This window comes from Gopherus evgoodei, chromosome 7 (assembly GCF_007399415.2).
Source record: "Gopherus evgoodei ecotype Sinaloan lineage chromosome 7, rGopEvg1_v1.p, whole genome shotgun sequence".
Lineage (NCBI taxonomy): Eukaryota > Metazoa > Chordata > Testudines > Testudinidae > Gopherus > Gopherus evgoodei.
In genome coordinates this window covers 3,301,589-3,373,677 of record NC_044328.1, presented here as the reverse complement: position 1 = coordinate 3,373,677, position 72,089 = coordinate 3,301,589, and positions in this window count along the sequence as shown.

Below are 72,089 nucleotides of genomic sequence, written 5' to 3'. Positions count from 1 at the left end.
CCCTCAGGGCTAAAGTTCCACCTGGCACTGCCTTCGGGAGCAACCTTCCATGTGATTTACGGGCAACAGTGAGATGGTGGAGAACTCTTGCTGGCTCCTGAGTGCGCATTGGATTAACCCCCAGTGCAGCATCCAGGTAGGGGGCTTCATATCCTCCCAGCGCAGAGAAGGGAGGTCAGACGGGCCCTGGGAGCTAGGAATGAAAGGCTGACATTCGGGAGCGGCCTGGGACTGAGAGGCCGGAGGACACTCCAGAAGCGGCCTGCAAGCAGGGGACAGCCAGGCAGCCAGTTACACTGTGATCACAGGGGAAACTGAGGCACAGAGTAAGTGAAATGACTTCTCCAGGTCCGAGAGCAAATCTATGTCAGAGCCAGGAAGAGAAGCCAGACCTGCTGCCACCTAGCTCTGAACCTTGTCCATTGACTTGCTGAGCAGTAACCATCCCCACCATGCTGCTAGTCAGGTGTAAAAACAAGAGAGGATTTTTCAGGAGCTGCCTCCACTTACCTAGCTCCAAAGTCCTGGTCAGCAGCATGCAGGGGATCTACCCAGGACATTTCAATAAGCAGCTAAATCAATAGCACCGTTGTCCATACCTAACTCTTCTTTTGCTGCAGCCCATCCACGACATCATCCTCTTTGTGCCTCTGTTCATGTATATCCCCCTCACTCAGTGATCCTCCCTGAAGCAGGGCTGACTTGGGGATTGACCAGTTTGCTTTCGTGAGTGTATCCCTTTCCACAGGCAGATGCTGCAAGCAAAATGTCACCACAGCCAAAACAAGTGCAGAGAAAATCCATATTGCTGCGCAGCTCTTTATCGCAAAGCTGTCTGGCTCCGTCTAGCCAGAGACGGGAGATTGCAAAGCACCGGGAAAGAGCTTTAAACCAGTCTTCCTTTGTGCAAAACCAGCTGACGCTTGCTTCAGTAGGGGACAGCCACAAAATGCCAGAGGAAAATCTTCCCTAAAGCGTAACCTAATCATTGATATTACTGATGGTTGTAGTATGGTAGTGGCTAGCAAAATCAGGCCCCCCACTGTGGAAGGAGCTGTACATACCAATAACAAGAGACCTTCCCTGCCCTGAAGAGATTACGTCTATCTAGACGAGACAGGCAAAGGGTGGGGGAAAAGAAGTATTATTATACCCATTTTACAGATAAGAAATTCCTGTAAGGAATCTTAATCTCTAATAAGTGTGCCTAAGGTCACCCAGGAAGTCAGTGACAGAAGTGAGAATTAAATCCAGATCTCCTGAGTCCCAGCCTTAAATAAAAGATCACCTTCATATATATATATATATATATACACACACACACACAGAGAGAGCGAGAGAGAGAGAGGTTCAGTATATAACTCCCCAGTCATCTGATTTTTTTCCCATTCTCATGCACCTTCACTCTTCTGGCTGGGCTGAGAAGCCAAAATGCCAATACTTGTAGATTTCCGATAGTAAATTTGTACCTCCACCTTCCTTCCTTTTTGTTCTGTAGCGTGTCAAGCATATTATATCAAAGAACCAGCAATAATAAAACTGAAGGCGAGCTGGTTCTCAGGAGGTCTCCACTCAGTACAACAGGCCTAGACAGGACAGAACCTTAAAATAAATTTCAGAAAAACATCCAACCTGGGGTTTCTCCAAGCCAGATGAAAACACGGAACTCCCACCATTATTGCTAACCATTACTGGCTGGCCCCCCCCAGTATCACATCTGCCAGGCCGGGCCATGCTGTGAGGAGCACTCTCCAGGAGGCATCCAGGTCTATGGTTGTGCATTTGGGCTGGGAGATGAAGAACCTTCTGCTCCAAAAGCTTTTTTTTGTGTTGGCTCTAGTGGTGAGAATCCTAAGAGACTCTGTGTGCAGGTGGCTTGGTTGATTCATCTGCACAGTTTCACAGAACGCTTCTCTAGCTGACAGTTGTTTGTGAGAAGATCTTTGCTTCCAACTCTACTGGTGGTCATCAGAGCCCTTCTAACTGACCTGTAGAATGAATATCTGGAGAACGAGGTGATGCGAGCAGGGGTCAGGAGCAGGACCGGCACTAGGGGTTTGAGTGCCCTAGGCGGACAGCAATTTCACCGCCCCGCGCGCTGGTCCCGCGGCACTGGTGGAGCTGCTGCAGTGGTGCCTGCGGAGGGTCCGGTGCTCCGCAGCTACGGTGGAGATGCCGCAGTGGTGTCTGTGGGAGGTCCACCGTACCGCCCGCAGGCACCACTGCGGCAGCTCCATGGGAGCTGCCTGCCACCCCCTCCGGTGGCGCCCTAACCCAGGGGATACCCTGGGCTGCCCGCTGCCGCGGCGGCACCCTGACCCAGGGTCAGTGCACCTCCGCAGCAGTCTGCAGCCCAGGGTTTCCCTGGGCCAGGGGACCCCCCTGGGCTGCCAGCTGCCGCGGCGGCGCCCTGACCCAGGGGGCCCCTGGGCTGCCGGCTGCCGCGGCGGCACCCTGACCCGGGGGGCCCCTGGGCTGCCGGACACCCTGGACTGCGGGCTGCCGCGGAGGCGCCCTGACCCAGGGGACACCCTGGGCTGCCGGCTGCCGCTGGCAGCTCAGACTCCCTCTCTGTCCCAGCAGCAGCAGCTGCTCAACCATTTAAAAAAAAAATTGGGGGATGCTTTTTGGCGCCCTCAAATCTCGGCGCCCTAGGCAACCGCCTAGTCCGCCTAAATGGTTGCACCGGCCCTGGTCAGGAGATGAAATAGTCTGTGATAAGAACATAAGAACAGCCAGAATGGGTCAGACCAAATGTCCATCTAGCCCAGTATCCTGTTTTCTGAAAGTTGCCAATGGCATGTGCCCTAGAGGGAATGAACAGAACAGGGAATCATCAAGAGATCCATCCCCTGTCACCCATTCCCAGCTTCTGGCAAACAGAGGCTAGGGACACCATCCCTACCCGTACTGGCTAATAGCCATTAATGGACCTGTCTTCCAGGAATTTATCTAGTTCTTTTTGGAACCCTGTTATAGTTTTGGCCTTTACAACATCCTCTGGCAAGGAGTTCCACAGGTTGACTGTGTGTTGTGTGAAAAAAATACTTCCTTTTCTTTGTTTTACACCTGCTGCCTATTAATTTCATTTGGTGAGCCTTAGTTTTTGTGTTATGAGAAGGAGTAAATAACCCTTCCTTATTTACTTTCTCCACTCCAGTCACGATTTTATAGACCTCTATCCTATTCCCCCTTAGGCCTGGTCTACACTGCAAGGGGGTTGATGTAAGATATGCAACTTCAGCTACGGGAATAGCGTATATGAAGTCAATGTATCATATTTTGACTAAGCTCCCGTTCTCACGGCGTGGGATCGACGGCCGCAGCTCCCCTGTCGACTCCACTTCCACCTCTCACCCTGGTGGAGTTCTGGAGTCGACAGGAGCGTGTTTGGGGATTGATTTATCGTGTCTAGACAAGATGCGATAAATCGATCCCTGATAAATTGATGGATAGATAGTGTGGATGTACCCTAAATCATCTCTTTTCCAAGCTGAAAAGTCCCAGGTCTTATTAATTGTTCCTCACACGGAAGCCATTCCATTCCCCTAATCATTTTTGTTGCCCTTTTCTGAACCTGTTCCAAGTCCAATCTCTTTTTTGAGATGGGGCCACCACATCTGCATGCAGTATTCAAGATGTGGGTGTACCATGGATTTATACAGAGGCAATATGATGTTTTCTGTCTTATTCTCTATCCCTTTCTTAATGATTCCCAACATTCTGTTCGCTTTTTTGACTGCGGCTGCACATTGAGTGGCAGAGAACTATCCACAATGCCTCTAAAATCTCTTTCTCGGGTGGTAACAGCTAATTTAGACCTCATCATTTTATATGTATGGTTGGGATTATGTTTTCCAATGTGCATCACTTTGCATTTATCAACATTGAATTTCATCTGCCATTTTGTTGCCCAGTCACCCAGTTCTGTGAGATTCTTTTGTAGCTCTTTGCAGTCTGCTTTGGACTTAACTATCTTGAGTAGTTTTGTAAAATCTGCAAATTTTGTCACCTCACTGTTTACCCCCTTTTCCAGATCATTTATGAATATGTTGACTAGGACTGGGCCCAGTACAGACCCCTGCGGGACACCTCTATTTACCTCTCTCCATGCTGAAAACTGATCATTTATTCCTACCCTTTGTTTCCTATCTTTTAACCCAGGGGTCGGCAACCTTTCAGAAGTGCTGCGCCCAGTCTTCATTTATTCAGTCTAATTTAAGGTTTCGCATGCCAGTAATACATTTTAAAGTTTTTAGAAGGTCTCTTTCAAAAGTCTATAATATATAACTAAACAATTGTTGTATGTAAAATAAATAAGATTTTAAAAATGTTTGAGAAGCTTTATTTGAAATTAAATTAAAATGCAGAGCCCCCCGGACTGGTGGCCAGGACCCGGGCAGTGTGAGTGCCACTGAAAATCAGCTTGCGTGCTGCCTTCGGCACATGTGCCATAGATTGCCTACCCCTGTTTTAGCCAGTTACCCATCCATGAGAGAACCTTCCCTCTTATTATATGACAGCTGACTTTGCTTAAGAGCCTTTGGTGAGGGACCTTGTCAAAGGTTTTCTGAAAATCTAAGTACACTGTATCCACTGAATCCCTCTTTTCCACATGTTTGTTGACCCCCTCAAAGAATTCTAGTAGATTGGTGAGGCATGATTTACAAAAAACATGTTGACTCTTCCCCAATAAATTACGTTCATCTCTGTGTCTGACAATTTTTCTCTTTAGTATAGTTTCAACCAGTTTGCCCAGTACTGAAGTCAGACTTACCAGCCTGTAATTATCAGGATCATCTCCAGATCCCTTTTTAAAAATTGGCTTCACATTAGCTATCCTCCAGTCATTTGGTACAGAAGCTGATTTAAATGATAGGTTACAAACGACAATTAGTAGTTCTGCAATTTCACATCTGAGTTCCTTCAAAATCTTGAGTGAATCCCATCTGGTCCTGGTGACTTATTGCTGTTTAGTTTAACAAGTTGTTCCAAAACCTCCTCTAATGATACCTCAATCTGTGACAGTTCTTCAGATTTGTCACCTAAAAAAATGGCACAGATTTGGGAATCTCTCTCACATCCTCAGCCATGAAGACTGATGCAAATAATTCATTTAGTTTCTCCACAATGGCCTTATTGTCCTTGACTGCTCCCTTAGCATCTCGATCATCCAGTGGCCCCACTGGTTGTTTAGCAGCCTTCCTGCTTCTGATATACTTAAAAAAAATTTTTCACACCTCCCATTAGGCAGCTGATGCTAAATACTGTGAGAGACAGGATATTGGGTAGGATTTGCTGAAAATCGGAATTTCTTTCCTCTGGGAAATTCCAATATTTTGATATTTGTTTTCATCCTGAATGGGTGATGAACAACAATCTCAATCCAGAATGGAACTCCTATATTTCTATATTCCATATAGACAGGAAAGGAGAATTTCAGACTAGGCTGACGTCTTTCCCAGCTGTGTAATGTTACCGGTCAGGGATGTTCCGCTGCTGAGCTGTACAATAAGACATCCCCACAGAAAAATGACAGGTCCATTTATTAGTGCAACCCCTGCTGTCTGGGCATTGCTACCATCCATTCCCAAGCTTCTGAGGCTGTCAGATCTTCCCCGGACTCGGACGGATTTTTTGAGATGTTAATTTTCCTGCAGGTGGCTTTAGCAGCGAGGCGGCGCTGAATTCACAGATTAACAGTAACTAATTGGATTAGCAGCTAATAATATAATTTACCTTTCTTAATGATGTGCCTGGCCTGTCTTTCTGCAAGGCTGAGGCTTAATTTTAGGCAAGTTTTTTTTCCACGAGCGAAGTGCGACACCTGTTAACCTCAGAATAAAACAGGCCACATTTCCTCCCCTGCAAAGAACATAAGACCAACCATACCGGGTCGGACCAATGGGCCATCATAAGAACAACCACTGTGGAGTTACTTTTTGCAGTCACACACCCCGATGCTTGAGATGAACACCAGCTGCAAACCTCAGATCTTGTGCCTTCTGGTATGGTTTGGGAGCCACTCCACAGAAGTCAGCATGGAACTGGTGTGAGGTCAGAATCAGACCCCCTGGGCATCAGAATCTCACCTAGTGGCATGGGAAGCAGGACACTTGGGTTCCATTTCCTGCCTACGTCAATGACCTTGGGCAAGTCATGCGTCACCACTCTATGCCTCAGTTTTCCTATCTGTAACATGGGGATAATTTTAATGGCCTATGTGACAAAGGAGAGTGGATGCTAAATTAATGAATATTTGTGAGACTCGATCCCACAGACAGTCACTCACTCATTCTTATGCGGTGTCGCTCATCATCACAAAGCCCCGCCCACCTGTGCAGTCACTCACACCTGCTTCCATAGACCCAAACAATCACACACACAGCCAAGCGATCCAACACACATGGGCACATTCCACTCCTCACCCCAGCTAACCAAAACCCAACGAGGCCCAAAGATGGAAAACGAGGGAGCCAAGGAGAATGCCAGCCAAGGACGCTTCATGTTGGCGTAGGGAAGAATATCCTGAGAGGTGGAGATTCCCTTTGGACAGAAAAGCATCTGAAAGTTTGGTTGCTCATCCAGACCTCGTAGGGATGCGAAGATGGCCTGGTGTTGCAGCCTTCGAGTAGTGGCTGGATCCTGGAGAACAAATGACATGTATAGGCCCGTCGGGCTAGAAATGAAACACATGTTAACACACACACCTTATCCCCTCAGGATCATGTACACAAGACACAACCAGATCTCACACACTAACGTTTATAGAACCATCAGGTTAGAAGGTGTGACGAACTGGGAATGTTCTTAATGTTTTCTCTGAATACTGTGTTGGTGCCTCAGTGTCCCCATGGCAGTTCTTAAGTATCTATCAGAGCAAAGGGCCAGTGCCCCTAAATGCCTGGCACTCTGTCTCCTAGCAACTGATGGCCTGGACCCCTCCCCTGCAAAGGTGCCAGCTGAAGGTGTTGGAGACAAAGGGATCAGGTGACCTCCTGGCCCGGGAAAAGAGCTGAGCAGAGAGGAGGGGCTGGGAGGGGTTGTTAGTCTGGAGCTGGCTGGGGTCAAGGGTGGAGGGCAGACCTGGGGGTCTGGCTCACTGCCCCCCAGAATGGACCCAGCCGAGGGGTCCGGTTTGCTGTATCTACAAGCTCTGTTTTAGACCCTGTTCCTGTCATCGAATAAACCTCTGTGTTACTGGCTGGCTGAGAGTCACGTCTGACTGCGAAGTGGGGGTGCAGAACCCGGTGGCTTCCCCAGGACCCCGCTGGGGCGGGCTCGCTGTGGGAAGTGCACAGAGGGGCACATGCTGAATGCTCCAAGGAGAGACCCAGGAGGTGAAGCTGTGTGAGCTTCTTGCCCTGAACAAGTCTGCTCCAAGGGAGAGGAGGCTCCCCAAAGTCCTGACTGGCTTGGTGGGGAGCAGTTCCAGAGCATCGCCCGGTGACTCCGTGACAGAAGGGATCACAGGGGTCACCTAGTCTAACTCTCTGCCGAGATGCAGGATTTGTTGTGGCTAAACCATCCATGACAGATGGCTCCAGCCTCCTTTTGAAATCTCCAATGAAGGAGCTTCCACACCCTCCTGAGGCAGCCTGTGCCATTGTCCTACTGTTCTTACAGTTGGGAAGTTTATCCTGAGATTTAATCTAAAGCTGCTCTGCTGTAGTTTGAACCCATTGCCTCTTGTCTTGCCCTCTGTGGCAACAGAAAACAACTTTTCTCCATCTTCTTTCTGGCAGCCTTTGAAGTATTTGAAGAAAGCTCTCATATCCCTCTTTAATCTCTTCTTTTCCAAACTTAAACATGCCTTCAGCCTTTGCTCACAGGGTTTGTGTTCCATCCCTCTGATCATCTTTGTCACTCACCTCTGGATCCTTTCCAGCTTCTCTACATTGGTGACCAAAACTGGACACAGTTCTCCAGCTGAGGCCTAACCAGCGCCGAGTAGAGCGGTATTATCACCTCCCGTGACTTGCAGGCTCTGCCTCTCTTAATGCAACCTAACATTGCATTTGCTTTTTTTGCAACAGTCTCACATTGCTGACTCATGTCGAGGTTGTGATCCACCACAACTCCCAGTTCGTTCTCAGCAGTGTTGCTGCCCAGCCAGTTAGCCCCCATTCTGCATTTGTGTGCACATTAACACATCTCCAGCTTTCCCTAGGTCATGAGCCAAACTGCATATGCAGACATGTACCCGTCGCACATCCTTTTCTCACACACACACACACACACACACGCACACGCACACGCACACGCACACGCACACACACGCGCGCGCGCGCGCTCCTTTCTGGCCCAGAAACATACCCACTCTCTGCCACATATACAGCCACCACAGACACAATCACCCACACTCACACTATGTTTTCTTTCTTTCTATCTATCTATCTAATCTCCTGGCCATTGGATGGTGCTCCAGACCATGTTTCTCAGCCCAGTCAGCTGGCACTCGGTGGACTGAATGTCGGGAACTGCAGGATTTAAGGAGCCGTGGGTGAGAGGGGGGAGAGAAGTCTGTCTGGCGAAGAGCAGATGTTGATGCTCATCGGATGGAGCTGTTAATTTAACTGGAGTTTATTGAATGGCAATTAGGTGGGGCCTCATTACCATAGTCAAGCGGCGCAAAGACACACTATAAAAACTCGGGGAAGGAAGACACACGCCATCAGAGTAATAGCGCTAAAGCACCATTTAGGATCTGGAGTGACAAATCCTAACACCCTCCAATAGGTTCTTCTCCCAAACACTCCCAGCTGGAGCTGGGCATCCGAGGCCGGCAGGCGCGTGGGTCTCAAGATGGGAGGCTGACGGGGGGCGCTCTCAGCAGAGGATAGGAACAGAAATGAGAGTCTGGATAATGGCTTCACTAAGCAGCTGTGGATGGCAGTTTGGGTGATGCAGGCAGCATGCTAGCTGAGCTGGGGAGAGGTGAAGGCGGCAGGGCGAGGTGAGGCAGGTTCAGAGCCCTGCGAAGGCTGCGGCAGGCTGTGGAGAGGAGACCTCGCCTTGCCACAGGCAGCCTAGGTGAGGCTGGCATGCAATGGCACAAGGCATGCAGCGCCCCATCTGCAGGGCACCAGCTTCCAGCTGGAGCCTGGTCCATTGACAAAGGGAGTGTGAATGGAGGGCCCATCCAGAGGCTGGAAGGGAAAGGGTTAATCCTACCTCTCTTGCTAGAGGAAGATTTGCAGGTTCTTGCCATGAGTGCAGCTATCTGGAGGGTAAAAAGCTGGGATAAATTAACTGATTAATTAACTCTCCACTCTGAACCCCACCCCCTCAATCCTTCCCCTATAAGAGGGATGTGCTGGGAGGAGAGAAACCTGGCAGTGACAGTTAGAATCCCTGGGCAGGGGAAGGGAACGGAGACCAGCTTACACAGGGATTCTTCTGTCTTCTTATTATCCTTGCTGCCTCTTCCCTCCTGGGCCTTGGCTGGAGCCAGCCTCATGCTGCAGACTTTGTGTAAGAGCAGCCCTGGCCTGGGCTTTGATTTTGGCTGAGGGGAGCTGCTCTGTGTTTAGTCCTTAAAAGGGAAAGGCATTCTTCCAACTGACGTCTCTGTTCCACAGTAAAACCACCGCAAAGGCGTTTCTAATCACCTTCATGAGGGCGGGCAGAGTCCTCTCTAACCCTGACCACCCTGCTACAGAGTGGGCGAGAGCAGCTGTCCTGGCTGCCAGGCCAGCACTCTGAAATCAGAACAGGAGGACAGTTCTGCCCATCCAGCAGTCTCTCGGTTCCAGGCGCTTCTGAGGTCAGGGCCTGCACTCTCATTGCTCTAGTTCTGTCTTCATGTCACCGAGCAAGGCCCTGAAAGGAAACTCGCCACAGCATGGGTTGGACAAAGCAGGAGCTGGCTTGAATCTTGGCCTTGCTCTCTGATCATACCTTGAAGTCCAGAGGTTCCAAAGTTCTGGTTTAGCCCGATATTTTAATTTTCGTGCACTTCCAGATTGCATCAGAGTTTGGGGTCAGTATAAGAGAAACTGCTTTCAGGCTTCTACTCTCAGTATTCAAAGTCACAAAGGAGGGGATTTCTCCCCATAGCATGAGACCAGCAGCTCCAGATTTTGCTTACCTGCAAACAGTACCTTTGGAGGTTATCCGCTTGCTATGTAGTAATAAAATCCTTAACCCTTAAAATAGTGACATTTCCTAGTCTGCCAGCCCCATAAAAGATTAGGACCACTACCTACCATGTGACGGTGTCCAGAGCCTCCTAGAGGTTTACTTTCTTGTGCTAGGGAAGAAGAACCACAAAGTGAAATTGACCTAAGGAAGAAATGTACCAAGCTTCAGGAAGTGAAATCCCCCAGCCCAGTTCTGCTGCCCAAACTGCAGAGACTGAGTAAACAAACGGCACCAGCAATGCAAAGCAAATCAACGTTTTCAAATTCCCCATATCTCTGTGAAACACGTGGCCCTGTAAATCTTCAAATGGTTAGGCAGACGTTAATGCTTAAATACTCACAGCACTCTCGGAAGCTATAGGTTCTCCCTCTCCCCCCGTTTGGTATTGTCATTGTGATTCTCAATGCAAAACCAAGCGAAAAGAAGTGGGGAAATATGAATTATTACAGTAGGGCACAGAATAAAACCAAATGGACTAGTTTATTCATGATGGTGTTCCTTTAAGTACTGTCGACATGGGTTTAGCCTGTATTACATACTTTGTGTTGTCTGTCACAAGGAGGGTAGCAATGTACATGTCAGACAGCAAAAGGCAACCACTAGGCCCTGTGTGATGATGAGCAGTAAAGTCTTTCTTAGCTGCCTGTCCATGCCTGGACTGTGTACAATGTTGTCAACTTTTGTGAGATTTGGTGTTTTCATTAGAGCCTTAGCTCGCAAGGTTATGTGATTATGCAAGACTCTCAGCTTTCATTTCAAAGGGAAAAGTAAATGTTTAGCCTTTCCGATTGGAGAGAAAGGCCTGAAAATAGTGCCAGAGTGCTCTCAATAGGCTCAAAAGCAGAGCTAGCTGAAACATTTTTGGTATAAAAAATGTTGCCATTGGAAAATGGGGTTTCATTAAAATTTTCCTCAGGAAAAAGGTCTGTTTCACTTCCATTTTCCCAATTGGGAGAATCAAAATGAAAAAATTATTTTCACATCACCCTTTTGAAACAAAAATGCTGTTTTTCATTTACAAACATTACTTCAGAGTAACAAATCTCGCATCATTTTGGGTTGATTAGAAATGTTGGAAACATTCGTTTCCCATTTCAAAACTTTTGGGAATGTTTGGGCCATTGGCCTGTGACATTTTTTGGTGTTTTGACTTTCCATTCCAATTTAGAATGGAACCTAATTTTTAAAGGTTGAAATTTCCCAGGGGATGAAAATTCTGTTGCCTAGTCAGCTAGATTGAAAAGCCAGAAAGCAAATAAAAAGACCCCACAATTCAAAACCATTCTTGTGATTTGGAGGCACTTGGGTTTGCAGGAACAGGTACCTCTCTTGTGTTTATTAGTGTTCTACCCTCAGTAGCTCTGAGGCAGCTCAGAGGCCTTAGAGGTACATCTGCTGCACTGCAAAGTAAAACCCACAGCACTGAAAGTCCGAGTCTAGGTCAGCTTACTCAGACTCGGGCTGCAAGGTTAAAAATAGCAGTGTAGATGTTCAAGCTGGAGCCTGGGCTCTGAAACCCAGTAAAGGGGTGATGATCTCAGAGCCCAGGCTCCAGCTAGAGCCCATACATTTACACTGCTATGTTTAGCCCCACATGCCAAACCCTGAAAGCCTGAGTCAATTGACCTGGGTCCTGAGACTCTGGGCTAAAGATATTTCTTTGCTGTATAGACGTACTCATAGCGTCCAGCCCTGCTTTTTGTATTACTCTCAAAATCCAAATGTGTCCGCATTGCATATTACAAAGTGTGACTGTTCTGGCTGAACGCACTGGAATGGTTAGTCACAGTGGTACTGACTGAACGCTATCCTGGAGAGGGAAACAATTCCACACCACAAACCGCCAACTGGACAAACTACAGTAAAGAACAGAATTATCACATGGATGAACATGATTTGTTGAGGAAGAGTCAACATGGTTTTTGTGAAGGGAAATCATGCCTCACCAATCTACTAGAATTCTTTGAGAGAGTTAACAAACAAGTGGACAAAGGGGATCCAGTGGATAGCCTTTGACAGGGTCCCTCACCAAAGGCTCTTAAGCAAAGTCAGCTATCATGGGATAAGAGGGAAGGTTCTCTCATGGATCAGTAACTGGTTAAAAGATAGGAAACAAAGGGTAGGAATAAATGGTCAGTTTTCAGAATGGAGAGAGGTAAATAGTGGTGTCCTCCAGGGGCCTGTAGTGGGACCAGTCCTGTTCAACATATTCATAAATGATCTGGAAAAAGGGGTAAACAGTGAGGTGGCAAAATTTGCAGATGATACAAAACGACTCAAAATAGTTACGTTTAAAGCAGACTGTGAGGAGTTACAACAGGATTTCACAAAGCTGGGTGATTGGGCAAAAAAACGGCAGATGAAATTCTCTGTTGATAAATGTAAAGTGATGCACATTGGAAAACATAATTCCAACTATACATCTGAAATGATGGAGTCTAAATTAGCTGTTACCACTCAAGAAAGATCTTGGAGCCATTGTGGAGAGTTGTCTGAAATCATCCACTCAAGGTGCAGCCGCAGTCAAAGAAGCGAACAGAATGTTGGGAATCATTAAGAAAGGGATAGATAATGAGACAGGAAATATCATATTGCCTCTATATAAATCCATAGTACACCCACACCTTGAATACAGATGTAGTCGCCCCATGTCAAAAAAGATATATTGGAATTGGAAAAGATACAGAAAAGGGCAACAAAAATTCTTTGGGGTATGGAACAGCTTCCGTATGAAAAGAGATTAATAAGACTGAGACTTTTCAGCTTGGAAAAGAAACCACTAAGGGGGGATATGATAGAGTCTATAAAATCATGACTGGTGTGGAGAAAGTAAATCAGGAAGTGTTATTTACTCCTTCTCATAACACAAGAACTAGGGGTCACCAAATGAAATTAATTGGCAGCAGGTTTAAAACAAACAAAAGGAAGTATTTCTTCACACAACCCGTAGTCAATCTGTGGAACTCCTTACCAGAGGATGTTGTGAAGTGCAAGACGCTAACAGGATTAAACTAGATGAATTCATGGAGGACAGGTCTATCAATGGCTATTAGCCAGGATGGGCAGGAATGGTGTCCTTCCCCTGCCACAGAGTCCCCGTGTGACCTTGAGCAAATCATTTTCTATGGCTGGATCGGAGATATGCCTGTACAGCCTTTTCTCCCCACAGACCAAGAAGACCCACCACCTCCTGTGTACTCCAGGCTGGAGTGTGTTTGGAGCGTGAAGCCACCATGATCAGCCGTGAAGGCGAGGTCTCCACGCTGATCAAACAGGAAATGGAAATTCAAAAGTTCCCAGTCCTTTAACAAGGGCAGGGCTGTTTTCTGTGTACCTGGCACCAGAGCAGTCACCACAGAGCATTGTGGGACACCTCCTGGAGGCCAGTTAGATTGACGTAAGCAACGCAGTATCTACACTGCCTCTATGTTGACCTAACAACATCCAATTCAAGGCTATGCCTCTCGCGGCGGTAATGTAATTACATCGACGTAATGGGTTGTTACGTTGGTGGAGGGGGCCTGGCAGTGTAGATACGTACATTATTAGGTTGATGAAAGGCAGCTTACATTGGCCTAACTGTGTAATGTAGACCAGACCTCATTCCCCATCTGATCAAGGGGGTGAATGCCTGTTCCTGCCCTCGCGAAGGTGTGGTGAGGCTGACCTGAGCAATGCTTGCCAGGGCTGTAGTGGGATGCGAAGGTGTAGAAATAGCCAGCCACAGAGTAAAGGCCTTGGGGACCCTTCAGCAGAAAGGAGGTTTCACCCAATCCGACCTGTTTTCCAATGGGATCACAAATCCCTTCTGGAAGGAGCAGGGCTGTGGGTGCAACACTCAATGTGTGTGGCTCTCCAGGGAGACCTGGGGTTGAGGCAGGGATCTGAGTTAGCTGGAGGCGGCCGGCAGGGCCCATGTGAGGAGGGCAGGCGGTGCTCTTGGAGCCAAGGAGGTAGCAGGCGGAGGGCTAATGGCGAAAGGAAGCTGCCAGCTCAGCCTCCCCGTGCAGAGTGCTGACATTTCTTTTTGTTCAGCAGACAGCAAGCACCTGGTGTGCCGGGCGCACAATATTGTTGCTGCAGCTTAGTCCCCCAGCCCCTCCTTCCCTTCAGCCTGTCCCCCCGACCCCCCTTCCCCTGCACACACACACACACACATCCCCGCAGGTTTAAATAAATGCAAACATATGCTGCCATTAATGGGAAAATCTCTTCTGCAAGCATGAGTCTCTCTTTATTCATGGCTTCCCCCTCGCTCCTCAGAGACAAGGAAGGTCAAGTGGGGACCATTACAGCCTGTTTATTTAAACCCCCTCCTCCTCAGATCTGGAAGGGGAGGGGGAATGAATTAGGCTGATCATCGATAGGTTGAAACGGGGCAACAGCCAGGACAGACCTTCTGGGAAATCTTCTCCTTGCAAGAGCTGCATTAAGCCAGCATCAAAGAGTATGAGGCACATTCATTCTCCTGGCCAACACTTCCATCAGCTTAGCAGATCTTTCATTATGCTCGTGCCCTGACAGACAAAGGCGGGAGGCGTGGTGCCCAGACCGTATGATAATGGGCACCCATCTAAGAACCTGGATGTAGACCCGGGCAGGAAACTTTTCAGATTTCCACATTTTTCCCATCCCAAAATTGGACAAAAAGTCAAAATCATTTCACAGGCTGAAAAATCTGGAGAGAAAAGAACCCGTTCAAGTCAGTTGAAATACTTTGTTTTGCTTGTTTCAAACTGTGTTTGGTTTTGACCATTACATTTTTTTTTAATATAAAAAGCTTAAATTTCAAAACAACAACCCGTCGGTCTGCGCTGGAAAACTGGAAATTTTCCTTTTGCAAAGGTCAAAGTGAAACTTTTTGACAATTTTGAAACTTGAAGAAAAAAATTGAATTGAAAAATTCATCTAAGCCAGCGATACCCAGACTGAGGGTCAGGAGCCACAAGTGACTGTTTAATGCCTCTCCTGCTGCTCTTTGCAGCATATATGAAAACACTGGGTGATTTAATTATTAACCAATCAGGATGTTTTTACTATGTTATTAAGCAACTGTAGCTGATAAAATAATAATATTTGGTCAATCATTTTACTGTGAGTATAATATACTAAATATTTCCCCTGTTCTACTGTTTAAATATGAATCTATTGTACTGTAGTAAATGAAACAATGAATTCACACGACGGTGGCTCTTTTGGGTAATGTTGCTCACTAATTTGCCTCCTGAAACACTGAGGTCTGAGTATCACTGATCTAAGCCCAGCCTTTGCCTTGCAAAGTGTCGGTTTTGATGAATCCGCATTTTCTAACCAAAAAAAGAGTATAGTCAAAAAATCCCTGAGCAGCTCTGCCTGTCAGGCTCTGTGTTCTAGGCAGTCAGGCCTGGTGGTTGGAGCCATGGTCATGAACAGGTGCCAAGGGTTGCAGCTGGTCATGGAGTTGGGACTTGGCTGAGGGCAGCGCTGAAACCAGGGTCTGGGGACAGGCAGTGGGTCAGAACCAAAGTCAGAGTCCATGGACGAGCCAAATCAGGATAGGAGTGGGAGTCTGGAGGCAGGCTGAAAGCCGAAGCCGGGTGGGAGTCAGTTCAAGGGTCGGGAGGTGGATGCACAGCTGCAGCGGTTCCATAACAGGGCTCGAGCAAGGTTGGGGCATGGCACGGACCAGGCGGAAGCAGGAACAAGGCAGGGACAGGAACTACACAAGCACAGGGTGGAAGCCGAGGGAGCCTGTAATGCCGCGAGGCAGCAGGAGGCTTCCTGGCCAGGTAGTGCAGTTGCAGAGACTAACTTGCAGCTCTGACGAGGTCAGCGAAATACTTGTGCCTGGGGGTCATCTGCCCCAGGCCCTGCCCATGGACAGGCTCCTGCAGCAGCCTGAGGGCTGAGTCACTGCAGGCTCTGCCAGAGGGGAGAGTCAGGGCAGCTGAATGAGCAGCCCTGGTCTGGCTGGGGGGTTGCCTCAGGTTACCTGGATGCATATATAGCAATGAATTCCATGTGGGTAAAGAATTCTTCTCTGCCATTAAAAAAGCACACGGGGCCAGATGTTCGTCAAGCCATTTAACGTGCTGCTGGAAGCAGATCAGATACCGTGGTGATGGGTGTGGTACCGGAACAAACTCTCTGTCCAAACACATTTTGTTTGTGTGGCATTGACTGTAGAAGGGCTGGATCATTAGAGGTCAATGGATGTTGGTCCAACCCAGCAGCATTAAGCATCTCCGGGCCCTGCCCACGATATAATAGTAACGTTTTGCTCTTGTACCGCTAAGGTCTGTTTATGTGAGTGGCCACGAGTGGCAGAGGACTGAGAGCATCACAAACGCGAGCTTGCTTTGAATCAGCACCGCACCGTTTGACTACACTACAGGGTTGACATAGAGCCGTCTACCTGAGGATCTCAATGAGCTTTACATTAATTAATTATCAAAGGGGTAGCTATGTTAGTCTGGATCTGTAAAAGCAGCAAAGAATCCTGTGGCACCTTATAGACTAACAGACGTTTTGGAGCATGAGTTTTCGTGGGTGAATACCCACTTCCTCAGATGCATGTAGTGGAAATTTCCAGGGGCAGGTATATATATGCAAGCAAGCTAGAGATAATGAGGTTAGTTCAATCAGGGAGGATGAGGCCCTGTTCTAGCAGTTGAGGTGTGAAAACCAAGGGAGGAGAAACTGGTTTTGTAGTTGGCAAGCCATTCACAGTCTTTGTTTAATCCTGAGCTGATGTTGTCAAATTTGCAGATGAACTGAAGCTCAGCAGTTTCTCTTTGAAGTCTGGTCCTGAAGTTTTTTTGCTGCAGGATGGCCACCTTAAGGTCTGCTATAGTGTGGCCAGGGAGGTTGAAGTGTTCTCCTACAGGTTTTTGTATATTGCCATTCCTAATATCTGATTTGTGTCCATTTATCCTTTTCTGTAGAGACTGTCCAGTTTGGCCGATGTATATAGCAGAGGGGCATTGCTGGCATATGATGGCATACATTACATTGGTGGACGTGCAGGTGAATGAACCTGTGATGGTATGGTTGATCTGGTTAGGTCTTGTGATGGTGTCGCTGGTGTAGATATGTGGGCAGAGTTGGCATAGAGGTTTGTTGCATGGATTGGTTCCTGAGCTAGAGTTCCTATGATGCAGTGTGCAGTTACTGGTAAGAATATGTTTCAGGTTGGCAGGTTGTCTGTGGGCTAGGACTTAATTAATGACTCTTGGGAGTCACTCACCCTGGGCCATTTTGGATATGTTCAAGGGTCAGGGGTTATGGTCATACCCCTGCACTGCTGATGGTTCCTGGTCACCTTCAGAAGGTTAAGGGATGTGGAGATATATCATACCAGCCGTTCCATTGAGGGACCCCAATGGACTTAGTTACTACCATTTCCTGGGCATCTGACGGCTCTTGACCTGAGAACCTTGGAGTTAAACGCTGGCAACACACTAACCAAAGAACCTTCAAGATCACCTAAAATATTTACTGCAAAGAGTAAAAGCCTGAGTCTCGCAGATCCTCAGTTGGCCTCAGTCAGCTTAGCTCTGTTGGTTTGACTAGAGCTACCCTGATTCTCAGGCTCTGGTCCAGGGTTTGCAATGTCAGTGCAGGAAATGCTGCCTTTATAATAGTCATAAATAAGGCTAAGCTTTAGTCATGGGTATTTTTAGTAAAAGTCATGGACAGGTCATGGGCAATAACAAAAATTCATGGCCCTGTGACCTGTCCATATAGGCCTGACTATATACTATATACCTGTGACTAAATCTTGGGTGCTCTGAGGGACCCTGCGGGCACAGCTGCTGCTCTGGTGGGGTGCTCTGGGATGCCCATGGGTGCTGGGGGGTGCCCTCCTGGGTGCTCACTGGTGCTTGGAGTGGGAGGGTGGCCCAGGACCTCTGATGACTGCTGCTGGCGGGGGGCGGCCCAGGACCTCTGCCGCCACTGCTTGGTGGGTTGTGGCTGGACACTGCCGCTACTGCTGGGGGAGAGTGGTCCAGCTGGCCCTGGGGCTGCCCGAGCTGCTCAAGCAGCCCTGGGGTCATTCGCATCTGCCAGCTGCAGAAGTCCCAGAAAGTCCCAGAATCCATGACTTCCATGACCTCCATGACCGACTCGCAGCCTTAGTCATAAGAACAGAGTGAACAGAACAGTGCAATTTATCCAGTAAGCCAACCAGTGATGTCATCCCATCCCAGCTTCTGGCAGTCAGAGGCTTAGGGACACCCGAGCACAGGGTTGTGCCCCTGACTATCTTGGCTAAGAGCCACTGATGGCCCTATCCTCCATGAACTTACCTAATCGTTTTTTGAACCCACTTGTACTTTTGGCCTTCACAACATCCTCTTCCACAGGCTGACTGGGCGCTGTGTGAAGAAATACTGTCTTGTGTTTGTTTGAAACCTGCTGCCTAGTACTGTCATTGGGTGACCCCTGGTTCTTGTGTTACATGAAGGGGTAAATAACACTTCCCTGTTTACTTTCTCCCCACCAGTCATGATTTTACAGACCGCTACCATATTCCCCGTTAGTCATCTCTTTTCCAAGCAGAAAAGTCCCAGTCTTTTTAATCTCTCTTCCTATGGAAGCTACTCCATCCCCCTGATCATTTTCGTTGCCCTTCTCTGTACCTTTTCCAATTCTAATATATCTTTTTTGAGATGGGGCCACCAGAACTGCAGGCAGTGTTCACGGTGTGGGCGTACCAGAGATTTCTATAGGAGCATTATGACTCTCACTGCCTTACAATCTAGTCCTTTCCTAATGGTTCCTAACATGCTGTGAAGCTGTTTTAGTCACTAGTTTGTAACCAGTGCTATGCATAGCACAGGAGGAAAATGATACCCAGAATACGTGTGAAAACTAGGAGGCAAAGAGGAAATGGTTTGTTGTGGTTTGACTGTGTTTTATACTATTCTGTTCTGTGTAGGTATTTACACTGCACCCATCACCAGATTATCTGAGTGCCCTCCAACAGTGCACTAAGCAACATGACTACACATCTGCTGCACGTGGTTTGTTCTCTCTTCCTCTCCCCAGGAGGAGAAGCGTGTGGTTTGGTAGGTGTTTGGGGGCAGGCTGTATTAAATAAATGTACCTGTGGCTCTGTGTTTATATTTGAGAAGGCACATCAAAGAAATGCACCTGCATATGCAGCAGAAAGTGGTGTAGTTTGTGAATTAGTTCCAGGGACAGATCTCTCCCCATTCTCAGACCAGCCCCCGCTCAAAGGGAATCACAGATTATGAAATCTATAAATGGCGAAAGGGGCGCTGGTGCATACATAAACCACCCGCATGGCTCATCAGCAACGTTCAAACCCCAGGACTGGCACTGCTGCAACTCAGATCTCTGGCACTTGAGCTAAAGGAGTAACTCCATTAGCAGGTAGCAGCAGTAGGCTGCTATCTTCTAATGGGACAGCCACTAGGGGGAGACATGACACCCATGTTGCCAGTGTGTTACATGCCCACTTCCCAACTTGCACAGAGAGTCAGGTTCCCACTAGTAGTACACGGCCCTTAGTAAACGTCAAAGAGACTGATGAACTAGATAAGGAAAGGATGATGTCATCACTGGAAGTGACATCACTGGTTATGATGTCACAAGAAATGATGATGTACTAAAAATGAGGACATCTTGGAAATGTTTTTATGACCTAAACCCTTATCCTTCTAGGGCCTGGCCCCTAACTCCTGTGACCCCTAACTCACAACCAGAAGGCCCACCGTATTTGAGGAGGGAAACCAACAGAGTCAGAGATTTCAAGGCCGGAAGGGACCACTCATCTCATCTGATCTCCTGGATATCACAAGTCCCCAACCCCACCCCGCACCCTAAGCCCAACTACAGAGTATCACAGTATTACAGTCCCTAGGAGACTGGACTATGATGTGCCACAGGCAGAGAAAAAAAGGGACCGAGGTGCACCAGTGCCCCGGCACCCACAGTGCAGGGAAGCGGTGAAGTGAGATACTCTTGATACCCCTGACAAGTGATCTGCATCCAGTGCTGCAGAGGAAGGTGAAAAAAAAACAAGGTCACTTAGAATCCGGATAGGGGGCAAATTCCTTCATGACCCCACATATGGTGATCAGTCAGACCCTGAGCATGTGAGCAAGAACCAGCCAGCCAAGCACCTGAGACAGAGAATGCTCAGCACCACCTCAGAGCCCTGGCCCACCCCACCCAGTGTCCCAATCCTGGCCATCCCCGATGCTTTAGAGGAAGGAGATTAAAAAAAAATCCCAGACTACGTTGAGGGGGAAATCCCTTCCTGACCCCTGCTGATGGGCAGCTGAAACCCTGAAGCATGAGCTTTAGGAACCTATAAGACATAGACTGGAAGAAAGCCCCAGGGCTGCTGAGTCCTGCCCCACAGCAGCACAATCAGGCCCGTCAGACAATCGCACTCACACATTCATCCAGCTTTCTCTCAAAACATATTTAGCTGTTTTCCCCCAACACCTCTTCCAGAACCTTCCCCGCTCTGCTGGTGAGAAACCTTCTAGTTTCCAGCCTGAATTTGTTCCTGACCAGTTTATTCCCATTTGTTCTTGTGCCACCATTGTCCTGTAGCTTAAATCCTCCTCCCTGCTATTTACCCCCCAATGTATTTATAGAGTGCAATCAGATCTCTTCTCAGCTTTCTTTTTGCTAAGCTAAACAAGCCATCTCCTCTCATAAGACAGGCCCCCTGTTCCCCTGATCATCCTATTAACTCCTCTGCACCTCTTTTGCTTTGAATAATCTTTCTTGAATGCGGGTCACCTGAACTGGACCCAGTATTCCCCATGAGGCCTTACCAGTGCCTAGTACAATGACATTAATATGTCTCTCTCCACTGGAAAGATCTCACCTAATACATCCTAGGGTTGCATTTGCCTTTTTCCTGGCCCCATCCCATTGGTAGCTCATAGTCAACCTGCGATCGACCCACACACCCAGGTCTCTCACATCCTCTGTCACTTCCAGCTGATGCACCCCAACTTGTAATGAAATGGAATGTCTGGCCCAGACCCCCTAGCGCGGGGGCTGATAAGTCGAGTTGCCCCTAGAAATGATAAAGAAACAGCTAAATGTTGGGGGAAAAGTTAAAATGTGAAACCAGAGTGAGGTGTTTAACAATATGGGTAAAGAGACCTGCAGAGGGAAACCCAGATGTTTGCATAACTCTAAATGGAGACTGAAATGCCTCATCGTGTAAATGCAAAGGAGATCCCGACCCAAACCCCTATCACTTCACCCAGGCCCTCTTCACGTAAGGAGGGAAACCAACCGGATTTAGCATCTGGTTCAGAACTGCTGATCCAGTGCTGGAAAGCCCCAGTTACCTGCAAGTGCAGATGCTTGGGGGATCCAGCATGCCATAAGTGCAGATGCTTCAGGGGGAAAACAACCACAGTGCACCTGTCCAGTGGGACAATGCTGCATTCAGGGCAAAATCATGTCCTTCCTGACGTCTGCAGAGAGCAGCTTATGGACTGAAGCATGGGGATTGACCGACCTTACCTCAGCCTGCAGAAATAAATGGGTTAAAAAATTATTCAGCCCTTTGAAACAAAAACCAAAAAGCCAATAAGCCAGAAACAGTATTTAACTCTGCAACCATCTATGCCAGTAAAACACACCTCTTGCTCTGAGCCAGCAGCTGGGGGCATGCAAGTACCAGCAACGTGTATCTTCCATGAAGAGTTCACTTCATGGCCTCAGGGACTGGCTGGCTAGGGAGTGATGAAGAGAACCAGCTCATCAGCAACCGTTTCAGGGGGCCGCGTTATCTCGAGGGCACCGAAAACACTGAAACAAATCCATGGCAACCTATGGGGTCATTGCGCTGCACAGCACAGCTGCTTGGCCCCTCCTGGCAACCACAGGGATGGAATTCTGATGCTCCTGCTCCCAAAACATAGGTCCCCTAGCACTATAGTTAAAGGAGAATCTCCATTAGCAGTATAGGGTCTCTGGCACACACTGTTTCAGTCCAGTAGAGGGATCCACTTGCTAGTACATTGCAGCACACAGTAATAACTAGAGACATGCCTGAATCCAAAACCTGAGTCCAGACATCTCCAGAGCTTGAATTTGGTCCCTGTGAAATCTCTGCCAATCTGGCAGGTCTGTTCTTTTGTCACCTCTGATGAGCTACGGGCGTTCTCTGTGCTGGCCCTACCATCTAGCTCATTCTCTATGTAAACCTAAGAAAACTGTTGACAATCTTGTGATTAAGGCACTGGACAAGAACCCAGGAGCTCTGGGTTCAATCCTTGTCTCTGGAACAGACTCCTTGGGTCACCTTGGGCAAGTCACTTGATCTCTCCCTTCCTCAGTTTCCCACATGTAAAATGGAGACAATAATCTCTCCTTTCTCCACAACGTCTCTGTTCCATATGGTTAGATCACAAGCTCTCCAAGACAGGCACTATCTCTGCCCGTGCATCTGTTAGCATGGGAAGGCTCCAGTCATGATTGTGCTTTCTTGTTGCTGCTCCACCACATGCTATTATTATAGATCATTTTAGTGCACGGAAAATGTCTTTCCTTCCTTTCACCATGTCACTCTTCTCACTGCATTGTTCTTGTTTAGTGCCACAGTGGGTGAAATTTTGTTGGCTTAACTCGGCAATCTTCTTCTGCTCAGCTAAAATGCACGAGTACTTGTACTTTTCTCTTCTTTCTTTTTTTGTTTGTTTGTTTTTTTTTGCAATGTTCCAGAACAAACACAAAGTCAGCTTTCCCCAGCATCTGGGCATCCCTAACATTTATCTGTGGAAACTGAACGCAGCTCTGATTTGTGAAATCAATCACACTTAACTGAAGGGTGATTGTTTTTACATGTGACTTGGCCACATTCCTTTCATCTTTATCACATTCCCTTTTTCTCTGGGTTTTGCATGTCAAGATACAGCAGAGCGAGGGGGGAAAGGGCATTGACTTTTGACCTGGGTATAATTGGAAAACAGAAGGTCAATGTCTCCTTTCTTTTCTTGGTTAGATCAGTTTGCATGTCATGCAGCTATCGATCTGGGCGTATACACAGTCCACGCGCACACCCTTCCCCCCGTACATACGACACATACACACATAGCCACGTAATCCATTCACCCACACGCAAACCCACAGCCATGCTGCCATACGCTAGGTTTGGTTACTTTATTCCAGCTGTTTGGAAACACAGCCCTTCATGCCTGTGTCCCACAGTCCATGGTCGCTCTAGGGTCCAGATCCCACCCGCCTCCTTTTGTGCGGAGTTAGGCGTGCTCAGAGCATGCGTACCAGATCAAGCACGGGAACACCTATCTTCGCCTGGTGTGAGGATCACACAGGAGTTTAGGCCTGAGATAGGGTCCCAGCACCTGCCTGAGGCAGAAACGTAGGTAACTAGGGGAAATTTAGGAGCTGCATAAATGTAGGTGCTTGAAGGTTTACGTGGCAATGGAGCGGGGGTTTGTGGATCACAGTAAAGCTCAATCTGGACTTTGGTGCCTATTCTGGGGTCTTGGCTCCAGATCTTCTTGTGGATCCAAGACTAGGTGCTTCAGATATGAGCCAAAGGCTCGTCTGCCACCTGCATTGGAAAGAATAAGAGCCAACAGGGACGGGGTGCCAGGACACATGCTCTGTTATCTCCACAGGGCAAGCGACCCACCAGGGTCGTGCACTGTTGATGCTATTTGCGACTGAGGTCTAAGGCTTTCTGGGTGAGGCAGCGTGATCTAGGAAATGGGCCACTGGACTGGGAGTCAGGGGACCTAGGCTCTTCTGTATGACCTTGCACAAGTCCTTTCCCACCATGTGCCTCTGTTTCTGCTCCCACCCGGTGTCTGCCTCTCTATTCAGACTGTGGGCTGTTCAGGGCAGGGACTGTCTCCCACTGGGTCTACGGGGCACTGGATACAATGGGGCCCAGATCTCCTGTGAGGGCGTCTCAGCCCTGACACAAGGTAGATCATATTTTAGAATCCTCACTTCCTATGGGTTATTCGAGAAAGGAAGGTCTCAAGAGCTTTGCCTGGAGAGCCAGGAGGGTCTCTGCTCCCCCTAGGAATCCGCCCAGGGATCCAGGAGGATCTTGGCTCCCCCTGGGATCCTGCCTGGGGATCCAGCAGGATCTCAGCTCCCACTAGGATCTGGCCTGGAGCACCGTGAGGTTGTCCACTCCTCCTGGGATCTGGCCCATGGAGCTGGGAGGATCTCTGCTCCCATTCGGCCCATGAACTGGAAGGATCCTCTGGTTCCTAGTGAGAATACAGATTTCGTTTCGTCACTTCCCATGCAGCTCATCCTGTCCCCCTGCGAGATCTTCAGTTGCACCATGCCCATTAGATGCCAGCATTTCCTCTTCTGCTCCTTTTCCATTTGCTTTTCCCTGTGTGTCTGGGGAACATGCTGGTGAGATTAGGCTGAGCCACTCACCCCTTACGGGCAGAATATTGCTCGGCCATACGCTGAGGAGCCCTAGACCAGCCCTGTGTCCAGAGTCGTGTTTGTACATTTGAAAAAATGAAGCAACATTAACAGACAAGCCACTAAAATGTGGCTGCCCTGAAGACACCACCAGGGCGCAGCTGGGAGGCTGGTCAGCTGCCCCTCCCCAGGGCACCAGGGCGTCGAGATCAAACCCTTTTGATGGTGTTGGTGGTCCCCCCTCCTGCACATATACACTACCTCCCTCTCGCCAGTGTTTTGGCAGAGCTGCCCTTGTCATATAAATCCAAACATAATTCTCTCTTTCCTGTTAAGCTCGAGAATATAAACGTGTACGGCTGTTACTGGAAGCCAAGCTGTGGGACTGCTCTAAATTCTCTTCTTATTGAGTCTGGGCTGAAAATCATTCAATTCTGCTGAGGACACACATCTCCGCTTGCGCACCCAGGGAGGGAGAGAGGACGCGGTGTGTATAAATATCTCCAGCTCTCCAGATATTCGGCAGATTTATTCCGCTGCCAAGCCTGCAGAAAATTGACTTGTTTCATGGAGGCAGGCTATTGACACATTACCGCAAGGAGGGTTAGGAGAGAAAGCCGTGCAACTGGCGCCCCTCTATTATACGATAATGTAATCAGCAGTGTGGGAAATGACTGTGGGTAAAATGGCACCACTGACATTTATATTAGAGGATATTGATGGCAGGAGCTGTGACCGCATCTATCCTACCTCCCGTTTGCCAGGATTGACACAGAAGGCTCTTGTTGGCTGGCTTGCCGCTCTCTCTCCCCTTCTTCTTAGCTCGGTCGCTTGCTGCTGTCACAGCAGATAGATAATTGAAAAATGGATCTCACCTTCCCAGCAAACAGGAGTGGTTCAGACAATTACTGCAGAGGTTATCTACTCAATCTCAGGGCCTCGTCTCTGAGAGAGATTCAGAGGAAATTGGATTTTACATGGATGTTTTATTCTGGAAGGGTTTCAGTATAAATACAGGCAAAGAGACGCAGACTAGGTGCTAGGAGGCTGTCACACACACACACACACACACACACACACACACACGGGTAGAGCTAGGCAGTCTGTATGTGACACACACACACACACGGAGTAGAGCTAGGCAGTCTGTATGTAACACACACACACACACAGGGTAGAGCTAGCAGTCTGCATGTAACACACACACTCACGGTAGAGCTAGGCAGTCTGTATGTAATACACATACACACACACACACATGGTAGAGCTAGCAGTCTGTATGGAACACACACACACAGTACAGCTAGGCAGTCTGTATGTAATACACACACACAGACACGGTAGAGCTAGCAGTCTGTTTGTAACACACACATACACATGGAGTAGAGTTAGCAGTCTGTATGTAACACACACACACACAGTAGAGCTAGGCAGTCTATATGTAATACACATACACACACACACACGGGCTAGAGCTAGCAGTCTGCATGTAACACACACACTCACGGTAGAGCTAGGCAGTCTGTAGGTAATACACATACACACACACACACACACAGTAGAGCTAGCAGTCTGTATGGAACACACACACAGAGTACAGCTAGGCAGTCTGTATGTAATACACACACACACACACACACGGTAGAGCTAGCAGTCTGTAACACACACACACATACACATGGAGTAGAGCTAGCAGTCTGTATGTAACACACACACACACACACAGTAGAGCTAGGCAGTCTGTATGTGACACACACACAGGGAGTAGAGCTAGCAGTCTATGGAACACACACAGTAGGGCTAGCAGTCTGTATGTAACACACACACACACACACGCAGTAGAGCTAGGCAGTCTATATGTAATACACATACACACACACAAACAGGGTAGAGCTAGCAGTTTGTATGGAACACACACACACACACACACACACACACACACAGTAGAGCTAGCAGTCTATGGAACACACACACGGTAGAGCTAGCAGTCTGTATGTAACACACACACACACACACACACACACATGGTACAGCTAGGCAGTCTGTATGTAATACACATACACACACACACACGGTAGAGCTACCAGTCTGTATGGAACACACACACGGTAGAGCTAGGCAGTCTGTTTGTAATACACATACACACACACGGCAGAGCTAGCAGTCTGTATGGAACACACACACACACACACACGGTAGAGCTAGCTGTCTGTATGGAACACACACACGGTAGAGCTAGGCAGTCTGTTTGTAATACACATACACACACACATGGCAGAGCTAGCAGTCTGTATGGAACACACACACACGGTAGAGCTAGCAGTCTGTATGGAACACACACGCACACGGGATAGAATTAGGCAGTCTGTATGTAACACACACACACGGTAGAGCTAGCAGTCTGTATGGAACACACACACACGGTAGAGCTAGCAGTCTGTATGGAACACACACACACACACACGGTAGAGCTAGCAGTCTGTATGTAATACACATACACACACACACACGGCAGAGCTAGCAGTCTGTATGGAACACATACACACACACACGGTAGAGCTAGCAGTCTGTATGGAACACACACACACACACACACACACACACGGTAGAGCTAGCAGTCTGTATGGAACACACACACATACACACACACACGGTAGAGCTAGCAGTCTGTATGGAACACACACATACACACACACACACGGTAGAGCTAGCAGTCTGTATGGAACACATACACACACACACGGTAGAGCTAGCAGTCTGTATGGAACACACACACACACACACACACACACGGTAGAGCTAGCAGTCTGTATGTAATACACATACACACACGCACACGGCAGAGCTAGCAGTCTGTATGGAACACACACACACGGTAGAGCTAGCAGTCTGTATGGAACACACACACACACACACACGGTAGAGCTAGCAGTCTGTATGGAACACACACACACACACAATAGAGCTAGCAGTCTGTATGTAATACCATTCTGCAGTCCTCCGGGGGTTTTCTGGTCAGGTTTTTTTTTAATTAGGGGCTAAAAGAAGTTAACCTGCTCCGAGCCGCACAACTCAATCATGCCCCCGGAAACTGAACAGAAAAGGAACCATTCCAGGAGGAAATCAAAGCAAGTGGATGGTAAAAAGCTCTGAAGATGACTGAGATGCTGGCTGAGAAAGGGAAGTAGCATAGGCAGAGCGTCATGGGGCCTGCCACCTAGGGTGACCAGAGGCCCCGATATTATTGGGACTGTCCCGATATTAGGGGCTTTATCTTAAAATGCAACAAGGCCCCACCCACCAAAAAAAGTGTCCTGATTTTTCACACTTGCTATCTGGTCACCCTATTGCCAGCTGTCTGCTAAGGGTGAAGTGGAACCTCTGTGCAAAGTTCTGTGCATATTCCATGCATCACTTATGTTTTCACAAGACCTGTTCACCCTTTCACAAGAGCGGAGGGCTGAAGCAGGATTTAAAGGGGGAACAGACCCTCGGGCTGCTCTCTGCCTGGGGTGTGCGAATTATACTCAAGATCCTTTAGGAGCTGCTATAATGCCAAGGGTCTAGGGAGGCTGGAAGGGATTGGATTTGCAGTGTTTGTAGCAGATGGGGGAAGCACAGCCTCCTGGCATTTTAACTGACTCCTGCCCTGGTATCTTCGCTGCAAAATTGCTTTGACGCTAGGTCAGGCAAGGGTGGGGTGGGGGAATCAGTTTGTAGGCATCTGTTTGATGACCCTGCATGCAATGAGCTGGCAGTTCTCAGCTCGATTCCTAGTGAGTGTTTCAAACACACACACGAACTCACAACTGGCTCCTTCTTGGGAGTGTCAAGACAGAGCACAATTATTCAGTGAGCTGTGGCACGTTGGTTCTATGGACTCCCTACTGCAATTAGTTGTAGTAGACGCAGTGGTAGCTATTTGTACTGTGATAGCCACAGTCTCGGATTCAGGACCTCGTTGTGCCAGGTGCAGTACACACACAGAGCAAAAAGACAGTTTGTGTAATAGCGCGAATATACCCAGATCAGGGCTCCATTGTGCTTGGAGCTGTACGTAATCCTTGCGAGAGAAAATCCTCAAGAGCTTACAATTGGAATAGACAAGATGGGACAAAGGAATAATTATTTACCCCAATTCACAGAAGGGAAACTGAGGCATAGAGCTGTTAAGTGGCTTGTTCAAGGTCACCCAGGGAGTCTGTCGCAGAGCTGGGGCTTCCTAAGGGCTAATCTAGCACCTTAGCCTCCAGCCCATCCTTCCTCCAGGTGTGCATGAAGAATATGGCATTACGGTGGGGACCGTGTGCGTGTGTGTGTGTGCGTGGAGGGGAGGTAACTTGCTTTTCCTGCTGCCTATGCTGTCTCTGCTCTGCAGATAAATAAAAGCCATCACTCTCCAGCGCTGTCAATCTGGCCCCTTTTGCCAGCACTAAATCCACTTTTAAAAGACATTTTTAAGAGAAAAGGTTGAAAAGGGATCAGTCTGTTGGCTTGGCAGCCTGGCTGGCTGGAAGACAGGCTTGTCTGGAAGGTGTCTGAGGTTAAGCAGCCCGTGGTGGCACGTGTATCCTGGACACAGACTCAAGCAGCAAAGACTCCCTTGGCTTTTGTTTTTGGTCCTTTAATGGCAGCTTAAGGAGGGCACAGTGGGCACACAAAGTCAGGGACCGAGTTCGGACGTTATTTCAAAGATGCACCTCCTCCCTGGAGCCTTCTCTGGAGCAGGGTGTGAGTCAGAAAGGAGTAAGGACCTCAAAAGTAGATGTAGATGACCTTATTTTAAAATACAGAGATGAAACACCCTGCTGTGGTTTCTCTGGGGTGCAGCTCAGACAGGGATGGGCTTGGTGTTCCAGGCTTCAGCGGACTGATCATCCAATCTCACTCCAGATGAAGAGGGGACAACCTCCTCAGTGCAGGAAGAGGTGGGGCAGTGTCAAATGTTTAATACCACAAACCACCTCTTCATAGATGGATGAGACAATGGACATATTGGCTGTCACCCAGCCCCGCCTCTTCTCCTGGTACCCACCACCAACCCCTCCCATTGGCTGTCACCCAGCCCCACCTCTCCTCCTGGTACCCTCCGCCAACCCCACCTCCCCTCCCACTGGCTGTCACCCAGCCCCGCCTCTCCTCCTGGTGCCCACCGCCAACCCCACCTCCCCTCCCACTGGCTGTTACCCAGCCCCACCCCTCCTCCTGGTACCCACCACCAACCCCACCCATTGGCTGTCACCCAGCCCCGCCTCTTCTCCTGGTACCCTCCGCCAACCCCACCTCCTCTCCCATTGGCGATCCCCTAGCCCCACCCCTCCTCCTGGTACCCACCACCAACCCCTCCCATTGGCTGTCACCCAGCTCCACCTCTCCTCCTGGTACCCACCGCCAACCCCACCTCCCCTCCCACTGGCTGTTACCCAGCCCCACCCCTCCTCCTGGTACCCTCCGCCAACCCCACCTCCTCTCCCATTGGTGATCCCCTAGCCCCACCCCTCCTCCTGGTACCCACCACCAACCCCACCCATTGGCTGTCACCCAGCCCCACCTTTCCTCTTGGTACCCACCACCAACCCCACCTCCTCTCCCATTGGCGATCCCCTAGCCCCACTCCTCCTCCTGGTACCCACCACCAACTCCACCTCCCCTCCCATTAGCTGTTCCCCAGCCTTGCCTCCCCTCTATTGCCTGGCCCCTAAATCCTCCCCCATTTGCTGTCACCCTTCTATTCTCCATTGAACAATATCCTGGCAGTAGCGCATTGTTACCAGAGTTTCCCATTACTTTGGGGTATGGTCATTTATTCGGGTTACTCTTCTGGGGGGTGGGAGGTCCTGTAAGTCTGTCAATGTACTGCTTGTGTCACATGGGTTTTCATATGGAGCTCTACTTCCCCCTTCTGCAAGTCCTCTCCCAATGGAGCTCCCCTGAGTAGACCAGTTTAAGCAACACTCAAGCTGACCCCTTATACGTCCCTGTACCCAGTGGACTGGGTCAAGCAGGATTTCCAAGCTGCCACGCTTATATGCCACAGGTACCACACTGGAATAAAGGAAGCCTGAGCAGGCTGGGTTGAGCAGCACTTCCGAGCTGCCACCCTCGTATGTCATAGCTTCAGCATGTCCCTATCTGCACTTTCACCTTACAATGGTGCCGGTTGTAACCCACTTGATGAGCAAACCCCACAGTATGTTTGGGTGCTGCAGGGATCTTTAGCTTAGGCAAGAGGAGCGCTGCTGCAGAGTAAATGGGGAAGCTAAAAACAGAAAAGAATAAAGTTCAGAAAGAGAAACAACCAGCTTAACCATAAACGTTATTTATTGACTAATAGTGATAACCACACAAGGAGAGCCTAAACCAGTGATCCCCAACCTTTTTGTGGCCAGTAGCACATTCATGTTTTCAGAAGAGTGTGGCGGGCGCCAACAATTTTTCAAGGCTTATTTTGTATTTGTACGTTAAATACAAAAAACATTTAATATGACATAATATGAATCCAGAGAGAAGCTGCAAGGACGGAGAACACCAGCATCTGCAGACCTGAAGTTCTCTGTCGCCAGCAGGCACGGGACGGCAGCTTCTCTCCGGCTTAAGCCGCGGCCCTGCGCCTGCCAGGAACCAAGAACACCAGCGCCTGCAGCCCCGGAGTTCTCGGCCCCGTCAGGCACGAGGTCGCGGCTTGTCTCCCCTGCTGGGCACTAGGTAGGCCCCGCGCCTGCTGGGAACAGAGAACACTGTGCTCACAGCCTGAATTCTCTGTCCCTGTCAGGGTGGGTCCACGGCTTCTCTCCCCTGCTGGGCACTAGGCAGGCACACTAAATGCCCCGGCAGGCACCATGGCCTAAACCAATATAACAGTTACATTATTAAAAGGTTACAAAAAGTCAGATATAGAAAACAACACCTGATCAAACAAGTCAGGTTAAAAAGTTATAGGAGAGAGATTGCTCAGTAATTTGAGCATTGGCCTGCTAAACCCAGGGTTGCGAGTTCAATCCTTGAGGGGGCCTGTAGACCCCAGCTGACTCACCCCTGTGGCACCTCCTGCTGGTGTATTCTGGGAATTAGCTCATTTCAGCTCCAGAGCGCCCTCCGCAGACCCGTGATCTGCCTGTCCTCTGGCCCTCCCTGGACCTGGTGCCCTTTTACCCGGGGTGCTGCCCCTTGGCAGTAATCCCTCAGTCTTAGGATCTCCTCTCCCTGGGGAACCCCACCCACTATTCCCACCTCACCTCCATATCAGGCTACTGCCAGTCATCGTCTAGCCCCCGTGCCCTGGGGCAGACTGCAGTGTCAGCCACTCATCATTGGCAAGGAGAGTCTGGACCTGCTGCCTTGGCCTACCCCTGGGCTACCCTCTGCAACCCCCAGTACCCCTTGGCCTTCTGCTAGACCACAGCCTGGGGCTTTCCAGGCTGGAGCTCCTCTGCCTTTCCCCAGCCCTGCTTCACTCAGTTACTCTGTGTCTAGCTTCCTAAACCAGGCCCATCTCCCTCTACAGGCAGAGGAAGACTGCTTGCTCCTGGCTTCTGTAGCCTTTTTAGACAGGCCAGCTGTGGCCTGATTAGGGTGTGGCCCAGCTGCAGCCACTTCCCCAATCAGTCCAACTTTTAGAGCTGCAGCTTTCAAGCCCTTCTAGGCTGCTTTTTAAACCCCTCAGGGCCGGAATGGGTAACCACCCCATTACAAGGCCATTTAGCCTGGAAACCCAATAGGTACAGGGCCATTTAGGGATCTGGGGCAAAAGCCTGTCAGGGATGGTACTTGGTCCTGCTGTGAAGGCAGGGGACTGGACTCCATGACCTCTCAAGGTCCCATCCAGCTCTGTGAGATAGGTATTTCTCCGTAAAAGAGCTGGGGTCTCACCACTCCATGAGGCTTGTACTGGTCTGGGTTCCCAAGTGATGGTGGTAGCTCAGGGTCCTGAGTGCTGGAGACAGGCAGAGCCCCCAGCACGATCAGCCAGGAGAAGATGAAATCCCAGTGGAACTGATGCCAAGTTTGGATCGGGCATCAGAGCACTGACTTGAACATAGGTAGGGGTTTTTGTAGGGAAAACAACCATGGTTCAAGGGAGAACACTAGATTTGTTTATGGGTAAACTGGTGACTCAAGGGTTTTGTTCAAGCTAGACAATGAGAGCTGATCATTCCTAGCTATGGATGGTGGTCCTTCAAAGGAGCTCACAATGCAATTAGGCAGCTTCAGTATTTTGGATACCAATCAAGGATTCATTACTAGAATTGGTCTGATAACTGCTGAGCTGGATATATGCAGGCATGGGCTCATTAGCATCTGGAGCAGAGATCCCCCATGATGCAGTGCTTCCCTGCTTTTCTGGTCTCAGAGTTCAGTGTGGTTCTCTGTTCTCCATTCTGTATACTTGTCGGGAGGGGTTTAGGTGTGTCTCCTACAACCTTTTCATTGCTTTTTGTAAGTCTTTTCTCTGATCGGCTTTGGTTCTAGCAGAGGCTGGGGGTGCGGGGGAGTGTCCTCCATGAGTCAGACAGGCTGGATACTGCGCCCTGGTTCCCCAAGAACACGAGCTGACTGGTATCAGCATGTGCGAAAGGATCCTCAGTAGAGTAATTAATGGGGTTTGATGAGTATTGTGTCCTCTCAGGAAGAGGCGAATGCTGCTCTTGCCTTTGTTCCCCATCTCATTACCTCCACTGATCTGTGATGGCCTGTGAACTGGCTTCCTTCTCTTCAGTAACCCTGGAGGTGCCGCCCAGCCACTGGGTTCTCTCCTCCCCTTTCTCCCTGGGTCATACTGACCAGCTGGCCCCTGCCCTTCTCCGTGCTTCTGTGGACATGCCTCTCCCATAGTGAGCAGCTCCAACCTCACAGGTGACTCTTGGGTAGTCCCTGAGGACAGCTCCTGTTTCCTCTCTGCCTTCACTTATGTAGCTATGACCTCTGCTAGAAGCACTAGGAAAGCTCATCTTACAAGCCAAATAGACTTGGCCCGGCTTAGAATGTGGATGGGGAACGGTCAAGGAAACCCAGCATCTTGCAGGTGATTCACCAGGGGCATTCTTCCCCCGCTGTAGTGGGCACCGGGCCTGGTGCCAGGTGGAGCTGTGCTGTGGGGCTGTAAAGACCCAACTCTGCAGGAATTGAAGACACATATCACAGCAGCAGGGAGATGGGCCCCAGATTCCTGGCTGAGAGGGGTGACGGCAGTTTGTTTGTCCCACCCATGTGCTTTCACTTGTATTTCCACGGAACCCTAGAAAGAGAAGCTTTTCATGTCAGGTTGCGAGAAATTTCCCATTTTTCCACCTGGAACATTGAGCTTCACACACGAAGGAAAAATACTGCCTTTTAAACTGGAAAACATCAGGATTCCCATTTATCACCCTGCCCCCGCCCCAACTCACATAATCTCAGCTGTATTTTTTGCATGGGATTGGACCATTTTCATGAAAGCAAAGCCAAATGAACCAACTTCACTGTGTTCTAGGGTGCTGTCCATGCGGACCGTGAGGTGCCTTCTGCCCTAGAGAGCTGATGCTGGAAAGAGACAGAGAGAGGAAGGAAATCCCCCAAGGAATAAAACCTAGGGCTGCTCTTAGCTCAGTGTCTTATCCTCTAGACGACACTGTGTGTGTGTGTGTGTGTGACAGAGACAGAGAATTACTACCGAGACCTGGAATCCATCTGATTGGTTTTACCTTCAACAAGCGCAGAAAACGAGACACGTATCTATCTCTCGCTCACCCTCATCCCAGATGGGAAGCTACATTCTGTCCTTGCTGTCGCTTCTGGGTCAATTACAAGGCAAGTCCTGTTCGGAGCCTTTTACAATCGTCTCAGCGGGGAGTTGAAGGGGCTGTGATCTGAAGCCAAACCTCTGAGCTTTTGGCTGCTTCCCCTTTGCTGGCTCCCAGCTCCCTGCCAGGTGCTGAGGTTTCACTGTCCCTCATTAGCTTTTTCGCACTCTCCTCTACCTGTCCCCTAATGTCAGCGCTGGAGGCTCTCGGATCTCTCTCGCTGATCAAATCATCCCTGACATGCACAGCAGCAGCCTCTTCCTCGCTGAGAAACTGGCTCAGGGCCTGAGCTGCGCTTCATTCTTCTTCTCCATGCAGGGTGTGTGTGACTGGGCTGCAGAAACGAGGACGGGCCGCCCCTAACCCTAGGCTGTCCCCTCCTTTCACTGCGGCTAACGTCCCCTGGAGCCCACAGTACACCAAAGGCCCTTTGCATGCCGTACTGCTTATGCCTGCAAGCAAACATGTAATGATGCTCAGCTTGAGCCTGGCTCATCTACCCCCTTGCTAAGGTCTGCAGTTCTGGGCTTGGACGGTTTAAGGGGCTTGTAATGAGATTCATAGATTCTAAGGCCAGACGGGACCATTGTGATGCTCTAGTCTGACTTCCTGTCTAGCCCAGGCCAGAGACCTGCCCCCAAATCATTCCTAGAGCAGAGCTTTTAAAAACACATCCCATCCTGAGTTCAAAATTGTCAGTAATGGAGAATCCACCACAACCCTGCGCAAATTGTTCCAGTGGTTAGTTAATCTCACTGTTAAAAATTTACCTCTTATTTCCAGTCTGAATTTGTCTAGCTTCAACTTCCAGGCATTGGATCGTGTTAGACTTTCCTCTGCTGGACTGAAGAGCCCGTTATGAAATATCTGTTTCCCAGGCAAGTAACTTACAGACAGGGATCAAGTCACCCCTTCACCTTGTCTTTGTTAAGCTGAATAGATCGAGCTCCTTGAGTCTGGCGCTATCAGGCAGGTTTTCCAAACCTTTCGTCATTCCCGTGGCTCTTCTCTGACCCCTCCAATTTATCAACATCCTCCTTGAATTGGGGGCACCAGAACTGGACACAGGATCCCAGCAGCGGTTGCGCCAGGGCCAAACACAGAGATAAAATAACCTCTCTGCTCCTGCGCGAGATTCCCCTGTTTATGCATCCCAGGATCCCATTAGCCCTTTTGGCGACAGCACCACACTGGAAGCTCATGTTCAGCTGATTCTCCACCATGACCCCCGAATCCTTGTGAGTCACCACTTCTCAGGATACCATCCCCCCCCCCCCAAGTTAGGCTGACATTCTTTGTTCCCAGACGGACACATTTACATGTAGCTGTATTAAAACACATTGTTTGCTTGCCCCCAGTTTACCCAGCGATCCATGTCGCTCTGAATCAGCAACCTGTCCTTTTCACATTTACCACTCCCCCGATTTTCGTTGCATTACAGACTTTATCAGTGAAGATTGTATGTTTGCTCCCAGGTCACTGATAAAGATGTTAACCCCCGTAAGGCCAAGAACCGATCCCTCCAGGCCCCCACTAGAAACCGACCCACTTGATGATGATTCCCCATTTGCAGTTACATTTTGAGATCTTTCAGTTAGCCAGTTTTTAATCCATGTAATGCAGGCTGTGGTAATTATCTATCTTTCTTGGGTTTTAATCAAAATGTCAATACAGAGCCTTTCACTTGTGACTCAGCAGTAGTGAGGAAAACCCACACCCTCTGCTGGCTGTTTGGTGGACCATTTGGCTTGAATTAGTCTGAGTCCAGGTTAAACAAGTGTCCATTCTACAAAAGCTGTCACTCCCAGGACACAGGTTGGTAGACCCAGCTACTGATTGGACCATGGGCCATAACTGAGAGGAGACAAAGAGAGCATGGTCCCTCCAGATTAGAAATGAGACAGGTGAGTGGCACAGCTGCCCAGCATACATAATACTGCGTGCTAGATTTTGCATGCTCCCACGGGAGTTTGCTGCATGGTGGAAGCTTCAGATGAGATCCCAAGCAATTTTTTTAAGCTGCCTACATATTGAATCATACTGGAGGTAATGTCTTTTTTCTTCTGGAAGAAGGGGATCTTCTAGGAACATGTCATATTTCCTTTCTCTTCTCTCTCTCTACATTATCTTCAGCCAGTCCTTCCAGCATGGTAACCTCTGGATCCCATTTATAATATCCCTTAGTCAGCCAGAAGGGGTCACTCAAGCAACATGAGATGCTCTTTCTTTCTTGCCATAACCACCAAACCCGACCTGCCATCAGAGCTGGCACTTCCTTTAGGCGACCCTAGGAGATCACCTAGGGTGCCAGGATTCGGGGGGCGGCATTTTGTGCGCTCCTCACGAGGCGCGCGGGAGCTTCTGGTTCCATTCCCGTCGCACCGCCGAAGAAGGACCTTCTGCTGACGTGCCGCGGAAAGCAGCGGCAGGCAATTGAGCAGCTCAATGACTGCCGCTGTCGCCTGCAGCACTTCGGCGGAAGGTCTTTCTTTGGCGGTGCGATGGGAGCGGAACTGGACGCTCCTGCGTGCTCAGTGTGGAGCACACAAAATGCTGCCCCCTGAATTCTGCGTAGGGCGCCAGAAACCCTGGCACCGCTCCTGCCTGCCATGGGGCCTGGATCGCTCATAGAATTGGTAAAGGGCAACAGAAGTGTTTCCCAATCTGTGGGAGATGGGGAGGGGCTCAGACAGGCCCTTCATAATTATTCTCCAGGTACTCAGCTTTCATTTGAAATAGTAAGTCTCTAGCTGTTTAAGAAGAAAATCTTGGAAATGTGCCCTGAGTGCAACCAATGCAGCAGCGTCTGCCTGAGTTTGCGGAGAGGCTGAAAGAATAGGTCTGAAGTGTGAACTGCTCAGTTCATTTCCATGCTAACCCAAATGCCAGTGATGTTATTTTTAATGTCAGCTGGAGCTGGCTGAAAAATGGGTGAAAAAATTGTGAACAATTTTGAAGTTGTTTCCTTTTTGCAGGGTTTGAAGTGGGACAATTTAAAAAAATAATTAATATGGTATTTGCTTTCATTTCCTGGCCTAGATAGTGATAATACCATTGCATACTATTAAACAGCTGCCATGTTCCACTTCAGAGGTGGCTGCATTCCGAGGGTGGAGGGCAATGTGCTTAAATTCTCTTTACTGAATTGCTATGGGTGCTGTGAGATTTAATGAGTATTTCTGTAATGCTTTGAGGTCCTTGGATGGAAGAACAAAGTTGGATTATTATCATTGATTATTATCATGGCTGACCCAAGTTGGTAGGGATGAAAAGTCTTTATCTGGGGGTTGAGAAGCGGTTTAGCTGAAGTGAGTTGTGGCGTCTCCACTCGTTTCCTGGTGGACAGGTAGCCACCACCCATCCCTACGATCAGTGCTCATGGGCTGTGTTGGTGGTAGACTCAGCCCAGGTGCACTAGATCAAATGGGCCCTGGAGGCTGCCAGGCTGGGTCAGAAGCACATTGGTGGGGCCAGCGTGTGAGGAGATGCTTGCTATGCTATTGGTAGGGTCGTAGAGAAATTTGGGACGTGAGGTGTATATATACGTAGTCCTGCCTCAGCACAAAGGGCTGGAATAGATGACTTGTAGAAGTGCCCTCCAGTTCTACATTCTGTGATTTCTCCAACGGCGAGTTTCACCAGCACTGATCTCGCTGAACAAAAAGTGGCAATTCCCACCTGGCCTAGGTCCTTAGAGGGACAAGAATCTGGACAGATCTTACAGTTCAACAAGGTGACTTGGGACGTCCTTAGAATAAGTGACCCAGTAGAAAACCCCATTCCACTCTCCCCTAGTTTTAGACACATATTTAATTAGTCACCACTTGACCCACATCCACCTGCAGGCCTTATTTTAAGACATTTAAAATATGGCGTGCACTGGTCCGTGTATTTTTAACCTTCTTCCACCCCCACTCACTATGTGTCCTCCACACTTCCCTTCCTGCTGGTCTCCATTTCATCTGACACAGGAGAGGGAAAGAGGGGAAAGAGATGGATGGCAAGCTACCGCCAAGCACTGGCATTGATCAATGACCCCACATAGGAACCTGACCTGCCAAACTTTACTACCGTAACCCGATCCCCACTTGAGCGATGCTACCACAACCCTGCTCAGCAGTGGGGCTGAAGGGGTTGGCGGAAGAACAAATACCTCGCTAACAGGCATGACTTTGTCCCTCACATACCTCCTCTCCCCAGATGACTTCTTTGACAGAGGGACACCTCCCAACACCCAAAGATTTACGCCACAAACATTTCCTGAAATCGTCACCCCACTTATCTGGCAGCCCAGGAGGCGGATGTGTATATCCAGTTAAAAGGAAAGAGCAGCAAAAATGGAGCGTGAGCATCCAGATCCGGTATGAGAGGTGGGGCTAGGGAATGAACCCCAGTCGAGAAATATATCTGATCAATCCGGCTGGGCTTTTTACTACCTACGATGGAAAATTAGTGCCAGCTGTAAATCAGGGATTTCAACAGCCTCTCTGAAGGAATGTAAAGCATTTTATGGCTGGAAATACATTCAGGGTTTATTATGGGCTGTCCATTGATCTTTTTGTGTGTTTGCACTGGCAGCGGCTAATCCTACCCGGCTCTAGGATGGGGGTGGGGTGGGGGTGTCACAAAAATTGATCGGTTTTCCTCCTGCCCTGCAATGCAGATGAGATTCATTCACTGCATCTCCACTTTCTCTTTCCTGAACAAGGGATTCATCTCCCACATCCGTAGGGCTGAGGAGGGCCAGAGACTGATTCAGAGAGATACAGACCCAGTGGCTCTGGGCTAATTTTGAACTTGGGGAACAAAGCTCAAGATCGTCTGCTCCAGCCGGCCTCTAGAAGCAGGTCTGATGGCCATCGTCTTGGCCAACACACGAGTGACCTCCAGAACAAGGAGCATGAGTTTCTACAGCTGGAACTAAAGAGTTGTGGTCTCCAGTCGGGGGCTGCAACTGATTCACCTCCTCTGTGGATTGGGCATGTGGGGTGGGGCCCTATAACACACCCTGAGCAGTGGGCGAAGAAGGCTTGCAGACACCGCAGGACTGGCAAACTCTGGAAGGATGAGGCCCCTCCAGAAGATGCGTCCCTGACACTGTTGAGGGTGTATATGTTACCAGTGCCGCCTTCTGGAGGGGCCTGGCCTATCGTCAAGTGTTTGCAGCTGTATTGATTTGAACCTGACACCTAGAGATGATATGGAGATAGCGCCCGATAGAATAAAAGATGGCAGGGGGCTTGGAAGTCTTGCCCATCCACTATCACAACCCTTGTAACCTTGCCATGGTTCTCACCCGTGCGTATTCTACCTTGCAGCAGAGGATTAAAGACCTTTTCATGTGCTCACTGGCTCTTTCCTGGATGTCTCTGCTTGGCGCTTCCACAAGGGCGCTGTGCGTGCAGGGATCAGAGCTAAATCAGCTGCAATCACATGCCACTGGAGCTAAGATGGTTTATGATCGTAGCGTGGTCGGGCTCCTATAGGGTATATCTACAATGCAGCTCAGATCATGGTCAACAGACACAGTAGTTTTTGGCTTCAGCAAGTGCACTAAAAATAGCAGTGTGGCCATTGCAGTACAGGCAGCACCTCTGACTAGCCACCCACGGACAGACTGGTCCAGTGGGCTTGCACTTGCTGGCTAGCCCAAGCCGCCAGCCAGGCTACGACATCCACACTGCTATTTGCAGTGCGCTAGCTCGAGCAGTGCTACTGCATGGCTTTCTCCCCAGGCAGGGACGGCTTTAGGAAGTGCGGGGTCCAATTCAAACGGTTTTGAGGGGGCCTTGGCAGGGATGACTATTGAAAAAAAAAATGTAAAAAACCACATGGGGCTTGTGCTCACCGGGCGGTGCTCTGAGTCTTCGGCAGCACTTCAGCGGCGAGTTCTTCCCTCACTCCAGGTGTGTTTGGTGGCACTGAAGGACCTGCTGCTGAAGACCCAGAGCAAGCAAAGGATCCACCGCCAAAGTGCCGCCAAAGACCCAGAGCGCCGCCAGGTGAGTAAAAATTAAAAAGGTGCCTCTAGCCAGGGAAGAGATTCTCACTGGGTGCGGGGCCCTCTTAGGCGCGAGGCCCAGTTTGGGGGAATTGGTGGAATTGGCCTAAAGCCGGCCCTGTCCCCGGGCTGGGAGGCATGTGTCCAGCTGCGGTGGAGACATCCCAGGGTGGTTTTGCAGCCCAAGGCTGGCGAAGTTTCAAGACAGCAGATGCAGACATTAAGCTGTAAGATCAGGTAGGAGATGCGCAGTATTGCCTGCCTCAAGCCTGCAAAAATCATACGTCAGGCCCCAAAACTCATGAGATTTGTAAAGCTTGTTTGAGAGCCCTGAGGCTACACTCGCTTCACACTTGTAAGATTTTCTCTGTGCAATGAGGAGGGCTGAAAGCTGACTTGGAAAAAAACGAAAGCTGAGATTTTCAGGCACTCTCCTGATTCCAGGAAGTGGAGCTTCAAGAGAGGCTTTAAAAATGGTGAGAGCTGGCAAAACTGAGGATGTAGAGAGAGAGAGATGGGTTGTGTGTCCCTACCAGACACCTCTGCCACCAGTGATGATGGTGCCGTGACATAATCAACAGGTAAATCTGGAGTACTACCTAACTTAAACACCGACAGGAAGAGAGGCAGCTCCCTTTGAAAGTAGGGAGGGGGAGACCCAGCCTTCTGAACAGAGGAAAGGGCCACGGAGCCCAGCAAATGACACTCTGTTATCCAAAAATGGACCAAAGGCGGGAACACCAAGCCGGGGGGGGGGGGGGACCCACTGCTCTGACAAGGAGTCTGAGGAGGAACCCCAGACACAGACATGGGACTAGTGTGGAGCTAAAGAGGCCTCTACAGTCACAGAGCACCACCCCATTGCGTTTCTGGCTCCTGGCTTGATGGACGTCCACTTTGGCCAGCCCTGGAGGTGGTGGATGAGGAGGTCCCATGACCCTATGGGGCTATGGGCGGAGAGTGCATAAAGGATGAGATGAGGGGAAAAGTGCAGCCAGAACCGCAGCAGGAGGATCTGGGAGAGGGGCTGAAAGCTAGGGTGACCCGATGTCCTGATTTTATAGTGAGAGTTCTGATATCTGGGGCTTTGTCCTACATAGGTGCAGGGCCAGCTCCAGGGTTTTTGCGGCCCCAAGCAGCCAAAAAAAAAAAAGCCACAATTGTGATCTGCAGCTCTACCGCTGCCACTTCAGTCTTCGGTGGCAATTCAGCGGCTGGTCCTTCACTCCGAGAGGAACTGAGGGACCCGCCGCCGAAGACCTGGGTGTGCCGCCCCTTCCCCTTGGCCGCCCCAACCACCTGCTTGCTAGGCTGGTGTCTGGAGCCGGCCCTGCGTAGATGCCTCTTCTCCCCGGCATCCCCTACTCCAATTTTTCACACTTGCTATCTGACCACCCTAGCTGCAACCTGGTGCACTGGAGTCAGGTGTGCTAAAGAGTCTCCCTCTCGCCGCAGAAGGGTGACAGCCCTGGAGACAGTATTTCTGCATTGAACAGATATGGCGTGGGCAGCTGCAGGACAAGTGGTCACGCTTGTCATCTGGTCCAACACACTAGGAGCTGAAACAGGGATCTCCAGGACTCAAATCGTCAAGTGTTAGAGCTAAAAAGACAAGCCTCTCTGGCGGTGGGAGGGATTGGGGGGGCTGTAACAGACATATCCTCTGCGGATCAGGCACAGAGGGGGATCGGTAACCACACTGATCAGCGGGTTACACAAGCCAAACACACCACTCTCCCTCACTGCACCTCAATCCCAGCCTGGTGGGATCACCACTGCGTAGTAACAAATTCCTGTCACAGCTGGATTTCCCCAAATTTTGTCTCACGGGCTTATTATTCACCTCTCCAGTAGGTGGCAGTGCAACAATGCAGCTGTCATGCCCTGGGTCACAATGGGAATGTGTTGCCAGGCCTTTGTGTATCGCTGCCGCTCTCTGCTGGAAGGAATCACACCTGCTCAAACAGTCTCGTGCAGGCACTGACACTCCCAACAAAACTTAGGTGGGACCCCGAATAAAAACCCTAATTAAAACCTGTCACCTAGACTTCAAAACAGCATCTACTGTGGTAAACATTCTGCAGTCATTAGCAATAGTTGGGCATTGTCCCATTCTTATGTCGGGACCCCACTTCAATTATTGTGCAAAATTCTGGTTTAGAAACTAGGATTCCTGAGTTCTCGCCCCAGTTCGGGGAGCTGAGTGTGGCCGAAGAGCCAGGATTCCTGGATCCTTTCCTCAGCTTTGCTGCTATCTTACTTCGTGTCATTGGACAAGTCACTGAACTTCTCTGTGTAGGCCTGGCTTGACATGAGTGATTGGACATGAGGAGGTCTCATTTCTTGGCAGACAGGATTAGGGAGGTAAATAGATCAGCGGGCTGGAAAGCGAATGTCTGAACTAGCTAAGACAAAGGGGAACACCTTAGGAACCATTTACAAGGGACAAAATAACAAGGGACAAGATAAGAGTAAACTGTGTTTTGGACAAAGCGTGGGCAGATCATGCTGTACGGGGGTCGGGTCCTACAATGTAACCAAGCCAGTCTAGGGTTATCACCTTTCTAATTGCTGGTAACCGGACCCCCGAGGCTCTGTCCCCTGTCCTATCTCGTCCCCCCAAGAACCCGCCCAGACATAACCCAGGGGACAATAAGCCTGGGGAATCCAATGCAGAAAGATGGGCCATTTTTCTGCCATGGATCAGGTGAAAGGAGAAAGAGAAGTTAGAGCACAAGACATGAACATAGTTCCTTCTGTCTTGGGTCAGTTGCCTGCATAAATGATTCTTGAGGGGAATCCAGTCATGGCAGACACTGATGTCGGCTGTCAGCTTGGAGCTGAGCCACGTGTGGTCTCTGAATCAGGGTCCTAGAATCAGAATTACCCTTCTTGGTTTAACACAGCTGCCTTAGTCTGCGACAGGTCAGGAGAGCAATGCAAGTGTAAGTTTAGTTTAGTACCAAGGTGCCAATTACCAGTGCGAAGTGCACACAACTGGTTGTCCATAGACCAACTACTTGTTCTGCCATGATGATGGTGGGGCTGGAAGAAAGATGGACCCATGCATTGGCGAAAATAAAATTATTACTGTCTGGTGAAACTTTAGGGTGAGATATGGGGTTATAGGAGAAATTACACGGCTCTTTGAGTGCCTGGCACTGATGGTTACAGCACCTAGAAAAATTCGATGCATTTGCACTGGTGTTGACTTCAGACAGCAAAACAAAGCAATTCCTGGCCAGGTGTCCCCAAAACTGGCCAGGAAACAACGTATTCTCCATGATAGGCCTTGTCACAGCAACACTCAACCCCAGTCATTTCCCATCACTTCTACTGGTGCTTCAGTTCCATCAATGGGAGTGTGGCATAATCAGCTTTTTTACCTCTGTGTCACCTAGTTCTGTTCTGAGTAAGGTTAGACAACATGGTGGATAAAACACCAGAAGATTTTGGAATCCTGTCTACATGAGAGCACCCATCATTGCTACCACCAGCGAAGCTGAACTGGTGGTAGCAACAATAGGAAATTTTGGGCGGGGGGAGGTGAAATGTACATGCAGCCCCAGGTGGTTTGTGACAAATTCTTCTACACCCCGGCAGCTGCTATGGTGCCCTGTTCCCCTACCTCTCTCTGGTTCATCTGTTTGTCTTGCCTAGCTGTTACCTCTTGTCTTTCAGATTGTAAGTTCATTGGGGCAGAGACAGACACAGATCAGGGGTAGGCAACCTATGGCACCTGTGCCGAAGGCGGCACGCGAGCTGATTTTCAGCGGCACTCACGCTGCCCGGGTCCTGGCCACCGGTCCAGGGGCCTCTGCATTTTAATTTAATTTTAAATGAAGCTTCTTAAACATTTTAAAAACCTTATTTACTTTACATACAACAATAGTTTAGTTATATATTATAGACATAAAAAGAGACCTTCTAAAAATGTTAAAATGTATCACTGGCACGCAAAACCTTAAATTAGAATGAATAAATGAAGACTCATCACACCACTTCTGAAAGGTTGCCGACCCCTGACATAGATTATATGTCTAGCACCTACCATAATGGTTCCCACCTGGGTATGGCCTTTAGGGGCTATCACAAAATACATGTTATCACTAAAGCCGATTGGAGAAACTTTGGCTGAGCCATATTCTGTCAGAGGTTCAAAAAAAGAACTAGATAAGTTTCCGGAGGACAGGTCCATCAATGTCAAGTATCAGGGGGTACCTGTGTTAGTCTGTATCCACAAAAACAACAAGGAGTCCGGTGGCCCCAAAAGCTAACAGATGTATATGGGCATAAGCTTTCGTGGATTTATATGGGCATAAGCTTTCGTAGATAAAAACCCACTTCTTCAGATGCATCTGAAGAAGTGTTTTTTACCCATGAAATCTTATGCTCAAATAAATCTGTTAGTCTTCAAGGTGCCACCAGGTTCATCAATGGCTATTAGTCAGGATAGGCAGGGATGGTGTCTCTAGTCTCTGTTTGCCAGAAGCTGGGAATGGGTGACAGGGGCTGGATCACTTGATGATTCCCTGTTCTGTTCATTTCCTCTGGGGCACCTGGCACTGGTCACTGTCAGAAGACAGGATACTGGGCTAGATGGACCTTTGGTCTGACCCAGGGGCCATTCTTATTTTCAGAATCCAAAGGCTTTGCAAAATCAGATCCATTGCACTGGAATTTCATTTTGGAGGAAAATAAAGGGGTGGGGGGAATTCCAACAATATCAAAATGGGACATTTTGACATTTTCAGAATGAAACAGTCTGATTTTTCATTTTGAAACAACTTTTCATTTTGAATTGTTTTATTTTGCATTATAGTCCATATTATACCATAATGCAATTTTAAAAAAAAGAGTCAAAATCCAAACAAAACCTTTTCATCGACCCAAAACAGTTCTTCCCCCTGCCTCCCTGAATTTTCCTTTATGAAGAATTTCAAAATGTTTGGTTTTCAATCAGATTTGGAAGGATGCCAAAATTCAAAATCTCTAAATCCTTCCTGAAACAGGACTTCCATCCTCTGTACAGCACAAGTCACCATACTATTTGGGTAGTTTATTTCCACATATTTCCTTTTGGCATTACAAATCCACCCTCTACCTTCAGCAAGGGAGTAACTGGGCACCTGGAAGGAGGAACGGCTGAGGTAGATGATAGCCTCGTACAATACATGGCTCTAGCATATTGAAAGTGATCAAGTCTGCATGGTGACCGGCACTTGCATCAGCAAAACATTGCATCAAATTCCCCAGCGGTGGAAATTGATGGCTCTCCATTAAGGTCAATGGAGCTGTACAGATTTATGCCAGAAGAGTATTCAGCCCTCGATTTCTCAGGACACCATATAACTGAGCAAGCCGTTTGCCAGGAGCCGGGGAAGGTAAAAGCCATTAGACAATTGCAGCCTTCTGAATCCAATCCAGAATTACAAAGAATCTGATTTTCTAGATAGTATAAACCCATTCACAGAAGCACAGTGTCGTTAGAATGAAGCACCTGTTACTAGAGCACAACACAGGAACGGCCATTCAGCAGAGTGAAGTGACTCCTGGGTTTACCCTCTCTGATGCTGGTAAACCTGTGTCTGCTAAGTGCAGATGCCAGCAACCCTGGATGGGTGGCTACTATTGCAAGGTTATAATGGTCATTTGAAGCCAGCTGTATCGGGCTCCAGGACATTGGCTGGTGCTCTGATTTGTTATGCTCAGCTTGAGACCGAGGAGGAAGTCTGCAGTGCTGAGATGTGAAAACCATGCACGTTCATTGAATGAGTAGGGGGGGGGTTAACTGCTTGTATGACGGAAGATAATAACACCACCACTTAGCTCTTATAATCAGTAGCTCTCAAAGGGCTTTACAAAGGAGCTCAGGATCATTATCCCCATTGTACAGATGGGGAAACTGAGGCACAGAAGAGTGAAGTGACTATTTGTGCACAGTCATCCAGCAGACTGAGGGAAGAGCTGGGAATAGGACGCAGATCTCTTGAGCTCCAAGCTAGTGAGCTATTCACTAGGCCCCAGTGCAAGGGCTTGGACGACATGCTAGTGAGAAGCCAGAGTGGTGTGGAGAAAGTGAATAAAGAAAAGTTATTTACTTGTTCCCATAATATAAGAACTAGGGGTCACCAAATGAAATGAATAGGCAGCAGGGTTAAAACAAATAAAAGAAAAATCTTCTTCACGCAGCGCACAGTCAACTTGTGGAACTCCTTGCCCCAGGAAGTTGTGAAGGCTAGGACTATAACAGGGTTTAAAAGAGAACTAGATAAATTCATGGAGAATATGCCCATTAATGGCCATTAGCCAGGATGGGTAAGGAATGGTGTCCCTAGGCTCTGTTTGTCAAAGGGTGGAGATGGATGGCAGGAGAGAGATCACTTGATCATTACCTCTTAGGTTCACTCCCTCTGGGACACTTGGCATTCGCCACTGTCAGTAGACAGGATACTGGGCTGGATGGACCTTTGGCAGGGCCATCTCCAGGCCACAGTGCGCCAAGTGCGTGCTTGGGGCCACATGCCATGGGAGGCGCTCTGCTGGTTGCCGAGAGGGCGGCAGGATGCTCCGGTGGACCTCCTGCAGGCATGCCTGCAGAGGGTCCGCTGGTCCCGCAGCTCCGGTGGACCTCCCGCAGGCGTGCCGCCGTGCTTGGGGCGGCGAAATGGCTAGAGCCGGCCCTGACCTTTGGTCTGACCCAGTCTGGCCGTTCTTACGATCTTATGCAGTGCGGTACAGCCATCAGACAGCATGAGTCTGCCTGCACCCAGGGAGTAGCAGATGCCAAGTCTTGGTACACTTTAGCTGTGGCTGGGCGAAGAACATTGCAAATGCTTGAAGATCTTGACGCTGATGGAAGAGAGATGAAAACCAGAGTCCAGCTCCTTGTTAGCACAGATCAGGGACTCCAGGGAATGCTCTGGTTTCTATACAGGAGCTGGCTTAACTACGTTAGGGGGGCACTCAACTTTCTTCCCGGAATAAAGCAGCTGTGTGGAATCCAGTGGAAAGCTGCTCCACAGACAAAGATCGACTTCAGTGGAACTGTGCCTAGGCACATGCTTATGGAGGACCTGGCTCAGCAGAAACTCAGTACAATTTCCTCATCGGACTCCACCGTGGCCATTTGGGTTTATTGCTTGTAAACGGGGTAGCCAGCCATGCACTTGGTCAGCAAATCAAGCCTGACTCAGATGAGGAATCAAGAGTGGGAACTCCCCAGCCAGAGGGGTGCTGGAAGGGAGCACTCTGCCACCTGGGAGTCACAGAGGAGGAAGGCACCTACATTTACAAGCTGCATATTTCTCTTCCTTCTACCAGTCCTACGCTATACCTGTACTGTCACTGGGCTGCAGACCAAGATGAGGGGGAAGAACATGGATGTTATTTGGCCTAGAAAGGTAGTTTAACAGCACAGAGGCTTGATTAGGACTGTAAAAGTTCTGGTTTCAATTCCCTGTTCTGCCAGTGATTTCCTGTGCGAGTCCCTTAATCTACATTGTGCCTCAGTTTCCCCCCCTGCATAATGAGGATCATCGGACTAGATGGGAGGGTCATTGAGTTCAGGCAAATTATGCTCCCTACTTCACAGGTGTGTGTGAGGAAAATCCCCCAGAAATGATTGCAAGGTGCTCAGACAGCGTATCCAGACATGTCTGGGTAGGTTTAATTTGGTCCCTTTTAGAGATTTATCCCCCACACAATGAGCTGGGACCCCCACAAAACTTTGTTGGATCAAGAGCAAAAAGCCAGACTTGAAACAGGACTCCAGGAGGGCAAAACTACTGACCTGACCTACGTTGCTTCAGTGACTTGTCTCCTAGCTCTTGTTTGTTCTGTCTCCTTTCTCTAAGCTCCTCGGCCTCCAGCACTTGGTAACGTTCACACACGTTTGGCCACTTCTTCCCTCCTGTCTCTGCATCAGGGCATGTCAGCTGAGTGTGGGGTCCATTTACAGCCTAGATAGATGGTCAGGAATTTGGGAAGGACTGCAAGCGGGAGAGAACACTTGACTGCGTCCCAGTGAATCCATCGTGACTTCAGGCACTCATGGACCCTGGCCTCTGCTGCAAGGCGGTAGCATTTGCATTTGGGATTTAAGCGTGGATGGAGGGAAAGACCTTGACTGTTATCATGTCCCCATGCACTGGAACGGAACCCTGTACAAGGCTCGTGTGCCACTTGATCCTTGGGGTTAAAAGATGCAGAGACCTTGTGCAGAGAAAATTTCACCCATACAGGCCAGTCCAATTGTCTTTCCAATGGATAGCACCCACTGCCTCGATCACATGGAGATGGGCACGCTAGAAATGGATGGGTGAATAGCTGTGATCCTATTGGCTCTCCCAAGCTAAGCAGTGCCAGGCCTGCCTAGTATGTACATAAAATTACATAAAAGATTGTTACAAGGAGGAGGGGGAAAAATTGTTCTCCTTAATCTCTGAGGATGGGACAAGAAGCAATGGGCTTAAATTGCTGCAAGGGCGGTTTAGATTGGATATTAGGAAAAACTTCCTGTCTGAGTGATTAAGCACTGGACTAAATTGCCTAGGGAGGTTGTGGAATCTCCATCATTGGGGATTTTTAAGAGCAGGTTGGACAAATACCTGTCAGGGATGGTCTAGATAACATTTGGTCCCGCCATGAGTGCAGGAGACTGAACTAGAAGACCTCTCGAGGTCCCTTCCCATCCTATGATTCTATAGGAATGGGACAGGAAGGTCTTCAAAGAAAATCTCTGTGCTGCATAGTGTGACCAGCCATTTGCAAGTGGCTGAGGGAGCCACTCGGCCTTCAGGACTTGTCGATATTGGTCAATGGGTCAGAGAAGACCTCTCTGGGCAGCTTCCCAGGGTGGAGACGGGGAGCAAGAGATCTGGTTGTGGAAGAGAAAATCCCTCCAGCTAGCGGAGAAACTTGTCTGTCTGACCTGCCCAGCTGGCGCACCGGGCCATGTGCCATTCCGAAGACAGGATCTTTGGTCGTTCTGGCATTTGCAGTGATGTATATTTGCAGCACAACTGTATGTAATATATAGTGCCTGTCAATCAAACTGCAGCCCCAAAAGGCCTTCTGGGGCTGTGTACCAACACAGGACAACATCCGGTATAAACTACAGACAGCAATAGCAGAAGGACAGGGGGGTGGATTCTCTGGTGCACCTGAGCTACACGCTGCATTTGTCTGCCTCCTTGTCATCCCCCAATCCTGGGAGCAGCTGCAGGCCAATTCAGACCCCAGCACAAGTTACAGCAGCTCAGGGCTGTTCTAACTCTCACCAGCCGCAGCCCTAGGGGCCAGTCCACCTGCCTGGGGTCACGGCAGGCTCCAGCCACTCACCCAGCAAGCGTCCAGGATGCTCCCAGTGCTGGGGACCAGGGATCAGAGTGGAGCTGCAGCTGGGCAAGGCTTCCACCAGCTTGGGGTCCCCCATGTGGGACATGAGTTCTATCTCCGCTGGCCCCAAGAAGATCTGAGCAGCTGGGCCGTGCAGCAGAGCACCAGCACCCCAATGGGACACGTTGAGGGTCCCTCCTAATCTGGACCCTGCTGTCCCATCCCTGCCCCACAAACTCGGGTGGCGTAACCCTCTTTAATGCTGCTGAGATCTTCCGTGTGCATGGGATGGGCAGCTGCCAGGCTCGCGGGGGTGCCAGCTGTCCAGATCTGAACCAGCACAGCCAGGGAATGACACCTGTCCCTGCCTCTCCCCCCAACTCTAGCCTCTATTCCAGAGCATGCCTGGTCTCCAGCCCAATTCCTTCCCTCCAGGAAGGAGAGCTTTCTCCAGGCGTCAGTCCTGGGTGGGACGCAGCTGGGTTCCAAGCTGGGGGAGTAGGGGCAGGGGGCACTGGGTAGTCCCCATTGCTGGAGGAGGCAGTGCCAACCCGCCCTGGCTTGCAAAAATGCTTGTAAAGAAACAGACGTGATTTTTCTTGCTGGCTTTTTCCTCCTGCAGGTAAAGGCGAGCAGCTGTTGTCATGAGGGAGGAGGCGCTGGGGACCAGGGGATTCCAGACAGGAAGAACATGCCGACCCCAGCACATGTGCCCTCAGGATGGGGCTATATTTTTACAAGCCACCCCCCAGCGAAAGTTCTCAAAGGCGTCTCAGGAGCAGAGAGTGACACCTGCCAGGGCACAAGACATCCAGATAAAATCAGACTGATCCTCCCAAAGCTGGGGGGAGCCAGCGGAGGCCAGGGGAGCGGCCCCAGCTTCAGCCCATGCTGAGATCAAAGGTCTAACAAAGCCTGGGAAGGGAATAGGAGGGAGTCTGGGAGAATCCCAGGTGCAAGGGGCTGGGGTGGTGTCAATCACTCACCGATGTGCCTAGAATCCGTGTCAGACACTCAGCACGTGACTTCGGGGCAGCCGGAGCTGGCTCAACCTTGCGCCCCCCGCCTGGAGAGGCATGACGGAGAGGATTAAGTGGTGTGTAAGGTGACACTGGGTTTGATCAATTGACAAAAGGAGGGGGTGAGCTTCTGCAGATGGACTCCAAGGCGACTTTTCATCTCTCCTCTCAGCCCTCTGTCCATCCCCCGGAGCTTGCAGGGGCATCCCCTCCAGCCCAGTCTGGAGATAGAGGTCACCATTCAGCAGCCGCACTGGCACTGGCCATTGCCAAGAGGCGAGAAAGAGACCTACCTCCCTAGCTAGGACAGAATTGTCCCCTCTGCACCTTCCCCAGAGTCCTGTCCAGGCCAGTGTTTGGTGTCCCAAGTGATGGGGCCCCCATGCGTTCTTGGAAGAGGGGGAATGGCTGGATTCATCTGATAGTCAGCAAACCTTGGCTTGGTTTGATCCCAGTGCCCCAGCAACATCCCCCTAGCTTGTAACTTTCTGCAGAGTCGGCAGCCAGTCAGAACCCCCTCCTGGCAGGGTTCATGGAGGTAGCTTTCATTACAGATAGGTGGGGTTTGGTTGGCAACCTTGGCAGGACACTCCAGGGGAGTGGGCCCAATGAGAAGGTCCAAAGAGTCCATTTGCCCATGGTTGATGCATGGTCTTTGATGTTCGCCAGGCACGGAGGGACTATTGTTGCTCTTGTTAAACTGGTGATCTGGCTATTGGATGGGTGAGAATGGAAGTCACTATGGATTGGGAATTTATAGCTGAAAGGGTGTTTTGCATCGAAAAATGCAGCTTTTGTCAAGACCCCAAGCTTTTCACTGGAAAGGGTCAAGTTTGATGAATTTCTTGGCTCAAAATTTGTTTGAAAACAGCACTTTGAAATTGGCCCAGTGTCCCATTTTGAGATTTGCTAAACAAAAACATTCCGTTTTCCCATTCAGAATGGCTTTTCCTTCAGACATGTACGTTAGTTAGAGTAAAACACTTATTCTGAGAAAACAAAAGAAAAATATGGAGAAAATCAAAACAAAACAGCTGGATGGACCTGAACCAAAATGTGTTGGGGGATTTTTGGTTCACAAACATTTTCAAAAGTTCAATTTTTCATCCTGATTAGAGATCGGAAAAACTTCTGAACTGTCAAAAATTTTGTTGGGACAGAAAACCCATTTCCCACCCGGCTCTCCTAAGGTTGTGCAGCTCTGGAGGAATTCAATTTTCAGTCATGTTCAGGTGACCTCCTCTTCCCTTTGGCCCTGTAAGTCCTCAGGATGCAAGATCTTCTCCACACTCATGCTAGTTCCTGTATAATCAGAGATGGATCTATGCTGCCAAATTCTGGTCCTGAGCTGGAGCTGAATAATGGAGAGTGCTTGGACCCAGGGCATGGCCCATTACAAGATAGGAGGCCACTTGCAAAGCTTGGGTCTGGAGCTGGCTTCAGTTTCCAGGACGCAGAATCCCAGAGTTTGGGGGGTGTCAGGATACTAGATTTTAGTTCAGGTTACTTCTGCTTTTCACAACAGCTTCCACACCTGATCCTCCAGAGCTGTTTTGCCACATGGTCGTCGCACAGTTTCCCTGTGCGTTATGGACAAGATTTGTTGTTTGCTTTGTTTTAAGGATCACACTGGCAGAAACAGAGCTATTTCCCAGGCCTCCGCTAGCAAGCACAGTGCCCTAATGGGCACATAACGTGGTTTGCCACCAGCTAGATTGAAGGGAGCCTGCATTTAGGGTTACCATCAGAGACAACCCATTCCTGCCAATAGTGAGGGGCAAGTAAGGGCAGCAGCTTCAGCAGGTGTTATTGAGCATGCTCAATCCGTGTAAGCATGCTCAGTCCAAGCCAAGCAGCAACTTGGGAGTGGGGAGAGGCAGGGCGGGGGGCACATGGCCCCTGGAGCCCACCCCACACGTCACGTCTGGTTACCATCTATCACCAATTTATCCAGTTCTTGAAGGAAGTGTCCAGGTCCTAGGATACTCAGTTGTCTCCGTTTTGCTCCAAACTCTTAAAAATGTATGTGCTGTCTAGCCAAACAGTTCACTTTCAGTTCATGTTAATGAAGATCACCTGGTTTTCCTTTGTGTTATGACACTCGAGGGATTTGCTGCAAAATGTATCCACCAGCCATCGCTCTCATAGAAACCTCGACCATCGAATGAACTATCGGGGGGGGGGGGGTGAGCCCTGAACCCCAGAGTGCTGTGATATACACAGCTTTGCACTCCTTGGCACTCCACAAAGAGACCAAGACCTGCATGGGCTGTGGAGACTCGACTACTCCCCATGTCCCACCACAGAGCCAGGTAGAGTCATGCTAGCAGGGCAATGAGTGAGGGAAACCAGTTTAATTCACCAAGGCTGCCAGCGGGACACCTTTCACCAGCAGCGAGGCTCAGATCTGCAAAGAAATCCACTGGAGTTCCATGTGGATACCAGCAAACCCATGACGTTGAATTGGAGAACTCTTCAAGCCAGGCTGATGACTAGAAAGCCATGGGATGGCACCACGTCGCGGGTGATGGCTGGGAAGTGAGCGGGCTACATTGAAGTCAGTCTGCTAGGTTGGATCATTAGCTTCCCAGGGGTGAGCTAGGGGTGAGCCAGGGGGGACACAACATGAATGCTGATCCAGTGGCCCCCATCAATAGAAGTGAGGTGCCGTAATACCCATGAGGAGGTAGACCCGAATGTATGCACAATGTTTCCTCAAACTAAAGACTAATGGTTAGAAAGGAAGGGTGGACCAATGTTAGAGCACCAGTTTAGGCAACCTAGAGTCCAGTCTCTGCTCCACCACAAACGTCCTGTATGGATCTCCGCAGACCTGAGAGCAATCGCTGTAGGTTATATGCAAACGTCCCCCCACTTTACCCATGTTAGGCTGCTGCTGTGTTTGGCAGCGGTTCCAAGCCCGGCGGGAAGCCCTAGGCTGTATCTGCATTGGCCTTGTTCTTGAAATTGCCCATGCTCTACTCCTCCCCACCATGTGCCTCAGGACCCGGGTGCATGCACAGAGAGAGGAGCTTGCAAAGGGTCTGGCGAGCAGAGACCATATGCTGAAGGGTGCGGCCAGACTAGCTCTCAGTAGCCAGCCCCGTCCATGCTACGCCTGGGCTGAGCTCTGCCCTGCCATTTGATCCCCTGTCCTTTTGTGTCCCATCCCTGCAAGGTCTAATCCCTCCCAGCCGCCTCCCACTGCGTTCAGCTTCTAGCGCTTCCTCGGGTAACACAAGCTGCCCACTGTGCACGGGGAACAGGAATTGGGTATTAAGCTCTGGAGACATCTCGGGGACAGTAAAGCTGCCCCAACAGTTCCGTCAAACCAGTCCGGGAGAGAGCGGGGAAAGAGAGACAGCCAGGAGCTGGGGAGGGGGCTCCATTCTCTTTGGGGGCTCTGCATCAGCGAGGCCGCAGGGCTGCGTGGTGGGGTCCCTAGCCCAGCTCTCTGCAGGGAAAAGGGAGTTTCACCTCCAAGCACAAGAGAGAGGCGTTTTGAGGAGGTGCTGTTAGAAAGAATCCATAAAGAGCAGATGCAGCTTCTAGCTCAGTCACCCACTAGGGAAGCCCAGACTAGAGCGCTGCTCCTTCAGCTCCGTGGGCCCCTACCATGGGAGCTAAAGGAGCGCTCCTACAATGCCAAGCAGCAGTAGGCCCCTTAACCCATCTAAGGAGACCCAGGGGAGGTTTGAAATGACAAAGAATGAGTTGGGGGGGGAAAGGGGCATGTTTTCATGACAAAAACGTGTCCCTCCTTTTCCCCAGCCCTGATACCTGCCCCACTTAGCCCACCACCTAAAACCCCCATCCTGCAAATGATCCCTCACATGAGTAGCCCCACTGATGCTTGCAGGGCCGGGGCCAAAATCAGAGACATGCAATATATCCCCAAGGTGCATCAAGCCACTGCCTGTAAAACCAAACTTCAAGCAATGCATTCGCTGCGTCTCCTGGCAAACACTCAGCACCTACCTAGCGCTTTTTGTCCTTGCGGGGGGTGGGTGGGTGTGAGCATTAGTTGACCCATTTCACAGAGAGGGAGCAAAAACAAGCTTAAGAACTTTTTCACTCTCCATATTCCCTGGTAATTTGAGGCCAGCGTGGCCTTGGGGCGTCTCTAATGTATGCTTTGTTTCCCATGTGTCCCTGAGTGGCTTGGAGAGCAGAGAATTGCCGAGGCCAGTGCATTGTGGCCATGCCCATCAACCATCACCCCTTTCTGCCCCTGACATGCACCAGACATTGCAGGCTGGGGCTGGCACTGGCGTAGAGCTGATGGAGCAGCCCTTCCTCAGGGTTTATAACACAGGTCCCAGTTCTACTCCCAGCAAAGCTCTGTGGGCTGCAGAACTAACCCCTTTGTCTACACTTCTCCCTGACAGGCCTGGCATGGGATGGGTGCGTGCTGCACCATGCAGCTTCACAGCAAAGACTAGCAAGTTCCTTAGTAGGATTATTTGTCCCTGTTACTCTTTCTCTGGCCTCTCCGGTTAGTGCCCACCAGGTGCTGCCAGCCGAAAGAGATCACCCTCCACGACGTGTGCCACAAACCCAGTGGCATGACCCCCTGCCCTCGGCCTGCTCCGTCCCTCCTTCCCCATGCAGATCTGCGCTCTCCCACCCCGCACGCCCAGGGAACAGCAGCTGGTAATTGCAGATGACCCCTGTGGGATGGAAGCGCGCAGCAATGTCCCGGCTCTCCTGTCCGCTGGCAGGCTTCTCCAGGGAGCGCGCGGTTCTCCCTGTAGAGGCCCTGCTCTCCGCTCCCTTCCCGTGAGCGCACGAATGACGGAGACCAAGGGCATCCCCCTTATTTCTGTCTGTTGCATGCCAGCCTAGGTCAGCCGCTGCTCACTGCCGTGCCCATCTCACCTTCTGGGGGCACCAAAACCTTCAATGACACAAGCTTCGTTCAGAGAGGTAGGGACTGAAAATGCCCCACAGCAAGGCAGCGTAGTTCTTCAGTGAGCCACTACACTGGGAGCCAGGAGACCTGGGCTGTTCCCTGCTCTGGGCCTAGCATCCACCTCTTCTTGTCTTGCTGGGGCAGGAATGTTCCCTCTCTCCGAACACTCAGGGCCTGGGATGTTAGAGCTGCATGGTGCCACTTGGATATGAATAATCCCCCCGCCTCCCCTAGCGGGACCCTTCCTTACACGATAGCCTTGATCATCGGTAATTTATTCTGTTTATTATTAGCCGTGCAGTGGCACCTAGAGACCGCAACTGAGCCTGCTCGGCGCTGTGCAGACACTCCTACCCCAGCCAGACCAGGCAGCCGAAGGGTTGTCTCGTCTCCCTTTACACAGGGGGAACTGCTGTGCAGAACTGAAGGGACTTGCAGGGAGTCAGTGGGCAAGCTGAAAATTGAATCCAGAGTCTAGGCCAGTGCCTTTAACCCCTGGGCCACCCTTCCCCTCGTACAGCCTATACCAATCGTCGGCAGCGTATCAGTGCTGGGCTGCATAGGGAAGCAGCATGATGGGATCCATGGGGAACTTGCAGGTAGCTCCCTCGGTGCTGATTGCTCGCCCGTTGCTTGGCATCTGCCAGCTCCTGGAGCTCTGCATTGAGCCTCGAAGGCGTCCGACCCTATTGACTACAACAAAAACAGCTAGCAGTCACCACGGCCCAGCATGCTTGGAGTCGGGGTGGAGACAGAATGTGCTCGAAACTCCCACTGAGGCCAATAGGAAGGCTGCTGCATGGGGTGAGCTGGACAAGCGGTTTGCTGGGCCAATGACGAGCAACTCAGCCCTTCAGTGGGTGGGGACAGGCTGACCCACAAAGAGACTAGGTTTAATCTCGGGCTGTGTTTGGGACATGTGAGAGACGAGGAGCAGCCCAGGGACTTCTGGGTTAACTGCCCTTCTCTACTCAGGGCATCTTGACACAACTGTGGGATCTACCGCATGGCTCAGGCAATGCCAGTCCTGCACAGACCAGTGTCCAGAGGGGCAGAGATGTGACTGGGCACTGGCTACAGAGAGCCAGCCGAGACCTCCAGAACAGGGAGCCAGGAGAGGACCTTGCACCATCCAGGGGCGCAAACCCAGTAAGGGGACCCTTTTCCTTTCAAGTGAGCTGGCCAACATTCAGAGCACCACAGTGCTCATCTTCAGCATCCCAGCTGTCTGGGAAGAGCCAGGGAGGGAGCTGGGAGGAGTTGTGAGTGATGGGGATTGGGTGATTTGTTCATGTTTAGTATTTATTAATTAACTCTGACCCTATTTTCCTGTTCCCCATACAGTCTCCCTCTGTCATCCTGTTATTTTGGGGTGTGTCATTCCTTGGCTGGGGTTTGCTTTGATGAACTTTAGTGATTCTGGTGTACTGGATTTGGTCCTCCTTGCCCGCAGGGGTAGTATTATTCATTTTCCCAAGGGACAGCAACCCTGTGTCATGGGCACAGTGAGGGGTCACCTTGGATGGAGGCACCAGGCATCACAAAAAAGAACCCTGGAGCCAACCCATATGAGGTGAGGGGAGAAGTACCTCCAAACAGCAAGCGCCTGAGGGGTGGGACTACATCCCACCAAGCAAGGCCAGGGAAGGGTTAAAGTGGGATGAATAGTGTAGGCTAGATCTCAGGAAAGACCTCCTACCATCAAGAGAGTATCACACCGCGCGGAGATAGCCCACTGGCAGGAATGAGTAGATACAATACACAGTTTAAGGCTCTAGAGGGAGCTAAGGGATGGATTCTTGGAAGAAGAAGAAGAAACTAACAAAATGTAAATTTCATTTCCACAGTTGGTTTAAATAAGGAACCCAGTTTAATCCCATTGCCGGCGTGGTTGGTGTACAGCAGAAAATTAGCATCAGCAATTTTATGCACACTAATAAATTTAAGCCATTACTCCCTCCATCTGTGGCTTCATTCGTATGGTTTAAGAGTCAAAGCAATTTGTAGGGCTCCGTGATTTACTCAAAGGGAAGTAAATAGAAACTGCCTGAAGGCCCCGGAAGATGGTCTTTTAAGCTTTCCTTCCTCCCCTGCACCCCACCCTAAACCGGCACGAGGCTCCGGGTCTGGCAGACAAACTCTGATCTTGGGCTGTCACTGCTTATGAATTGTAATTGCTAGCAATACCCTGCATTCCAAAGCCTCTGCAAAGGATGGCGAGCATGGCTAGCCCCAGTTTACAGGGGAAATCTTGGCACGGAGCAGGGCCATGACTTGCCCCAGGCCACTCAGTGAGAAGGTGGCAGAGGTGGGAATAGAACCCACTTCTCTGCTCTATCCCCTTGTCAGGGTAATGCAGAGAAGGTGCCTCTGTGGAGGCAGTGACAACTGTGAGGAAGGACAGAGTCTTTCATTGTTCTTTACTCCCCTTGGAGGGGTGGAACGTTCTTCACAATGAGACACCTGTCACTCTCACAATGGTGATCATGCTGAATTCCAGGCATTGGCAGCTATAAATCATAGAATCATAGAAGATCAGGGTTGGAAGAGACTTCAGGAGGTATCTAGTCCAAGCCCCTGCTCAAAGCAGGACAAACCCCGACTAAATAATCCCAGCCAGGGCTTTGTCAAGCCAGGATGTCATATACCGCCCATGTATATATGCACAGTACCTGCACTTCATCCTGCTCCCATTGACGTCAATCGCAAAACTCCCATTGATTCCAGTGGTTCTGGAATTGAGCCGTGTGGGGGGCAGTGCGTGTGTGTGTGTGGTGGGTGGGTGTGTATTATCTATGGTTTCTCTCCCTCCCAATCACCCCTCTCTCCCTGCTGCTTTGGGGGAGTTTGATACAAGTCTGGAGAACTTTTTTTCTCCATTGTTTGTTCAGAAGCTAAAGCAGAACAGCAACAATGTCACAAGGAAGCCAGTCCCTGGAGATTCTCAGGCCATTTTTGCGGACACCAGTAGTCCAGCTAAGGTCTGGATCAGCATCTGACCCATTCTGATAGGGCCAGGGCTTGGCAGGAGGTCAGAAGAGACAAGCAATCCTACATAGACTGGGCACTAGATCCTCAACTGGCATCAACCCACTTGACATCAACAGAGCGATACAATTTACACCAGGTGATGATGGGCCCTCACTGTCTCAGCTGGCATGGACACCCCAATATTTGATCCCAGCCTTATTCCAAACCATCACAGTTTCAGAACTGAGCTAGAAATGTCCAAGAGGAGAATTTCCGTAGGTCCACTTCCAGTACCAGCAGTTAGAAACAGGAAAGGGCAGAGGGACAGAAAAATCCTCTCTCCCTAGCCCCTGGTTAGCGCAGGGAAGTGCGTTCTATTCTATATTAACCAGGAGTATGGACTAGCCACCACGCTGTCTGACATGGAATGCACGATGGTCCTCTTGATGAATGCAAAGTGGCATGTACAAATGCTGGTTTCCGTTCATCAGAAAAGGTGGAGAGTCATGGAATTGCTAAGTCAGAGGGAGCCAAACAGAACTGAAGGACGTGCTCATCAGAGGATGGATGAAGGTGGCAAGAATGAACGTCTAAAACTGAGACCGGATATTTTTCTAAAAGCTCTGCTCTTGGGATTATTTTGGGGCTGGTCTCTGGCCGGTGCTACAACAAGTCAGACAAGATGATCACAATGGTTTCTTCTGGCCTTGTAATCTATAAATCTATGGGAAAAACCACTCGGTGCTGTAGTCAAAGCAAAGGGGAAGCATGGATGGTGCCATTTGCCTAAGATTCAGATCCGGCATTAAGTATTCGGCTTTCAACAAAGTAGACTGAACAGAGTCCAAAGGGAAGGTCTGTAGCCCAAATTAATCAAGGCACAAGTCCCCATAGAAAGCCCCATGGGATGGAAAAGCAGCCTGTAATCCTGACCGATGACCCCAAAGGAAGTTGCCCAAGTTAAAAACAAAGGGTAGTCGGTGCCCTATGGGTGGGAGTACAAAGGGCATTGCGTAATCGACACACAGCCTCGGAAGAGGACTGGCTGTAAGTGACTGAGCAGTGGAAGACTAGAAGCAGGAACTTGGGAGCAAGGTACTAATCTCTGCCAGAGAGTTTTGGGGGACAGCACCACCCAGGGGTTGAGCAACCTGCTGTGCTAAAGGCAGGAGCCTCTCAAAGAAACACTGGATCACACCAGTGTTATGCATACCAGGGGCCCGTAGCGTCCTAGAGCACTCAGTCCAATTCTGAGCTGGAGTATCTCCAGGGGAATCAGTCGGTAGCTTCACTGATTTCCCTTGGAGATTTGCACTAGCTAAAGATCTGACCCCGCAGAGTTACACCAGCGTCAAAGAGCACAATCAGACCCAGGAGATCAAATTCAGTCCCAGGGCAGATGGGTGCAACTTCCCTGATGCCAATGTAATTGCGCTTGCTTACGCCAGGGCTGGATTTGACCCCTCTGGTTTGTAACTTCCTGCCACCTTTTTTCCTCCTCTTTCCTGACACAAATGATTTGGCTCTTTCTAGTAACATGTTTTCCTTTCCCCAGCAAATAGATTGCAGGCGCCAGGGAGAAAAGCAGGCAAGCGCCTTGGTGATGTGTGTCCCTTGATCAAAGTCGGAGTTTGATGCATCCTCGGTTGTTTCCACTGCCTCATTTTCCCCTTCTGTGTACCAGCTAATAGAGTTGTTATCCCTGTTAGTTTAAGGGCCGTTCGAATTCTATTAGAATATTAAATTATCCAGTGTTGTGCTGTTGGCAACAGCCGGCACAGAAGGCTGTATGTTAGCCTGACAGATAAGCTGTCATTCCCCGTCTAAGTTAGCTACATTTAAAAGCCAACATCTTTGTTTTATCAGCAGGGAAGGAGGGGTGAGGGATTGGGACAGAGCAGGGAGCCAGGGCTCTCTCTTTTCTTTCCTGATGTTCCCCATTCCAACCAGGGGCACAAATCACCAGCTCTCTGACAGGCTGCTCCAACCTTTTTCGCGGAAGGTTTGTAAATGTGTCTTCCTTGTGTTTGATCTTCAGATTGTTCCCTTTATTGCATTTGTCATGGCGAAGATGAAAATCCCTCCGGCGTGCCAGCCTGTAAATCAGGACGTTGCCAGGGCCTTGAAAACAGCCTGCAGATTTGAAAGGGAAAGGCAAGGGATCTGCTGCTTTGTGCAGAGACTATTGGGGAAACACAGGTGCGTACCCCAAAGCCAGAGTAGGCACCACGCCCTCTGGATCTTTCAGGCAACTCCATCATTTCTGGTGGCACTATCATAAGAATGGCTCAGCTGTGTCAGAGGAAAGGTCCATCTAGCCCAGTGTCCTGTCTTCCGAGAGTGGTCAATGTCAGGTCCCCAGAGGGAATGAACAGAACAGGGAATCATCCAGTGATCCATCCCCTGTCGCCCATTCCCAGCTTGTGGCAAACAGGGGCTAGGGACACTAGGTGTTGACACCTGCACCAGTTTCTTTGCTAAGCCACCGCCATGACAATTGTTCCCACCTGGCAATAATTCTCATGACTGCTGGAAGAAAAGCTTTTCCCTTTGCAACCGCTCCACCTTCGCCTGTGTTCTTCTCAGCACTCAGAAACTAAGGGGGCAGGCGTGGGTTGGTGGCAGGTGGGAGACCTCCCACAGATACCCAGTGTGCAATTAAGGGAACCGCTTCCAAAAGATAGGAAGCAGTGGGGTGGAGAAGTCAGTAGGGAGAGCTCTTCCCTCGGTGTGGTCACAGGGCCCCAGGTGGCAACGGATCTCTGGCCTTCCAGCCCAGGCGGCTGGATCACCGTTTCCCATATTACTGAGATCTGACACTGGCCTTGATTAGATCCTGCTGGAGTGGGGGAGGACACCACTCTCCATCACTATTGCCAAAGGATGGCCAGCCTGAATTTTAGGGCAGGTGTAACTTCCACTGTCGTTATTGTTCAATCTTAACACACTTGTCCAAATTGTGATAGCTCGGCACACTGGCCCATTGTGCAGCCTCTCTGCTGACAGGGATAACGCTGCTGCAGTGGTTCTCACCTGTGCTACCCGCATCCCTGGGGGTCCGCAGACTATGTCTAAGATTTCCAAAGGGATCCCCAGCTCCATCCGAATATTTTTTAGGGGTCCGCAAATGAAAAAAGATTGAAAACCACAGCACTCCTGATAACATTCAGCTTTTATTCTCAGTCCAGTATCTATCTATCCATCTATCCCCGTACCCACATATCTGCCTACCTATCTACATCCTGGCGGTATCTGAGGCTCCCCACTCCTCTAACTTTCACAGAAAAGTGCCTTTTGGACAGAAGTTTACAGAGTTTCATCTGATGTCAGATTGAAGTTTTTTAAGTTGATTCAGACTCGTTTTATATACTTACTGCCAATTAAAGCTATTATTAATTATTATTATTATTGTATTATCTGTATTGTGGTAGGGTCAAGAGGCCTAAAGTGAGATCAGGGCCCCATGGTGCCTGGTGTAAGAGACAGGCCCTGCACTGAAGTATTTACTGCCTAAATAGAATGACTGACAGGGTGAGCGACAGGAAGTCTGTCAGAACCATTTGACAGGTGGAGAAATGAAGCACAGAGAGACTAAGGATCAGAAAGGGGGGCCCAGCAGCAGGGGTGCTACCCTGCAATGTGGGGAGAACCAGCTTCAATTCTCTGCTCAGTTTCCCATCTGTAAAATGGCATAACTCATTGGAGTGCTGTAGAGCTGAAAGGCTGTGAGCTGCTCAGAGAGTACGGGGATGGGGGCCATATAAGTAACTAAGGCAGATTTGCCCAAAGCCACAATGCTGCAGAACTTCTGAACTCCAGAGGGACCTCGGCAGAGATGAGACTGGATGAGATGAGAATGGAGTTTCTATGCTCAGCATTGACAATTCTTGGAGTTCTGAATTCTGAGGTAGTCGCTCCAGATGGGTGATGGGCCAGAGCCAGCCACATCGGGTCCAGATCTGAGATGAATCCAGAGTTCAAGGGTGTTCAGAGTCCTCATTCACCATCTCACACACTGCTCCCATGTCATACCACCCCAGAATGCAAGGCACCTGCGCTGCTGATGTTTGGGTCATGGATAGAACACACAGGAGTTCATCACTAGGCACAATTCTTGCACTAAACCTAGAATGATTGATCCATGCATGCCTCATCTCATCCATGCACAATCACTGTTGATAGGAGCTGGATAGAGACCCCACTGCACCCCAGTCCATCTCCCAGGATTGGTCAAAGGCTCCACTCATTAGCTATGGACCAGAGATCAGCCTCTTCCTGTCCACTCGGCACCTCTAGACTGTAAAACCCCAGTAGCAGGCACGCCCGCCCAGTATGGAGATCACCTATGCCTGACGCAGGAGTGCAGGGCAGCTCTTGGTTCTGTCACTGTACAGTGAAAGGTCAGACAGCTGCAATTCCTGCAGTATATTCAGTAGGAAACCGGGTGAGTTAAAGGTGAATTGATTAACCTTACATAGGAATTTCCTCCCTTTAAATGCTTGGCGTCTGATCCCTTTAGCAGGCTGCCATTTTACTACTGAACAAATTGTTATTTGCAACCTGGCTGTATCACAACCAAATTCTGCACATGATCCCTGATGGTTAATCTGCCGGATGTGTTTGTCCTGCCGCAGAGTTACTGCACCTTACAATATAACACGCCAGTACAGCACCCAGCTAACTTGCAATGACAATGGCCTTATTCCACTTAGAGAGACATCTCTGCTTGCAGTGTGTAGGGAGTTATGTGTTGTAAAAACAAGGGCCATTTGCCACATTGTATTAAATTCTAATGTGCAACTTTCACTGGCATCAAAAGGGATTTTGTGAATGGATTAAGAGCTGCCTATTGTTCCAATTTATGGACATCAGACCCGTGTTTTGCAGATTAACAGCTATGCGTCGATACATAGGTTTTACAGAGGTGGTGATGGTCCAGTGTCTCGAATGATCATTCACTATTCTTTCTTAGTCATTGCTTGGCTGCTGCTGACTGTAGCTGGCACATCTGCTGTGCTGCTGAGCAGAGTCCCAATCCTGAGCTCTCCCCCAGTGCCAGGCTGTGACTTATTGGCACAATCCAGCCCTGAACTGGGTGTGAAATTAGGCAGCACAATTCCTTCCAGGGCCACTTACAAAAATCCTACTGGTTCTTTGCAAGTGCTAACTGCCTCCCCTCACTGCACCCCAGTAGTGCTATATGGGGGTCTCATTCAGCCCTCACGCTCTGCAGTTTACCCGAGTCTACCCTTGACTCCACTACTGATTGGCAGGCAGGTCCCCAAAATGCCAGGAAAGCCATGTCCGTTTCAGGCCTTGTTCCATTCCTTTATGGACAGGTTTCTGGTCAGACTGTCTGAGACAGGGACATGTACATGTATAACACAGGGACTGGCATATGGGCTGCCTTCAGCTCACAGTTACAGCAATATAAATCCAGAGTCACTCCAATGCAGGTCCACACTGGTGTAACGTGTATCCACAATTGAAGCTGTGCGATTGGCCCCCTCGCCTGCATGGCATTCTCCCTGTTGCCTGACCAGGGGTGGCTCTAGGGATTTTGCCGCCCCTAGCACGGTCATCCGAAGCCACAGGACCAGCGGACCCTCCGCAGGCAAGCTGCCAAAGGCAGCCTGCCTGCTGACCTCGCGGCGCCGGCAGAGCTCCCCCCGCGGCTTGCCACCCCAAGCATGCACTTGGTGTGCTGGGGCCTGGAGCCGCCCCTGCGCCTGAGTGGGTGAATCAGTCTCCATAAACAGCGTCTCCACAGCAGGTTCGGTTCCGTGATGAGACTAATCTAGTTTTGTGGTTAAACTAAACTGGGCCAAGAATTCGTGAATAAACGAGGCTGGGAAGAAGGTCAGTGCGAAATCCTCTTCAGAATTTGCTGGATCATGTACAATAATTTTCCTCCCACTCTGCTTAGCTCTGTCCCTACAGGTGACATCACATCCCCCTTTTGGGGGACAGCCCCTTTTCCGCTGAGTCTATCTAACCTGAGTCACTAATGCCGTCTCCAGTCTAGCACATATGCTCAGCAATTCTCCATCTTCTCCTAACCGGCTGCCAACATCAGTGTCATCTGTTAACATCTGGAAACGTTTATCCTTCATGCACAGCTCCTGCCCACCAGACTATCATTTCCCAGGCGGTAACTAAAGGTGGGACCTGGCCAGAGTCGCCTCGGTTTTTGAGTTTCAGTTTATGACTCAGCTCCACAAAGAGTTTGGAGCCAGTGGTGAAGTTTGGAGCCAGACCCAAACTGCTCTAAAATTTCAATCCAGCGTTAGCAGCAGCGCCACTTACTTCACTCCTCCTCCTTCTCCAAGGCCAAGGTGCAACTCCATGCCAGCTGACAGTTACCAGGAAAAGACGGCGTGAAATTGACAGCCATGGGTCGTGCTTCCTTAAATAAGAACTTTGTTGCGAATAGGACAGTCTCCACTATCTGCCTGCTCTCCCAGTAATGGCACTATGTAAATTTTGAAATACTGCCCTTTTTTACGATTCCGTTATGAGAGGTGGGTTTCCTGCCTCTATCTGTCTCGCTCATACACATTCATAACATTCAAATTTATAATGTAATCTTACTTGCCGTTCCATATTTATGAGAAGTTTTGATGGGTGTTTCTTTATGTGATAATATCAGGCGGAATGCTAACCCATTGCCTCAAACCACTGTAAAGTCGTTTTCTTACATAATTGACATCGGCATATTCTTTCATTATACAAGATTTAGCATGCATCTGCTCCACCATTGCATGGCAATAGATGACTTTTTCCAGAGCCTCCTATTATCAATTCAAATTAGCCCCATTTCCCGGAGCTACTGTATGGATTTTACAGTTGACAGTAAGGGAAAAACATAGGAGCATAATGACTCTCTTAAATTATTCAGGCCTAGTTAAACCCAGTTCGGTCTGAACTGGAGAGTGAGTGAAGGAGAGAGGAAGGAGGAGAAACCGCCCCCCCCCAACTCATCAGTTATAAAATGCAGCCATCTTTACAGTGAGTTATGGTGTTTGCCACCTGAGAAAGGTCTGGAAGTCTTTAATAAAAGAGAAAAGTCTGTCCTATTACAGCGCTGTCATTTTCATTAGGGTGACTGGGTTCAGTGGGAGACTAAGTGGAAAAGTTGGTGAAGAGATGGAGGTTTATCTTTACCTTTGATCTTTCCAACTTTTCTGTCCTTCCCATTTTCCTTTCCAAACTGCCTCTTCCCAACAGAACCTCACCCACACACCCACACACACCGTCACCGCATCTGCCTTCCATGCCGACTGCACAACGGGGGTGTTTAGAATCAGTAAGGGGGACGACCAGGTAATCACCATTTTGTTTCTGCAGCTCAGGCCTTTGGTTATGATTGATTCCCAGCACCCTGTTGGGGACTAGAGAGAGAAAGTACCTATGGGAGGGAGGGAGGGAGGGATGGATGGATTAGATAGATGTGTATGAGAATGAGTGGATGGATGGGTGAGCATGTAGATAGATGTGTATGGGGAGGGGTGGCCATGCAGAGTATGGGGCTGAATGGATGTGTACGTGAATGGATGGATGGATGGACAGACAAAAGGATGGACAGAAAGATCAAGTACATATGGGGTTGGAGAGAGATGTATGAATATCTCATCTATGAGGAAATAAAGGTGGGCGGTTACAGAGTGTGTATTTGGGACACTAGAGGCACAGGGTCACTGATTAGTTTCTCACTATCCCAGGTGAAAAGTGACCATGTTGGACATGACCATCCACTGAATCACAGATATTAGACAGGCGAACCTTTGAATGTCCTGTCCAAACCACCCCTGCTCAGCTAGGCCGGATTGTTCATTTTCCAGGGCTTTCCCCATTCTAGTTTTAAATGCCTCGGCAATGGGGCTTGATGCCGGATCACTAGGTGGTGTTCTCTAGTTTGCTTAAGTAGCAGGTCAGACAAGATTAACAGACTGGTCTCTTCTGGCCTTAACATGGCTCTCCATTACCCTGCACCTCATGTGGTCATTCTGGTGTAATAGCCTTTTACTTCCAGTTTGCACCAGAGCAAACGACTGTACAAGGTGCAGGCCGACGGAGAACCAGGTCCTCTATGCAGCCGTGGATCTCCTGCCATCTGTCTCCAAGCCTGATCTGTAATCTAACCCATCCCCTCCTTGGAAAATAGTTCTGAGCCTTGTGCAGGATCAAGAACATTGTTGGAATTGTAATAATTATTATCATCATCGGGCCTATTGTATATTTTCCTTTTCCTGAATTCCCAAAGGAGAAAAAATTCAAAGCAACCTTTACCCATCTGGGCCTGGTGTGCTTGGCAATAATGAGATCTGCTGTAAGCCAGAGAAACCCTCCAGTGACTCCAGCTTTGAGCCAAGTAACTTAGGGTTAGATGAGATGTTTTTAGAAAAAGGGAAAGCGAAGGTCACAGGGCAAGATAGTGGCGGAATCAGGATTAGGTGTCCTGACTCCAGTCCACTAGGCTATGCACAGGCAACCACACAGACTGCCCATGCAGCGGGAAGCCCATTCTTTCATGCGTGGTGGCCATTACCATCAGGCCCTGCTTACCATTTGCTCCTCCGTCGGCGTTCGCACTGTTGCTAACAGTGCTCCACTGAATCATTCCCCTGGCTTTCTTCGCGGAGCAGTACAGGAGCTTTGTAACTTACCAGACGCACAAAGTCTCCTGATTCTCAAATTCCCGAAGCTTGGCCATGGTGGATCTTTTCAGGAAATCCCCCTAGCAGGGCACAGTCCCCGCATAGTTTACCCGCAGCTGTTTTGCCTGATTTATTGACTGTGGTTTTGGCTTGTGCACAAGTAGCAAAGTAGTCAATTATCCCTAAGACGTATCCAGAACCCCCCGCCTGGCTAATCACTAAAGCCCTGAGTCAGCAAAGCGCTTAGGCACCTGTTCATTTCCAAGCACATGGGCTAGGTCCTTTGAAGTTAATAGGAATTAATGGAACAACTCGTGTGCTTCAAGTTAAGCACCTGCTTAAATGTTATGACAGATCGGGGCCCATATACAGATAATGGGTGGAAAGAGGCAGTGGTGGGATGGATTCAGAAGGGATTCTATTGCTAGGGGAATCCACAACTTCTGCCCTAAGCCCCCTTTGTCAGGGGTGAGGGATCTGGCCCATGGCCGTTAGGAGATTATCCTGACACTCAGGTCCACATGTCCCCAGACAGCGGCAGAGCTGGGTGCTACCCCAGTCCACAGGGCTGCATGTAATAGCTCCAGTGCCTCGGAGAGTGAACCGCACTTCCAGGAACTGGGGCGATCCGTGATGAGACATCACGACAGTGAGGCTGATAGAAATGGACATCCCTAGGAGACTCCATCCCCTGACATTCAAACTGGTTCAGTGTGGACCACGTTTGTCCTGGCAAACTACCCTAGCCCTCTGATTGGCCCCACATGTGAACTGAGTAGAACATCCACGGCTCAGGCTTCCTCCCTCAGTTATGTTCCCCACCTGCCTTGGGCCCCGAGGGGTCACATATCCCATCATGCTGTCCATCAGTGACCTCTCCATCAGCACAAAATGCTGCCTCCTGGAGCTTAATACCAGCTTGGCACCCAGCATGAACAGGGGAGATTCTAGGGCCACGGCTGACCTGTGGGAGCCATTGCACAGAGGCTGTTTTTCCAACGTGTTTTCGAGAGATTGCCATTTCAACAAGGAATTGAATTGATAGTTCTGTGTTAAGCCTCCGTGCCCACAGTGAGAAAGTCCATCTCCTGTGTAGATACAGTTTTAAGACCAAGCCACCCTTGGAGATTCTCTTAGGTTGGGAGATTTGAGCACACGAAGAACGAACACAGCGGCCACATACATAGTCACTAGTAAGTAATTTAGTCTGTATTATAAGTTTCACTCACACATACGACCATACAAAACCTGAGAGAGTTCATGCAACAGCCAAGGCTGTATTCATACTCACAAACCCAAAGAGATCAATGAGTTGGGTGGATCTCTTAACAGGTGATTATCAAGAGAGGGTTGTTTCTGGATAGGAGTCTTCCCACAGGTCTTGCCACCCTATCTCTACCAAGAACCATTTTATGACCACGTTCACCACCTTATGCATATGCCTGAGTGTTCCCATCCCCTTTTCCTTATCTGTACTTCCACATCCCATAAACCTTGGGGTGCCCCTGCTTTTCAGAGGTTGTTCTCTTCTCATGAGTAGCAACGTACAAATGTTCCCATGGTAACCTGTGGTGACAGCAAAACTTTCCATGATGTTCCAGTCAGGTGTCAGGCAGTCTACATGGGTACATTGCAGCGTGTTTCCCATGACATCACGTATTGGCACATTCTTTACAGTAATCTTGTAACTTTACTGGCAAAGGGTTATTCCTGGGTCACCTCTGATGTCAATCATCCATAGGCCTGAGGCCTAGTATGGCTAACCTGAAATCTTACAGGCCTCAACTTGTCGGCTTTGCAATATAGCCTTACTTTATTTACATACCTAACGGACACTATCAGTACTACGCCTATGAGCCTATCCTGCCTATTCCTACATCTACCACTTAAATCTATTCATCACAGACTGAGTACCCATGAGTTTGCCATGACAATAGATAACACGATGAAATGATAAGATGACCTAACTGGCTAGAGAAGTGATGTGGGGCTAGGGAAGACAGAGATCATTTGTTTTGGTATTGGCCTGAATCTATGCAGGGCACAACGAAATTGATATCCTAGAATCATGCTCAAAGCAATGTTAAATGGAGTGTTTTGCTCAAAGGGGAAATGAAAATGGGAGGTGAAGTTGTCATGTGGCTTGAAAATTGGCTACAGTCAAATGTATGGATTGGATGGGAAGCTTCTGATAGGGAGCCATGGGGTGTGATGTTAGGACCAGTCTTAATTAACATCTTCATTAATTGATCTGGAAGAGGCTCTTCATTACAGAAATCTGCAGATGACAGTGAATTTGGGAGGTGTCACCAAAACCTGGCAGGACAGAGAAATAAAACCAAAGGATTTAGCTCCCACACCTGTTGGAGGCTTTCCCCCAACTGCAGTGGGAGTTGGATTGAGCCCAGAGAGTGGTTAGAAACCTGGGTAGGAAATAAAATGCGAGTCAGCCTGGGACAGCCTTGGCAGCCAAGCAGAAATTAATTCGCAGTGAGATATGGATGCAGAGGAGGCCAATGCAATTTTGTGCTGTATACACAGTTGTGTTGTTTAGTGGCTTAGTGAGGTAACTGTCTCAGACTCTACCTATGGCTCTGGTGCAATTGCATCTGGAATACCCCATGCAGTTCCAGACCTCTTGCCAGAAAGATTTTGACACAACCGGAAAGAGTTTGGAGAAGATCTAGGGAAATGACCGGGGATCTGGAAATGACCTGGGATTTACAAGGAAAGATTAAAAGAGAGAAATACGCCTGGCTTAGTTTAATGGTGACTCAGAGGGGATATGATGACAGTTGGCAAATATGTGAAGGATATTATCAGCAAGCAGGGAGAGGAATGACTGTGTGTGTGACATAAGGGACCAACAGGATGCAATGAAGGAAGGGGAAACAGAGGCTGAATTTCAGGAAAGCTTCCTGAGAATGAGGCCTGTTAGGAAGTAGCAGTCTCCCAAGATATGTGGCTGGACATGACTTGGGACATTTAAAAGTAGACAGGACTGTGTGCTGGAGAATATACAACAGGGAACAAACCTGCCCGGGCTGAGCAATAGCCAAGGTGATTTCACAGGCCTTTTTCCATGTGAGTCGTAGAGCCCAGCGGACACCAGGCTCCACACTGCAGCAATAACACGTACAAGAAAATCCATTTTAAAAGCCTGTGGTGGTGGAAGTGAACGAAGCTGGCGCCAGCCAGGACATGGAGAGTTGCTGCTTTACAGACTTTCACCTTAACCTCCCGGTCAATGCCCCTCAATCCCGACCCGCAGCCCTCTCCACTATTCCAGTCCTTTGTCCTCCCCCTTCACCCATTCCTCTGGGTTTGCCAATGCATTTCAGCCCTGACCGCCAACACCAGCTAGCACAGCCCTGGGCCTCTCCAGGCAGAGGATGCCAGTCACACTACACTGTGTGCGGGGATTTGGGGAGCCAGAGACCTGCTCTGGCAGCAAACAAGGTCCTTCTTTGAGCAGGGGGTTGGACTAGATACCTCCTGAGGCCCCTTCCCACCCTGAGATTCTATGATTCTATGACCATCACCCCCAGCCCTGTGCCACCTGGCAGCCTCCCGAGTGTATGCGACCCATTGATTTTCCTATGTGTCCTCCTGGTGTCAGTTAAAAGGTCACATCAGGTGGCACAGGCATCGATTGGCCCTGGGGATGTGCCAATAGCATCAGCCCCAGCTCACACTACCCTCGCTCATGGCCCTGCCCCCCCAGCAGAAAAAGCAGCTGCCTGTTGATCGGTGTGGAGGCGGGGGCACTGAGTTGGTCAAAGCAGCGGGATTACCACGCAGACCCCGAGGGTCAGAGGTAGGATGGAGCCGGCGTTACCCCGGATAATCTGGGCCCCCATGACAGGCGCTCCCTAATCACGTCTCCTTCCCAGTCGCGTAGGGCAGAGATGACGGGGCCCCTCCTATGACCTCCCTGCATCCTCAGCACGCTGCAAACAGACAGCGCTTCCCACTCCCGCCAGCCCCACCCCACCCCCCCGCAGCGGATCGGTTACATGGGGGCGGTAAGCCCTAGCAGGCAGCGGGGGGGATAGGAAGGGGAGCCAGAGATCAGAGCTGAAGGCGGTGTCGGGGTCGGGGGGTGGAGGGGACAATGATGAATTTCCCAGGGCTTGCACTTCTCTGGAATCAAAGAATTCTTCCAACTGATCAGATTTACCCAAAGTAACATGCATCCGGGCTGGGGGCGGGGGGTTCTCCTCAAGGCAACAGCTGGGAACAGGCCTAAATATGATTAATTAATGCTGTTAAAAAAAAATCCACAGATGCAATTAAGATTTATAGGTGCGAGCGGGTGAGAAGATTCAGGAGAGAGGCAAAGGAGGGGATGAGGGAAGGGGAAAGAAAGGGACAATTAGGACGTAATGGTTCTTTGTGCTACAAGGTACAAAGGGGCGCTGGCGAGAGCGGGTGGGTGGAGGGCTGGGCAGGGGGAGCTGGCTCCGTGGCCTGTTCTGGAGATCGCAGCCTGAGCAGGGGGCCATTCGAGGAAAGCGCTGGCATGACTTACCGGGACGGCCTGCCGGTCTGCAGAGTGCTGGCGACCATTTTGTTAGCTGGACCTCGATGGCAGGGGACAACGAGGCGCGCGGGCTGCTCACGGGCCTGTTGTTTTGAGGACCAGGCCTGTTGGGTCTTGTTACTCGTCTCTAGATGTCGGGGGTGGGGGGAAGGCTCCATGCGCCCACAGAGATGTCCAGGAGACTGGACACCTGCATGCTGCGGGAAATCTAATGATGTGAGTGCTGCTGCTCTGGTCAGGCCAGCAGGGGGCGCCAGATGGGCAGATCGCTGGTCAGGCCAGCAGGGGGCGCCAGATGGGCAGACCTCCAGCCAAGCCAGCAGGGGGCG